This window comes from Dipodomys spectabilis, unplaced genomic scaffold (assembly GCF_019054845.1).
Source record: "Dipodomys spectabilis isolate Male_0828 unplaced genomic scaffold, ASM1905484v1 ptg000429l, whole genome shotgun sequence".
Classification (NCBI taxonomy): Eukaryota; Metazoa; Chordata; class Mammalia; order Rodentia; family Heteromyidae; genus Dipodomys; species Dipodomys spectabilis.
In genome coordinates, this window is record NW_024871106.1 from 275,311 (window position 1) to 347,399 (window position 72,089).

The 72,089-nt window shown below is 39.6% G+C and overlaps 1 long non-coding RNA gene and 1 pseudogene across 2 annotated transcripts; one reads left to right on the forward strand and one right to left on the reverse strand.

Moving 5' to 3' along the window:
* Positions 1–7,037: 7,037 nt before the first annotated feature.
* LOC122097733 lies at positions 7,038–29,388 on the reverse strand. 2 transcript variants are annotated; one of them, XR_006145575.1, is made up of 3 exons: positions 29,303–29,388; positions 27,755–27,828; positions 7,038–7,185 (listed from the first exon to the last, which is right to left on the reverse strand). It is a non-coding gene; the product is annotated as an uncharacterized LOC122097733 (long non-coding RNA). The 2 variants fall into 2 exon arrangements; XR_006145576.1 differs by lacking the exon at positions 7,038–7,185 and adding an exon at positions 12,221–12,250.
* A 32,097-nt stretch (positions 29,389–61,485) lies between these two features.
* LOC122097738 lies at positions 61,486–61,585 on the forward strand (annotated as a pseudogene).
* The last annotated feature ends 10,504 nt before the right edge of the window (positions 61,586–72,089 follow it).

The following is a 72,089-nucleotide window of genomic DNA, read 5'->3' on the forward strand; positions in this document are numbered from 1 at the left end:
TCTGAAATATGAGGTCGAACACAGACTTTCAACTCACAAAGGGCCTAAGACATCACAATAGCATGCCACAAAAGTTATGAGGACAGGAGAGGTATTTGATGTCACAGTGAGTTAGTGATATAACAAAGGCAATGTGCTGTGACAAAGAGATTTTGATGTCACAAAAGTTATGAGTTCACAGTGGTTTCCTGATATCAACCCACATGGCACATTTGAAATAGAATGAAATCAAAGAATAGGCATTCACAATGGGTCTATGACATCAAAATGACAAAGTGATGTTAAGACAGCAATGTTTGATAGGATATGAACTCATTACCTTGCTCATGTAAATGTAATCCCTCTGTACACTGTACTTATAATAAAAAAGACACAGAAGAAAAAAAGAGAAAAATGGTATGGTGTTATTGGGGTTTGGTGATATCACAATGAGATGATGGTGTTATGATGACAATGTGATTTCACAGTCATAATTATTGCAGAAAGTATTTGTGATGATACAATACTATGTGTGATCACAATTTTCATTAGTTCACTATGAGGATATGGCTACACAAAGGTCTGTGAAGCCACAGAGGTTATGTGTTTCTTTAAAGGTGCTAAGAGCTCACAATAGCTTTGTGATGTCACAATGTGATTGTGAAGGCAAAACAGCAATGTGATGTCACAATGGGGTTGTGATGTCACAGTGGTGATGAGGTCACAATGAGTTTGTGTTGTCAATATGAGTTTGTAATATCACCATGACATGTCCAATTTTAATTTCTACTAGTTCACAATAAGGATACAATTTCAAAGAAAGGATCTTAAGCTCCAAAGACCATGTGTTTTTAGTCATAACTTGTGTAATATGCAGCCATTAAGATATTTTAGTCCTTCAGTAGGCTTAGAATCTGTTTTCAAACTCATAATAATTCAGGTAGGACATATGATATCTATCAGAAATTGACTGACATCATGACCATTGTGACATCATATGGATAGATATTAAGACCATGGTGTCACATTGTGTACTCACAAATCTGTTAGGACTTCATCACATTTGTGCCAACACATGACATTGAAGATAACACGGTCCCTTTGTCAACTCATATCTTCATTGTGAATTAATGACATTTGAGATCCAGCATGCCATTGTGACATTTCCAACCAGTTGTGACACAAACAAGACCACACTAAAGCTACCAGCACGACTATATTTATTTCAGCATTATTTACCATATCTAAGATATGGAACCAACCCAGATGCCCCTCAGTAGATGAATGGATCAAGAAAATGTGGCATATATACATATATATACACATACATACAATGGAATTCTATGCCTCCATCAGAAAGAATGATATTGCCCCATTTGTTAGGAATTAGAAAGACTCAGAAAAAATTATATTCAGTGAAGTAATCCAGCCCCAAAGAAACATAGGTTCCAGGTTTCCCTTATTTGCAATCACTAGTATATGTCTGAGTCAAGCAGAAAAGGTCAGATAAGTTGATGTTACTGGAATGAACCCTAAGATAAGTATTCCAATTTTTTTTGTTTTTTTTTCCTTTCATGCAATTTTTTCTATCATATTTATAAGATGATTTCTATGTTGCTTTGTATGTCCCTCCCCCACAGTATAACCCATACTTTCACTGTATTTGATGTTGGTATAGTTTGTGGAGGGGAAGGGAAAAAAATAACAAATCATTTGACTAGGGATACAGGAGGACCCATTGCAACAATGAGATGTACAAGTCGTTTTGTCGAAAAACGAACTAAAAACTTTGGTGGGGGGTGGGAGGAGGATTGAGTGGGAAGAGAGGAGGAGTATGGGAAGAGTTTGGAAGGGGAAACGAGGAGGCAATAATGCTTGATAAGAAATGTACTCGTTATCTTGCCCATGTAATTGTAACTTTTCTGTACGGTATTCTCACAATAAAAAAAAAAAAAACACAAGACATTACAAACCCCCTCCCAAAAAAATTGTGACAGCACAAACCTATTATAGTAGAAACACATTGTGATCTAATAGCCATTGTGGTAGCACAATACCTTTGTGATCCCTCATTTCCATAGTGATATCACTAACCCACTGTGAAATTCCAATCCTCTCACACCCAATCCAGGTATGAAATGTGATACCCGAATCCAGTGTGACATTTAGATCATAGTGACATCACACTGATAGATGTTAAGAGCATTTTGTCACATTCTGACAACACACACCTGTTAGGACTTCATCACTTTTGTGACAACGCATGCCTTTGGAGATACCACAGTCCCTTTATGAGCTCATATACTCATTGTGAGTTAATGACAATTGAGATCACATGTGTCATTTTGATATCACCAACCCATTTTGACATCACACACCTCTTGTAAACATCACTAGTGTGGCATCACCAATTGTGATATGAAAATCTTATTAAGTAATCATATTGCAACATCACATTGCCATTATTATATCACTGTTCCATTGTGTTTTCTAAAACCTAGTATGTCTTCATAGCATTTTAGAAAATTCATGGTCTTTATACTTCAGTCTTCTTCTGTGAACTCATATCCTCATTGTGAAATAGTAGCAACTGAAATTGGACATGTGATTTTGAGGTATGACTTCACAAAACTATTTGATTTCATTACCAATTTGACATCCAAACCCATTGAGAACTTTCATTACCATTTGACATCACTATCACATTTTGACATCCCAAACCTATAAAGACCTCTTAGCACCTTTGATAAAAACATATGACCTTTGTGACATCACAGTCGCTTTGTGTAACTATACCCTCATTATGAACTTCCAATTGGTATCAGACATGCCATTGTAATATCACGAACCCTTTGTGGCATCACCAGTGTGACATAACATTTTCATTATGACAGCGTCAACTACTTTTGATATCACAAAAGTACAATGACAAGATAGCATTATGAGATCACATTGTCATTGTGAAGTTACAGATAGATTGTGAATGCTTATTTTTAATTGTATTTTTTTTTCCGGTTGTGGGGCTTGAACTCTGGGCTTGGTTGCTGTCCCTGCTCTTCTGCTCTAGGTGAGCACTCTATCGCTTGAGCCACAGCACCACTTCTGGTTTTCTAGTTGTTTTTATTGGAGATGAGTCTTATGAACTTTCCTGCCTGAGCTGGCTTTGAACTGCGATCCTCAGATCTCAGCCTCCTGAGTAGCTAGGATTACAGGTGTGAGCCACCAGTGCAAAGCTATTTCATTCTATTGCAAATTTGACATATGTGTTGATATCAGAAACATAATGTGACCTCATAACCATTGTAACATCATAAATCAGCAGTGACATCAAATTGTCATTATGATACCATCAACTCATTGTGACATCACCAAACAACAATGGCATCATAGCAGTATAAATCACAGTGACATTGTTACATCATAGACGTAACATTGTAAAGGCTTATTGTATGAATTCATTCTATTTCAGAAACCCATTTTGACAATATATAACCATTCTGATATCACAATACATTGTGACATCACATTGCCATTGTGATATCATTAACCTGTTGTGCCATCACAAACCAGTCCTGTCCTTATAAGTTTTGTGCCATGCTGCCCTCGTTATATATTAGGTCCTTGTGAGCTCATAATCTGTTTTCAATCTCATATTTCTGGTATGACATGTGATATCAGAAATCCCCTGTGACATCATATTGCCAGATTTCATGAATATTGTGTCACATTGTGACATCACAAAACTGTTAGAACAGCATTACGTTTGTGACAACACATGCTTTTGGAGACATTACAGTCACTTTTTGAACTCATATATTCATTCCCAATTAATGACAATTGAGATCTGCCATGCCACTCTGACATCATGAACTCATTGTGACATCACAAATTTATTGTGCTCATCACGAGAATGGCATCAACAACTAATTGTGGTATGAAATCATTATTTTGACATTATATTGTGGTATTGCCGTCGTGACATCATTGTTCCATTGTGTTTTTACAAACCTACTATGGCGACATCACATCTTAGAAAATTCATGGTCTTTGAGATTTCAAGCTTTTTTCTGTGAACTCATGTACTTATGACCCCTAAAGCAAGGACACAAGCCATTGAGTCAAATTTAATATAATAAAACAATTTACAATAGAAAGGGGACTGTGATTACCTTATCCTGGACTGGATACCCAGGTCCAAGATCATCCTTGACCAACAAACCTCAGAACTTCAATGGGCAGCACCACCCTTTTTAATTGGTCTGCAAACCACCATCCAAAAAATTATGATCTCCAAAGCTCCAACCTCAATGGGCAAGGCTTTTTACTTTTCCATTCCTCCCTCCTTCACTACAGAGCTGTCCTTCCTTCCTGGTCTTTCCCTTTATCCCTTCCACCACTTCCTTCTTCTCTTCCACTCTCCTCCACTCTCCACAGGCCTGCCCTACTCTGCCCCCGTGACCACTTGCCAACCTTCTGCTCTCCATCAACTTCCTCTCTTCTCAGATTTTTCTCTTTATTCCATCCAGGTAGCACCCATTTTTATTTCCCCTTCCAATACTCTGAAAATGCAACCTATATATAGGTTTACCTCTCTTTACTCTAACGGGTCTTCTGCCTAACAGTTTTCAGCAATCACTTCCCAAACTGCCCAATGCTCAATCACTCCTTGACAGCTCACCATGTGAGGCTTGACACTTCACCTTTGGCGGCATTCCCCACACTCTCCGGTGGGCCAGGCCAAGAATTTACAATGATTATCAGCTCAGACAGATAATTCTGGCCCCACTGGTTATTACATTATCCTCATAGTGAATTAGAAGAAATTGAAATTGTATATGTCATTGTTATATTACAAACTTGATGAGACATCACTAAACCATTGTGACCTAATCACCGTGGTGACATCACAAACTCTTTGGGATATCACACTGACATTGTGCCACCATGATCACATTGTGACATCCCAAGCCTATTATGACCTCAGAAGCTTTGAAAGAAAGCATGGCCTTTGCGAAATCACAGGCCTTTTGGTATCCATACCCTTATTTTGAGCTGATGACGATTGAGATGAGACATGTCATTTTAACATCGCAAAACCTTTATGACATCATCACCAGTGTAATATCACATTGTCATTATGACAACATCAGCCCATCATGACATCATAAAACAATGACATCATAGCATTATGATATCACATGGTCATTGTGATGCCACAGACACATTGGAATACCTATTCTGTGATTTCATTCTATTTCAAAAGTGGCAGGTTTGTTGATATCAGAAATACATTGTGACCACATAATGTTTATGACATCACAATACCTTGATGACACTATATTGCAATTATGATATCACTAACCCACTGTGACATCACAAACTTTCTTATTCTCATAAATTTTTGACATGATTCCAGTGTGATCCCTTTGGCCTCTCTGAGTTCATAAATTGTTTAACTCATGATACTTCAGGTATGACATGTGATATCAGAAATCCACTGTGACATCATGACCACTGTGACACACTGCCAGATATGACCACTGAGTCACATTGTGACATCACAAACCTGTTAAGACTCATGACACTTGTGCCAAAATATGCCTTTGGATACATCATTAACCCTCCTGAACTTATATATTCATTGTCAATTAGAGATCTGGCATGAGATTTTGACATCACCATCTCATTGGGAAATCACAAACCTATGTGACCTCATCACCTGTATGGCATCACCAACAATTTGTGACTTCAAAACAATACTATACCATGTAATGGTAACATCACATTACCAATGGGATTTTCACCATTGCATTTTCACCAACCAATTATTTCCTCATAATATTTTAAAAAATTTATGGCCTTTCTGACTTGTAGCTCCTTATGTGAACTAGTATCTTCATTGTGATCTAGTAGAATGAAATTGGACATGTAATGGTGATATTACAAATTCTTTGTGACACCATTATCCAAGTGTGACCTTATCACCACTGTGACATCACAAACCCATTGTGACATCACATTGCCACAGTGATATCTCGGTCACCTTGTGACATCCCAAATCTGTTGTGACCTCTTAGCACTTTTGAAAAAGCACATGGTACTTGTGACATCACAGTCCCTTTGGGTAACCATATCCTCATTGTGAACAAAGGACAACTGACATCAGACATGCCATTGTAACATTACAAACACTTTGTCACATCATCTCCAGAGTGAGATCACATTGTTGTTATGATACCATCAAATCATTGTGACATCCCAAAATGACAATGAGGTCATAGCATTATGACATCACATTTTCATTGTTAGGTCATAGAGACAATGTGATTGCCTATTCTGTGGTTTCATTATATCTCTAATGTGACATATAGGTTGATTTCAGAAACCCATTGTGACCACATCACCATTGTGATATTACAATCCCTTTGTGACCTCATATTGACATTGTGATATTATTAATGCAATGTAACATCACAAACCTCTCGTCCTCATAAATTTTGTAACAAGTGTCTACCTTGACCTGGGCTAGATGCCCACAGCTAAATGCAGCTTCAACCATGAACCCTCAGACCTCCAAAGAGCAGCCCAACCATTTGTTATCTGGCCTGCAAATAAGCAACCCCAAAAATAATGATCTCCAAAGCTCCAAACTTCAAAGGACAAGGTTTTTTTCTTTCTATTCATCCTCCTTCTCTACAGACCTGTCCTACCTTTCAGGTCTTTTCATTTTTTTCCTTTCACCATTCCCTTCTTTTCTTCAGGCTTCTCTACTCTTGACAGGCCTGCCCTGCCCTGTCCAGGTGGCCAGTTGTCATCCTTCACCTCTTGGTCTCCCTCAATTTCCTCTCCTCCCAGGTTTTTACCCTCCTGCAGTCTCTTTACTTCTTTCCTTCCAGGCCTTTCCCTCTTTTCTCTCCCCTTGTGTTGCTCTGAACATGCAGCCTATGTATAGGCTGTACCCTTCCCCCACTGCAGTATGTTTCCTGCATAACAGTTTTCAATCATCACTTCCCAAATGTCCATGCCCAATCACTTCATGGCAGCTCACAATGTGGGGCTTGACAACCTATCTCCTTCAGCAGCATTTGCTGCTCCCTTCAGCTGCATGCACCCGCCTCTCCTGTGGTCCAGACCAGGAGGCCATGATGACTATCTGTTCCCATGGATGATAGGGTCACTGCTGGTTATTAAGTGTATCATGGTGATCTAGGAGAAATTGAAATTGGACAAATTTGTGATATTACAAACTCATGATATAACTAACCCATTGTGACCTCACCAACACTGTGACATCACAAACACATTGTAACATCACATTGCTGTTTTGACACCAGGATCACATTGTGACATCCCAAACCTATTATGACTTCTTATAACCTTTGAAAAAAATACATAGTTTTGTGACATCACAGTCCCTTTGTGTACCCAAATCCCCACCATGAAATATTGACAATTGAGAATCAAACATGACATTTTAACATCAAAAAGTTTGTGAGATCATCACAATTGTGACATCACATTGTAGTTTTGACACCATCTGCTCATTCTGAAATCACAAAAGTAAAATAATATGATAGAATTATAACATGACATTGTCATTGTGACATCATAGACACATTATGAATGCCTTTTCTGTGATTTCATTGCATTTCAAATGTGGCCTGTAGGTTGATATCATAAACAAATCTTGAATTCATAACCATTGTGACATCACAACCCCTTTGTACATCACATTGTCATTGTGATATCACTAACCTACCATGACATCACAAACCTATCCTGTCATCATAAATGTTGTGACATGCTGCAATTTTTTTAAGCCTTTTTGTCCTCATGATCTGTTGTGGACCTCATTAGATTTCACATATGACGTTTGACAAATTCCCAGTGACATCATGACCATGGTAACATCACACTGCCAGATGTCATAACCATTGCGTCAAATTCTGACATCACAAACCTTTTTGGATTTCAATATATTTGTGACAACACATACTTTTGGAAAAACTACAGTCCTTCTGTGAACTCAGATACTCATTGTAAGTTAAAGACAATTGAGAAACATTATGTCATTTTGACATGCCCCACACATTGTGACATCACCAATCTTTTGTGACCTCATCACCAATGTGGCATCATCAACTAATTGTGACACCAAAATAATATTTTGACGTGACACAGTGAGTTGACATTGCCATGGTGATATTAATGTCCCATTGTGTATTCACAAACCTAATATGGCCTCATAACATTTTTAAAAATTCATGTCCATTAGGACTTCAAGCTCCTTCTGTGAACTTGTATGCACATTGTGAAAAAGCAATTGAAATTGGACATGTGTTTAAGATATTACAAAATCATCATGACATCAAAAACCTATTGTGAACTCATCACAACTGTGTATCATGAAGCTATCATGGCCCCTAAGTACTTTTGAAAACACACATGACATTTGTGACATTTCAGTCCCTTTGTATACCCATATCCTCATTGTGAACACATGACAATTGTATTCATATATGCCATTGTAACATCACAAACCTTTGTTACCCCATCATCAGAGTGACACCATTATCTCCTTGCAACATCACCAATTTACAATGACCTCATATCATTATGACATTATATTATCATTGTGATGTCATAGATACCTTGTAAATGTCTATTCTATTTCATTCTCTTTCAAATGATGTGGCCTCTGGGTTGATATCAGAAAACCATTGTGATCTCATAAATGTATGGCATCACAATCACTTTGTGTTATCACAGTGCCATGGTGGTATCACTAACACACTGACATCACAAACTTGACCTGTCCTCATAAGTCTTGTGATGTTCTGCAATTGTGATGTCTTAGGCCCTTTATGAGTTCGTAATCTATTTTCAACCTTATAATATTTCAGTTATGATATGTGATATCAGAAATCCACTGTGACATCATTGTCATTGTGACATCATACTGACAGATATCATAAATATTGTGTCACACTGTGACATCACAATCCTCCTAGGACTTCATCACATTTGTGACAACACATGCCTTTGGAGATAGCACAGTCTGTTTTGGAACTCATATTCTCTGTGATTTCATGATAAATGAGATCCTTTATGCCATTTGGATATCACCAACCAACTGTGACATCATAGACCTACTCTGACCCCTTACCTGTAGGTCATCATCAATTAATTGTGTCATCAATACCTTTTGTGATGCCACAATGTGACACTATGATCATTACATCTGTCAGTGTGATGTCACAATGGTCATGATGTCACAGTGGATTTTTGGTATCTAATGTCATACATGAAATATGAGGTTGAAAACAAATTATGAGGGCAAAAAGTCTGATATCACAATGTCAGCATGTCACAAATGTTAGGAGGAGAGGAGAAGTTTGTGCTGTCACATTGGGCTAGTGACATCACAATGGCACTGTGATGGCACAAAGTGATTATGATGTCAAAATGGTTATTTAGGCACAAAAATGCGTTTCTGATAGCAACTCTCATGCCACATATGAAATACAATGAAATCACAGAATAGGAATTCACAATGTGTCTATGATGTCAAAATGAGAATTGTTGTCATAATACGATTATGTCATTGAGTTTGATTATGTCACAATGAGGTGATGCGCTTATAATGAAAATGTGATGTCATACTGTTGAGGATGTCACAAACACTTTTTGATGTTATAATGGCATGTCTGCTTTCCATTGTCATTAGTTAACAACAAGGATATGGGTACACAAAGGGACTGATGTTGAAAAGGGCATGTGATTTTTCAAAGAAGCTAAGAGATCATAATAGGTTTGAGATGTCACAAGGGAACCATGTTGTCACAATGACAATGTTGTCACCATGGGTTTGTGATGTCGTGGTGGTGATGATGTCAACATGTGTTTGTGATGTCACAACGAATTTGTAATATCACAATCAAATTTCCAATTTCAATTGCTACTAGTTCACAAGGAGGATACTGTAATAATCAGCAGGGCCCCGATAATCTACAGGCTTAGATAACCAGTGTGGCCCCATCTCCTGGCCAGCTGGAGAGGATGAAGTATGCCACCAAAGACGGTGGGGCATTCTGTGGGAGGGGCTGGGGCATTAATCATCACGTGCTGAGCTGTGGAGAAGTAATTTGACTGTGGGCAGTTTGGGATTTGACAGTTGAAAACTGTTAGGCAGTTGGAGTGAAGAAGGGGTACAGACGTTATATAGGCTTCTGGTTCAGAGCAATAGAAGGAGAGAGAAAAAGGGAAAAGTCCTGTAAGGAAGGAAGTGGTTTGATAGCAGAAGGAGAAAGACCTGGGAGGAGGAGAAGTTGAGGGAGGGCAGGAGGTAAAGCATGGCAACTGACGACCCATTCAAAGCAGTTCAGGCCTGTGGAGAGTGAAGAGGCCTGAAGAGAAGAAGGAACTGGTAGAAGGGAGAAAGGGAAAGACCTCGAAGGAAGTATAGTTCTGTAGTGGAAAGACAAAAGAAAGGGTAAAAAAGGCTGGCCCTTTGATGTTTGGAGTTTTGGATTTCATAATTTTGGGGGTTGGTGGTTAGGAGAACATTTATGATATTAAATGTGTCTCTATGGATTCTCTTGAACTATAGAGGCCTTAATTTTTGGAGACCCCCATCGAGATAATCCATTTGGATGGCATCAGGCCTTGGCCTCAGGGAAAAATCCCCATAGGTGAAAGTGTCAGCACTCAGGGTTGAGAGTCTACCTCAAGTGTTTGTCTCCGGAGGAGAATCATGGACAAAAAGTCATTTAGTGTCCTCTAGGGGTGTGTGGGCAAGCTTGTCAGCCTGATTGGGGATCCCCTCTGGAGGTCATCTGTTGCTTCCTTGGGAAGCCATCTGGGAACTCCTTGAGAGGTCATGCAGGGCTTCTTTGGGAAGCCATCTGGAACCTCCTTGAGAGGTCATGTAGCCCTTCCGTGGGAAGCCATCTGGAACCTCATCAAGAGTACATCTGCAACTTCCTTGAGAAGCCATCTGAGACCTACCCTGGAGGTCATCTGGAGCCTTCTCCTGCGGGCATCTTGGACTTTCTCCAGAGGTCATTTGGGGCTTCCTCAGGAGGTCATCTGAGACCTCTATAAAAGTAGTGATTGGGAAATAAGGGAAACCATGGACCTAAGTTTCTTTGGGCCTGGCTTACTTCACTTAATATAATTTTTTCCAAGTCTTTCCATTTCCTAACAAATGGGGCAAAGTCATTCTTTTTGGTGGAGGCATAGAATTCCATTGTGTATATATACTACATTTTCTTGATCCATTCATCTACTGAGGGGCATCTGGGTTGGGGCTTCCTTAAGATGCAATCTAGGACCACCTCCTGAGGTCATCTGGAGCTTCTTTTGGAGGTCATCTCAGGTTACCTTGATAAGAAATATATGGCTGTCTTAGGACATCATCTGGAACTTCCTTGAGAAGCCATATAGGATGTCATCTGTGGCTTTCTCAAGAGGGTTATCTTGAACCTTCTCTGGAGTTCATATGTGGCCTCCTTGAGTGGCCATCTGGGAGCTACTGGTGAGGTAATCTCAGCCTCATTGAGAGGACATCTGGGACCTCCTTTGGAATTCATCTGACACTTCCTTGGGAAGCCATTTGGAACATCCATAAGAGGTCATCTAGGGCTTCCTAAGGAGGACATATGTGACATCCTCCAGAGGTCATCCGTGACCTCCTCAAGAGGCAATCTCGAATGTCCTCTCTGTCATCTGGGACCTCCTATAGAGGTCAACATTGAGAGGTTTGGGGCATGTGGGTTAAGTGTCTGTGGCTATTGTTCTGTGTGTGCATGCTGATAGTTCTGTGTCCTGTATGACCCTCTGTTTACTCCTTTTCTCAGGATGGGAGAACAAGGCCTAAATTTGTCATATCCCAAAAATATTCTCCCTCAGGGTTACAGAATCCCTCAGAAGAAGATGCACTGATGTACTCTTTCTCCTATTCTTTGCCATCAGCACCTCTAATGTTAAGTCCTCCCATGCGAAAATTGGTTACTTGTACCATCCTGAGGTGGTACAGTATGGTATGTTACCCTTATTACCCTTGAGACGGGAACATGGAGGAGATGGTGGGCAGGTCCCCTTTTTAATATATGATCCCTTTACAACTAGTGACCTGTATTACTGGAAACAGCAAAATCCATCCTTTTCAGACAAAACAACAACCAGGGCTCATTACCTCATTAGAGACAGTAATTTTCACACACACACACAACTGGGATGAGTGCCAGCAAACTTTACAGATGATTTTCACCTGGTAGAAAAGGGAGTGAATACAGCTCAGTAACTTGAATGTGGTCCCTGGACCGGACAGTAGCTCCACTATTGAACCAGACCATTTGGATCAAGTCTTTCCCCAGATTTATCCAAGCTGAGACTAACAGCAATTGAGGTATGGAGGTGCTTACCAATTATTGCCAGGTTTGGTTAGCAGTGATATCGCAGAGGCTGGAAAGCCAGAAAGGTGAGTGAGATGGGAGAGTTCCCCAGTGAGTACCCTAATGCTTTTCTGAAACTTCTCCCAGAAGCCTATAGGACCTATAGGCCTATGGATCTTGAAGCCTTGGAGAATGAAAGAGCCCTAAATATGGCTTTTGTTAGTCAGCCCCATATCTTAGAAGAAAGCTTCAAAAGTTATAAAGTTTTGAGGGAAAGGTGTATTTTGAGTTGCAAGTGGTTGCTCAGTGGGTGTTTGACAACAGAGGTACCCTGGAAAAAAAAAGAGTAAGAAGGGACTTTGAGTTTTGGTAGGAGCACCAGAATAGGGATCAAGAAACCCTTGGCAAAGACAGTACAATTCATTTGCAAATGGCAGTAGGGAACCTCTAGGACTAGATCAATGTGCTTATTGCAAGAAAAATGGACATTGGAAAAAGGAATGTCCAAGGGGGAGAAAGATTGAAAATGACAGGTTATGTAATCCCATTAACACCTGGAAAATGTGATTGTATCTCTGGAGAAACATGCAAAGGAGCTTGAGGCTCTGAATTCCAACTGTGTTCAATTTAAAAACAGCCTTATAAAATTAAGAAGAAATGTGGCAAAGAAAAAATTCACACACTTCTATCTCAAAACACAGTTTATAAAATATTGAATCTCCAATATGTGCTAAACAAAACCGACTAAGAGGTTAAAAGCAAATAGAAGAGTACACTGGAGAAACCAGAGAATTATTGACGTGAAGAAAAGCTTTGAAGATATAAATTACGAACTTGTGAGAGTCAAAAATGAGAAGAAAATCCTCAAAAGGAACCTAGAAAACAGTCAGAATTAAATGAAATTCAAGTACATTAGCCTGGGTGAGCATGAGGCAAGTTAGGGGACCACAGTTCAGAGGCCAACAGAAGCATAAGACAGCAATGCTACCATCCTTGCTAACCACAAGTGAGGCCAAGAAGAGATACTGATGCTTCATTAAGAAATAGTGGACATAATAAAAGAGCTGGACCTGATATAAGAATGTATTAGGCTGAAGTACATGTTGATTATAAGCTTTGAAGAGTGTCACCAGATATTCAAAACAACAGAGAAAGAAGATAAGAATAGTTACAGAGAAAGACGAGGAAGTGCTATGTCATAGAAGATGAGGCCAAGAAAAGTGAACAGGAAATATCAGGCTCAAGAAAGAGATTGTTACTCTTCAGTAAGAGTTAAAGGACCACATGGTCTGATAAAGAATGCCGGGGAAAGGATAAGAGCATTGGGAAGAAAAACAGAAGCGCTAAACAAACAGTTGAAAGATCTGTCACAAAAATACAGTGAAATGGAAAACTAGAAAGAGAAACTACTAGAGTAAAAAGCCAAAAAGACTGCTGAGATCTTCACCATAAATGTAATGCAGAAATATCATGTCCCAATGGAACAGGTGGAGGTGGGAAAATTTACCTCTCAATAGCACCTTGGTGAACTTAAGGAAGGAGCTGAAGAGCAAGCAAAGGGGTTGTGAGAAGGAACAGCAGTTGGCCAGTCAAAGGAACTCTCATGTGACCCTGCCAAAACATTTGCAGGTTAAGGAGCACATTGAGAAGGAGAGTGGGATCATAAAAGCAAGTTTGAGAGAAAAGGAGGAGAATAAAATGGAAGAAGTATCCAAGGTTCAGAGTACTATACAGGAGTTAAAGAAACTAGAGACCCTAAGATACAGAGAAACATCTGAGCTGGTTAGGTAGCTTGGGAGACCACTCTAAAACCAACGGGGTCTCTAGAGCTACTAGTTCTTAAGATTAAAGGAAGAAGCAAAAACAGTGGTAATAAGTGTGCAAATTTTGAAACTAAACTTGGGAAAAACGCATAGAGGCTTAAGCTGTCAGTTTATATGTAGATATTTGCACCAAGGTAAATTGCCCGAGGCTACTGCCTAAGACTGTTCTGAAAACCAGTGGGGCCTCAGCCTGACAATCCTTTGTAATGTGTGTAGGTAATTTCCAACAGGTAAAAGCTGAAAAGCTGGAACATATGGAAAGAATTCATATGTGAGGAACCTCAGATGGTGAATTGGGCAAGTGGACTTCACAGAGGTAAAGCCTGGAAAGTATGGGTATTGGTATCTATTATAATAGTGGACACTTTCAGGCTGAGCTGAGGCATGTAATAATTCCTTGATTTGACTTACCCTTACTTGTGGGGTCCGAAGTTGGCACTGCATTCATGGCCTAAGTTCTCAATTATTAACTAATGCCCTAGGAATAAATTGGAAGTTACAATCCATATATAGACCTCAGAATTCAAGGCACTAGAAAGAATGAGTATGACCTTAAAGGAAACTTTAACTAAATTAAATACAGAGACTGAAATTAAATACAGAGACTGGCCATGGCTACATAAGTCTCCTTCACTTTGCTCTTCTTCAAGCAAGATGTAGCCATTATGTTAAAGAATTTAATCCCATTGAAATACTTTAGGATAGACCACCCGCTTTGTTCCCTAATCTTGTGAAGGCTATATTAACAGAAATGTCTAACTACAAATTGCTGGCTTTACAACATATTCTTTTATGTACCTATCCTTTGGTAACCAAGGCCCACTTGCCGCCTAAGAAAAATTCCACCTGACAAGGAGGGGCCAAGATGGCAATGGAACAGCAGGGAAACACCACAGCTCTCTCCAACCAAAAACAGTGTTTGGCTTTCAATGCTCTGTTTCACCAAGTGACACCCTCCCCCCCCCAAAAATGCAATTGCTCAGAGAGATATAGGAAGTGATAAAAGAAAAGGGAAAAAACTACACAGACAGTAAAGTGGGAAGACCCTTCCCCCACCCATTGTTGGTGATGGGGCTCTGTGCTGAGCAGCTTAAGTTGTGGGGATTCATGCCAGGCTGCTTAAGTATCCTGGCTCTGGACCCTCCAAAGACCACACACAGGCAAGCATCCCAAGGCTCCCAGAAGACTCCCAAGGTACAGTGCCAACCCAGAGAATACAAACAGAAATCTCTAATGCAGAGCCCGCATGAAGACTTCCCTCAGTGGCCCTGGCACGGCACCTCTGCCTGGTTGGTGCAAGCAGCCCAATGCAGTCTGGAACAGTAGCAGCTTTCAGCAGTGGTGAATGACCCTAGACTCACACTGTGGTACTTCTGTCCTGCTGGTGTAAACAGCCTAGCCTAACCTGGAGCAGCAGAAGCAGCAACTGGCAGTGGCAGCAAACCACCAAGACTCCGGGCACGATGCCTCTTGGCACTAGCCCACAGGAACAGCCCAGACCAGCCCAGGGCGGCAGCGGTGGCTAAGGTGGCGACAGCTGCAGTGAACAACTCCAGACCCCTGGTGGTTTGTGCCTCTCCATACTGACCCACATAAGCGGCCCAGCCAAGCCAGAGGCAGAGCAGTGTCTAACACCTGACTCGTGGTGGAGTGTCTGGCTTGCATATGTGGCCCAGCTGATCCTGGGGCAGTGGCAGCAGCTCAAGCAGTGCATCAGTTGTGGCAGCAGCAGAGGCATCGACAGCGGCTGTGAACAACTACAGACGTGCAGTGGGGTGCAGCATCTCTCCATACTGGCTTGCATAAGCAGCTCAGCCCAGCCCATGCTGGCAAAGGTGGTGAACAGCCACAGAATTGAGGCAGGGTGTGGTGCTGAACTACCCCAGAAAATCCTCATGAACATTCTTGCCTGGGATGGCTTTAAAACTGAATACTCAGATGTGAGCCTCCTGAGTAGCTAGAATTACAGGCATTCCCACCAGCAGGGTCTTATTCTTGCAAACTCCCTAACTTTTTCTCAAATAGATCATTTGTTAGTTCATACAAGGAATTTAAGCAAATACAAGAGGATCGACATAGTACCCTGTATTCTATCTGACCATACTGGAATCAAACTGGTTCTCAATAACAAGGCATAAAGTAGATTAAACTTAAACATATGGAAATTAAACAACATTCTTGGAACGATACATGGGTTACAGAAGAAATTAAAGAAAAAATTTAAAAGTTCCTACAATTCAATGAAAATGAAAATACATCAGAAAGAAACCTATGGGACCCAGTGAAAGGAGTCCTGAGGGGCAAATTTATTGCTCTCAGCATGCATATCAAGATCAATAGAAAGCCTACGGATTGGGAGAAGAACTTCACTAGCCATACAATGGACAAGGGTCTCACATTTAAAATATACTTGGAACTCAAAAAATTAAATCCTCCAATAACAAATCCTCAAAGAAACAACTGCCCAATAAATAAGTGAGCTAAAGACTTAAACAGAAACTTCTCTGAAGAGGAAAGATGGATGGCCAATAGACACATGAAGAAATGCTCAACCTCCCTAGCTATAAAAGAAATGCAAATCAAAACTACATTGAGATACCACCTCACCCCAGTTAGAATGGCTAAAATCAAGAAGTATAATAATAACAGATGCTGGAGGGGATGTGGACAGAAGGAAACCTTACTTCATTGTTGGTGGGAGTGTAAACTTGTTCAACCAGTTTGGAAGGTAGTATGGAGGTTCCTCAAAAGACTCCACATAGAGCTCCCCTATGACCCAGCAATCCCAATTCTGGGTGTTTACCCAAATGATCACAAACAAGACCACACTAAAGCTACCAGCACAACTATGATTATTGCAGCATTATTTACCATAGCTAAGATATGGAACCAACCCAGATGCCCCTCAGTAGATGAATGGATCAAGAAAATGTGGTATATATACACAATGGAAGTCTATGCTCCATCAGAAAGAATGACATTGCTCCATTTGTTAGGAAATGGAAACACTTGGAAAAAATTATGTTACGTGAATTAAGCCAGGCCCAAAGAAACATAGGTCCCATGGTTTCCCTTATTTGCAATATCTAGTATATGTCTGAGTCAAGCAGAAAAGGTCAGATAAGGTGATGTTAGGGAAATGAACCGTAAGATATGTATACAAATGTTTTTTTTTCTTTCATGCGATTGTTTCTAACACATTTATAAGAATATTTCTTTGTTGCTTTGTATGTCCCTCCCCCACAGTATAACCCCTGCTTTTACTGTATTTGATGTCGGTATAATTTGTGGAGGGGAAGGGGAAAAACAAATTATTTAAGTAAGGATACAGGTGGACCCATTGCAACAATGAGATATACAAGTCATTACGTCGAAAACTAACTTTACAACTTTGGTGGGGGAAGAGGGGGAGCAGGGGGGATTGGGTGGGGGTGCAGGGGGAGGATGGTAAGGGATGTGAAGGGGAAACAAAGGAGGAGGCTACAATGCTTGATAAGAAATGTACTCATCATCTTGCCCATGTAATTGTAACCCCTCAGTACAGTATTTTCACAATAAAAATAAATTAAAAAATTAAAAAAAGAAAACATAGACCAAGTAAACAATGTTATGATGCAACTAAAACTGCTAGAGGAACAAGAAAAATTGAACCTAAAGTTGCTAGACAGAAAAAGATACTGAAATAAGAGCTGAAATTAATGATATACAAAGAAAATTATTAATAAAATTAATAAAACAAAAAGCTGTTTAAAAAAGTCTCAATAAAGCTGACAGACCACTGGCAAGAGTAATGAACAAAACAGAGGAGACCCAAATCAATAATATCAGGGATACCACAGGAAAAATTACAACAATCATCCACTCAAAGCACTAGCTTTGAGCATAAAAGCTTAGGGACTGTGTCTAGACTCTTACTCAAGACCCAGGAATGGCACCAAATAAAGATAGAATATTTTTACTGCAACTATATAATGATAGCACTGCAAATACCTCATCATAGAGCAAGCCAGGAGTCTGTTGCTGACAGCTGCCATCTAACCTGACTTAGCCAGAGGTAAATGGCTCCACAGAACCAGATGCCACTGGCTCATTAACCCCTGTCATCCAAGATACGTGGGGACTGAGATCTGACCCTGATGGGTTTAAAATCCAGCCCTGGCAGGAAGTCAGCAAAACTCTGAGCTGTGGCTCAAAGTGGTAGAGCTCTAGCCTTGAGCAAAAGATCGTAGGACAGTACCCCCAAACTTTCAATACAATCCCTGTGGCTGACTCCACCTCCTCCAAAAAAACCCCACCCCTCAAAATCATTAGATGTGAACTTTGTATGGTTTGTGATGTGATTCTGAAAGAATGGTGATACTGATGAAAGCACTCTAATTCTAATGACAGTGTGTGGGATACAGCTATTTGATGAGTCCTTTATGATGTGTTGTGTGTTGAGTCCTTTACACGGTGCATTTTTTTCATCTGGTTCTTATAAGAGTTCCACAAGTAAGATGATTGTGCAGATGAGAAATTTGAGGCTCAGATATATCCCCATATCAAGGCCAAAATTATGTATTTCCTAACTCTAGTGAGTTGTCTCCTACAGACAATTGTTTGGGTTTATTTTTCTCAGTCATGAACTTTGAACTCAGGGCCTAGCCACTGACCCTTCCCTGTTGGGCTCATCGCTAGCTCCCTATCACGTGGAGCCAAGAACCCCCTTGCAACAGAGTGTTACAGTCTAGGATCTGCAGCTTAGGTCTGTCATCCTGCCTACTGAGGAAGCTGAGACCTGACGATCTGGGTTCCAAACTATCCCAGACACAAAAGGTCCTAAGAGACTACTATCTCCTATTCACCACTTAGAAACACGAAATGGAAGCTGGGCGCCAGTGATTTGCACCTGTCATCCTAGCTACTCATGAGCCTGAGAGCTGATGATCACAGCCCAAAACCAGGCTGGGCAGGAAATTCCTTGAAAGGTTTCTCTCCACTGAACTACCAAAAACCTGCAGGGGTGCTGTAGCTCAAGTGATAGATCACTTGGCTTTAGCTGAAGAGCTCAAGGACAGCACCCAGGCCTAGACATCAATTACTCCAACTTCCAAGAGAAGAAAGAAATAAACATGAATTTGAGGGCTGGGAATGTGTCTTAGGGGTAGAGTGCTTTGCATGTATGAATCCCTGGGTTTGATTCCTTAGTACCACATCACTAGAAAAAAGTCTGAAGTGCCTGTGTGGCTTAAGTGGTAGAGTGCTATCCTTGTACTGGAGAAACTCAGGTACAGTGTTCAGGTCTTGATTTCAAGCTTCAGGACAAGTGTATGCACACACACACACACACACACACACACACACACACACACACACACACAGATACCAGAAGTGAAGCTGTGAAACCAACTGTTAAAGCACTGAGCTCCAGTTCTGAGCTCATGGTCAGCACCCAGGCCCTGTGTTCAACCCTGAAACCTAGCCACCCAGAGCCTAACTAGGAGAGGTCAAAGGTTTCAAAACCTGATGAGCTTCACCAGCCCTAAATGACAGGAAGCATTGTGATATTAAACATGTGCTTAGATTTAGCAAGCTTCCAGAAAACTAGGAATACACCATTGCAAATAATGAAGCATTTTATTAGGTTCAGCTCCCTTGTTGTCTACCAGAAGGACGCTTGAATTAATTGTAGCAGGTTATTTCAGCACTGGAACATAGTCTAACAAAAACACAGGATGAGTGCAGGGAATTTGGCCTGCCATGGGAGGTGGCACAAATGAAGGCTTCCTGTGAAAACAGCACTGGGGAGAAGAGATGGCTTGGGGTACAAAGAGGCCTTTTTCTCCTGGCCTTCAGAGCCCGACCACACTCCTCCTCACTAATCGGCCTTGATGGAGTTGCATGTTACACAACTGTACAAGAGTGAGGCCTTTTGTCTGCCTGTTCCAACAATGAGGCAGAGTTCCTTCAGCAGTCCCTGGTGCCGAGAAAACCTCAGGCTACAATGGGAACAGTGAGGGGAACCCCGGAACATGCACTAACTTGAAAGCACTGTCTCTGCTATGAAATCATTCTATTCAAAGCAAATTTCCTAGCTGGGTGCCTTTCATCTTAGGGCCTCTGGACCTTCACCGATAAAAATACATCCATACATACATGGGGATACATGGAGTCACTTGATTTTTTTGTTTGTTTCTTTTTAGGCAGGTCCGGGGGTTGTATTAGGAGCCTAGGCACTGTGCCTGAGCTCCTTTTGCTCAACGGTAGAGCTCTGCCCTTGAGCCACAGCTCCATTCATGGAGATTTTTTATTCCTTTGATAACTTCGAATAAGAGTGCTGTGGACTTCCTGTCCAGGCTGAATTCAAACTGGCATTCTCTACCTCACAGATTCCTGAAGAGCTAGGATTAAAGGCAGGAGTCAATAACACCTGGCTTTCGTTTATTCTTGTTCTTTTTTTCATTGTGACAAACTGAAATCTTCACAGTGTCATGCTAATGGTTTGCATTTCGAAGTAAACTACCCAGGCCTGGAATTTGATTGCCAGGACTGCCACCTACAAATGGAGGGAGATCTTGAGAAAATCTTTCCTATTCATGTGAACGCTTAATGGATTGTTATAAAAGTAACAAATAAATTTGCAATTAGTTCATGATTCTCTTATAGAATGCCACATGAAAAATATTTTATTATGTCTTCCATTCTAGCTCCTTTGTATGATTCTCCCAATTAAAAAATACTGACTACTTTTACATTAATGCTATTTCATTAAATGGAGGCATAATTTAATAATAATTCATAAAATGTATAATTTAATATCCTCACATTTTCTCTCTCATATATATTGCAAACTACACATCTATCTATCTATCTATCTATCTATCTATCTATCTATCTATCTATCTATCTCTCACTCTCTCTCTCTGTCTGTCTATATATCTATATCCACATCTTTATCTATATCTATCAGCCATTACTATGGCTTGTTCCACAGAACTGGCTGACAGCTCAGTTTGCCAAAGGCTTTTGTAGTACAACTGACCCTTTCATGAATTGGGCATTGTGAGCTGTGAATTAAAATCTCAGCATTACCAGAAGTTTATATGTGGAGTCAGAAGACAATTTTGACACATGTTTTTCCTTCTCTGTGAAAGTCCTGGGTCTCAGTATGATCTATAATCCTTATGCAAATACATCCATGTGATAAAATGTAATAAATGAAATAAATATTATATATGTAATAATACTAAATAAAATAAAAAACAAGGGTAATAAATATCATATGGAATAAACCCATGTACGTAAATAGATCTCATATACGAATATTTTTTTTTTCAGTGCTGGGGCTTGAATTCGGGCCCTGGAAACTGGGCTGAAATTCTTGTCTTCAACGACGGTAAGCTTACTCTCCCCAACAGTGCCACAGAGTTACCCAGACCTTGAGTTCAAATCCCAGGCCTGCAAGAAAAATGGTGCAAACTCCAAGGCAGAGCCTTGATATTTTTGGACAGGACTGGGGCTTGAACTCAGCTTGTGACAACTCTGCGTCAGCTTCGATCATCCTAGGCTGGGGTGCAGACTCAGGACACACAGCCCATCCTGAGATCCTACGACCAGAGTTCAAATCTTTGGACTGGCAAAAAAGGAGAAGTGCTGGGAAAGAAGCTCAGTAATAGAGTGATTGCCTTGCATGCATAAAGCCCAGGGTTCGATTCCTCAACACCACATAAGTAGAAAAAAGCCAGAAGTAGCGCTATGGCTTAAGTGGTAGAGTGATAGCCTTGACCTGAAGAGTTGAGGTACAACACCAGAGCCAGAGTTCTGGCCCCTAAACCGAAAAAAAAGAAAAAAATGCAGAGGGGGAAAAAAAGGAGAAGTACAAAACTGGGACGTTCCAGAAGGTGGTATTACATTGTTTTATCCTTTGCATTGCAACCATCCTGGGTCTAAATGACAGGGCCCAGATAGTGTACATGACCTTGCACTGCTGAAGTTTGGTGGGCTATCAGGGAAGCCATAGCCCAAACCAACAACCTAGGCCTGGGGTGCGAATCCCAGGACTGCCACCTATGAATGGAAGGAGATCCTAAGAAACACATTCCGATATACATCCATACGAATGGAATGTTGTAAAGTAATAATTACATTAGTAGTTAGTTTATGATTATATTATAAAATTATACACAATAATTATAGTACATTGACTAATTTTCAATTAATACTTTGTTATGTATTTAACCGTAATATTTAAATAAATGAAGGAATAACTTATCAATAATTGGTAGTAATATAGTATATAAAATTAGATAATATACAGACATCCGTGTCTTGTTTTATACATATATATATGTGCTTACATACATATATATATATATGTAACAATCTACATATGTATTTCTACATTTGTCATTCCTGGGCTCAGTGGTAGAGGGTTTGCCTCATATATATGAAGCCTTGGGTTCAATTCTACACTATCACATGCACAGAAAAATCTGGAAGTCTCATGGCTGCTTGTTTTAAAACAAATACACATTAAAACTTTTAAAATCATATGGAATTTATTCTTAATGCAAGAATTACAATCCCAATTCACCACACAACAGAGCACCCAAAATTATGCAAGAAACACTATTTTCCCCCAAATCCCAATATCTCCAAAGACTTGAATTGTTGGGGACGTTAACACACCACTTTCCCCACTAGATAGATAAACTCAGAAAAACTCAACAGAGAAAATGGAGATCTAAAAAACTGCATAGATCAACTAGATTTAACAGACATCTATGGAATATTCCACCCAGCAGCATCAGAATATACGTTTTTCTCAGCAGCACAAGGAATATTTTCCAAAATAGACCACACTTTAGACCACAAAGCAAACTTGTCCAAATTCAGAAACATTGAAGTTATACCTTGCATTCTCTCACACCACAAGGGAATAAAATTAGAACTCAACACCAAAAGCCACCAAAGAAAATCCTGTAACACATGGAGGCTGAACAACACACTGCTGATTCACGAGTGGGTCATGGAAGAGATGAGAAAGGAAATTCAAATGTTCATGATATTCAACAAAAATGAACATGCAAATTACCAGCTTCTCTGGGTCACAGCAAAGGCAATACTCAGGGGCAAGTTTATAGCTCTGAGTTCCTACATCAACAAATTGGAGAGATCTGAAACCAACAATTTAATGAGACATCTGAGCTTTCTTGAAAAAGAGGAGCAAGATAAACCCCAATCCAGTAGATGGAAAGAAATAATTAAAATTAAATCAGAATTAAATGACTTAGAATCCAAAAAATATAGAAAGAATCAACAAACCAAAGAGTTGATTCTTCAAAAAAATTAATAAAATTGACAGACCCTTAGCAAATCTTATCAGAAAAAGAAGAGAACGCACCCAAATAAATAAACGCAGAGATAAGAATGGAAACATCACCACAGAAACAACCAAGATACAGAACATTATAAGGGAATACTTCTCAAAAATTTATGCTAATAAGTTTGAAAACTTGGCAGAAATGGGACTTTTCCTAGCAAATACTGACATGCCAAAAATGAACCAAGGTGAGTTAAACCATTTTAACAGGCCCATATCAAGGCTTGACATAGAAACAGCCATAAGAGACTTCGCATCTAAGAAAAGTCCAGGACCAGATGGTTTTTTAGTGGAATTCTACAAGGCCTTCAAAACAGAGCCGACACCAATATTTCTCCAACTCTTAAATAAAATTGAAAGAGAAAGTTCACTACTGAACTCATTCTATGAAGCTATGATAACCCTCATCCAAAAACCAGGCAGGGACTCATTAAAGAGAGAGGACTGTAGACCCATTACTTTGATGAACATTGATGCAAAACTTCTCAACAAAATTTTGGCCAGTCGTCTTAAACAACGCATCCAGAAAATCATACACCACGATCAAACAGGATTCATTTCAGGGATGCAAAGCTGGGTCAATATTGGCAAATCAATTAATATAATTCATCACATAAGCAAGAGCAAGGATAAGAACCACATGATTATCTCAATATATGCAAAAAAAAGCATTTGACAAGACCCAACGGCCCTTTATGATGAAGGTTCTGGAAAAATTAGGAATCCATGGAACATTCCTCAATACAATAATGGCTATATTTGACAAACCTACAGCCAGCATTATACTTAATGGTGAAAAACTAAAGTCATTTCCTCTTAACTCAGGAACAAGACAAGGATGTCCACTATTACCACTTCTCTTCAATCTAGTATTAGAATTCTTATCTACAGCAATAAGACAAGATGCAAACATAAAGGTGATCCAAATAGAGAAAAAAGAATTAAAACTCTTCCTCTTTGCAGATGACATGATCTTGTATTTAAAGAATCCCATAGACTCCACTCCCAAATTACTCAAGTTGATTTAAAACTTTGGCAAAGTAGCAGGGTAAAAAATTAACCCCCAAAAATCAATGGTTTTTCTGTATGCCAACAATGAGTACAGTGTTGCTGAAATTAGGAAAGCAACTCCATTTGTAATAGCCCCACAAAAAAATAAAATACCTAGGAATTAACTTAACCAAAGAAGTGAAGGACCTCAATGATGAAAACTTTTAAAACGAAAAAGGAAATCAAAACAGAACTTAGAAGTGGCAAAAACTCCCATGCTCCTGGATTGGAAAGATCAACATCGTGAAAATGGCAATACTTCCCAAGGCTATCTACAAATTCAATGCAACACCTATCGAAATTCCCATCTCATTCTTCAAAGAAATAGAAGAAGCAATCCAAAAAGTCATATGGAACAATAAAAGAACCCGAATAGCTAAAACTATCCTCAACAGAAAGAACAGTGCTGGAGGAATATCAATACCAAATTTCAAACTCGACTATAAAGCCATAGTAATCAAAACAGCTTGCTACTGGCACAAGAACAGACCTCAGAAGCAATGAAATAGAATTGAAAACCTAGAAATGAACCTACAGACCTATAGCCATTTAATCTTCAATAAAGGGGCTAAAAAAATAGAATGGAAGAAAGACAGCCTCTTCAGTAAATGGTGCTGGCTTGGTTAACTACTTGTAGAAAACTAAAGCTAGATGCTTATATATCACGCTGCATGAGAATCAACTCCAAATGGATCAAAGACATCAGAGTCAAAGCAGACACTGAAAATATTACAGGATGGAATAGGAGAAACCCTTTGTCTCCTTGGCACAGGCTGAAATTTTCTTAATAGAGACCCAGAAAGACAACAAATTAAAGAAAGGTTGGACAAAATGGGATTGCATGAAATTGTAGAGCTTCTGCATGGCAAAGGACATAGCTTGCAAGATCAATAGAAAGCCCACGGATTGGGGGAAGATCTTCACTAGCCATACAACAACGGACAAGGGTCTCATATTTAAAACATACCTGGAACTCAAAAAATTAAATCCCCCAACAACAAATCTTCAAAGAAACAATTGCCCAATAAATAAGTGGGCTAAATACTTAAAGAGAAACTTCTCTGAAGAGGAATGAAAAAGGGCCAATACATACTTTAAGAAATGCTCAACCTCCCTAGCCATAAAAGAAATGCAAATCAAAACAACATTGAGATACCACCTCGTCCCAGGTAGAATGGCTATAATCAAGAACTCTAATAACAACAGATGCTGGAGGAGATGTGGACAGAAGTAAACCCTACTGCACTGTTGGTGGGAGTGTAAACTTGTTCAACCTCTTTGCAAAGGAGTATGGAAGTTCCTCAAAAGACTCCACATAGAGCTCACCTATGACCCAGCAATCCAACTTTTGGGCATTTACACAAATGTTCACAAACAAGACCACACTAAAGGTACCAGCACGATATGTTTATTGCAGCATTATCTACCATAGCTAAGATATGGAATCAACCCTGATGCCCCTCAGTAGATGAATGGATCAAGAAAATGCGACACACACACACACACACACACACACACACACACACACACACACACACAATAGAATTCTATGCCTCCATCATAAAGAATGACATTGCCCCATTTGTTAGTACATGGAAAGACTTGGAAAAAATTATATTAAGTGAAGTAAGCCAGGCCCAAAGAAATATAGGTCCCATGGTTTTCCTTATTTCCAATAAATAGTATATGTCTGAATCAAGCAGAAAAGCTCAGATAAATTTATGTTAGGGAAATGAACCCTAAATATGTACTCAAATGCTGTTTTCTTTCATGCGATTGTTTCTAACACATTTATAAGATGATATCTTTGTTGCTTTGTATGTGCCTCCCCCATTGTATAACCCCTGCTTTCACTGTATTTGATGTTAGTATAATTTGTGGAGGGTAAGGGAAAAAACGAATCGTTTAAATAGGGATACAGGTGGAAATATTGCAACAATGAGATGTACAAGTCGTTATGTCGAAAACGAACTTTACAACTTTGGTTGTAAAGTTTGTGAGGGGTGATTGGAGGCTTGAATGGGGGGATAGGGGAAGGATGGGATGGGAAGGGGAAACAAAGGAGGATGCTACAATGCTTGATAAGAAATGTACTCATTATCTTGCCCATGTAATTGTAACCCCTTTGTACAGTATTTTCACAATAAAAACAAATAATAATCTAGAAAAAAAATAATTACAATCACCATTACTATGCCAAGAAGCTAGGCTTAACACCTTTATAACTTTTAAAAACATCCTAATTGTAGAACATCATTGAAAGCAAGTTACATTATATAAATAAACTTTTTAACCCTCTTTTGAAGGCCATTTTAATTTTAATTTTAACACATACAAGGGGCAGTTTTAGCAATACTAATCAGATCTTCACATCACTCATTTTAACCATCATGTTTTCAGGGTCTATCTGCAGGGAAAAGGGACAGAACAAAGATGGGCAACTCAGCCCCTCCTATGGAATGTGCCTGCACCCAATTTGACTCTTTAAGGTTAGATGAACTGCGTTTGTGCCAGCTTGCCCTCTTTTACCATGTGTGGACTCCTCCCAGGGCCAGTCCCACCATCTATGAAGCACCCCCCCCCGGGTCAGTCCCACCACGCATGACCAGCTTAAATACACTTCTGCCTATTCAGCCTCACCCCTAAATATAGATCTTAGGTAGTCTTCTAAATTTTCCCTTTTTTGGGGGGTAGGGAGGTTTGAATAAAATACAGTTTTAGACAGACAGAACATGTCATGTTTTGTAACAGTGCTAAATTGACCTTTCCATTTAAATTTTTAATATTTATCCTGAAATTTTAGCCAAGGGAACTAAATCCCAAACTGCCAAAGCATTTAAAAATATTAAAATTTAAAATAACAGATTTTCTAATTTTTACGTTAAACAATCCTCAAAAAGCCATTTAAAACAATGTGAAAGTTTTTTAAATTTTTAGTAATGTCTAAACCTCTTAACCTTTTACATTTTAAACTTAAATTCACCCAATTTTTACATCATGTTGACAATTTTTATCTTGAACATGTTTACAAACACATAAAAAACACACAGATCTTAAAGCGTGCATAAATCAAAATCAGTTTTACATAGATTTTTTCAAAGTTTTTTTAACAAAAATTTAAGACAGTATTTTTTTAAACTAAGTACCTTTGTTAAGCTTCATTTTCCCAGGGCTCGCTTGTTTAGCAAGGCAATTCATCAACGGATCTTTTGAATCCCACCTGTTGGAGAAGGGCTGGTTGAAGGGGTCACCTAAAACTAAACTGGCCTGAATTTTATCCAATTTTAGACAAGAGCACTTTACAAATTGTTACATTGTCAGGACTCGCTGAAAAATCCAAACCAGGTACATAGCCTTCCACACTCTCTGCTCAGGCAGCCTCCACAAGGAGAAAATTCAGCCCAAGACCTGAAAGGATCCAGACTAGTCCAGCAACCTTACATACCTCACAGTGACGCGAGCCTAGCAGGTCTGTGGTTGAGCCCAGCCAGAGGTTAGAACTTTTATTTCCTCAGAGATATTCAAATAAATAACAAAAATATAAATAAACACAAAAACCAAGAATCCACACTTAAAACAGGTACCAATTCTAAAGCAGAACTAGACAACAGCCAAAAGCTGAGTTGGGGACTAATGGGCCCTCAGTTCATTCCTACTAGAACTGCGCCATTCTCAATCAGCAAGCTGAATTCAGAATCTGCTGAGTGAGCTGGCCACCCTCACCCAGAATTTCCCCACCTCAAAAATAGAACAGAAAGGACACCAAAGTAAACAAGACAGACAAGTGGCCACAAAGACAAAATCAGATCTCCATGAATTGGGCAACATCTTACCACCAGAGGATTTCTTTTTTTCTTTTTTTTTTTTAGATTCCTGCAAATGTTGATCTAGAGGCCTTCCAAGGTGGAGGAGAATTCTCAGTCATCTTGGGGCAAGGGAAAAAAGACCCTGGAAGCCATCCCCTCAGACTGACAGTCTCCCCCCCATACTCAGACCCTCTGGGCCAAGGCCCGAGGCTAAGATCTTGCTGGTGGAACTTGGTGGTCAGTGGCAGATTCATCTGGCTTAGAGTTTTCCCTGCAGGCCCCTTTCAAAGTTATTGCTAGATCCTGCAGGTTCTCCCTTCCCCCACTGCCTCCTCTTCTAGAGAATAAGTCAACCTTTGATGTCATCCTAAAATTCCAAATGTATTAAAACGGGAGAGTGGCTGAGGTGAAAGGAGCGTCTGGCCACCCCATTCGGGGGGCTCCAGGATGCCCGCTGATCCGAAAATGAAAGTTAAATGAACAAGGAAAGGAAAGAAAGAGAGGTGCTGAATTAAAATGGCAAGTACAAATGAGACAAAGAGAGCATGCATGTTGATCTCGAGCTCGAATCCACCCCTAAGCCACGGTTGTGGAGGCCAGACAAGTACCTGTCCCATAGGATGGCGGAGGCCGATGAGTCCCTACCCGGGAGGTGGATAATCTACCCTTAACCCAGAGTAGCAGAGGCCGGACAAGTCATGGTCCAAAAGACGACAGAGTGAAGCGAGAGTCCACTGGGGAAGGCTTCCCCAAGGGCCCAGGGAATTTCTTCAACTCGCCTGCTGGCTACCTTGTAGCACATCTACCACCGTTTCTTGCCAGCTCTAAAACCCTACTTGCAAATCAAACACATAACACGCAACATAAAGCAGCTGCACCCCCTCTTACCGGCTAGCTGGACGACTCGCTGATCAGGTATCTGTGTGGCTTATGGGGGGGCTATCCTGGACAAGCTCCCACATAAAGTACTCAGATTTCGGACGCCCCCTCTCAGTCCACCAGAGACCATGATCAATGCAAACAGCAAAGAGTCATTTATTGCAAGCTGGAGCTTGGTCCTATGTGTACTTGGTAACTGGTGATGCTAAGAGGCCCCAAGCATAAAATTGACACAGCTTTTATAGTATCAAACAAACAAGTTTAGGGGGTTTCCACACAAGCAAGTTCACAAGTTCAGGGGGTTTATGTCCACCCTGATCACACTTCCCTTTTTCAGCTGGAACACCTGGGCAACTGTTCTGTTCTTTAAAGGTGGGCAGGGTTGGTGGCAACCTGCGGTTTTTCTGAGAACTATTTTTCTCTTTGGCAGCACAGCTCTCTTTGGGGGTTACTTTGAGGGCAGCACAGCTCAGGGGGCTTGATCTTAAAATGGAATTACTTTAGCTCTTCAGTTAGGTCCTGAGTTCAAACACCAGGAATGGTGTATGCACACACACACACACACACACACACACACACACACACACACACACACACACACACACACACACACACACCACATGGAGGCACCTTTGCCAATAATATATCATTCCATTATGTTCAGCTCCCTAATTGTCTGCCAGAAGGACTCTTGAATTAATTGTAGCAGTTTGTTTCAACAAGGAAATATAGTCTTACAAAGACAGGATGAGTGCAGGGAACTTGGCCTGCCACAGAAGGTGGCACAAATGAAGGTTTCCTATCAAAACAGACCACTGGGGAGAGAGATAGCTTGGGGTACAAACAGGCCTTTTTCTCCTGACCTTCAGAACCTGCGCACATTCATCCTCATTAATTTTCCCGGATGAATTGTTTGTTATGCAGCTTTACAGAAGTGAAACTTTTTTTCTGCCTGTTCCAACAATGAAGCTGACTTCCTCCGGCAGCCTGGGGTATGGAGACCCCTCAGGCTACACTGGGAACACTGAGGGAGCCCCGAAACATGGATTGTCTTGAAAGCACTCTGTGCTATGAAATCATTCTATTCAAAGCAAATTTCCTAGCTGGGTGCCGTTCTTCATAGCAACTCTGGATCTTCACTGACACAAATGCATGCATACATACACAGACACATGGAGTTACTGGCTCTTTTTTATGTGGCAGGTCCTGGGCTTGAACTGTGAGCCTAGACATTTTCCCTGAGCTCCTTTTGCTCAAGGAAACATTTTATTGTGTCTTAAACCATGATTACCCTAGGCTGTGGTGCAACTTTTACATCCACAGATGATCCAGGGATCCTAGGACCAGAGTTCAACTCCCAGCACTGGCAAAAATACATTAAACCAACAAAAATGGAGGAGGAAAAACCAGGAAATGTTACACAACAGTTTTTACTTTTGTTTCCTTAGCACTGTGACCCTCCTGAGTCTCAATGACTTGGCTTGAAAATTGTATGTGACCTTGCATGGATGATGGCTGAGGGGCTGTCAGTGAAGCCTGAGCCAAACCAGACACCTAGGCCCTGAGATCGATCCTAGGACTGCCACCTACACACAGCTGAAGATCCTAGGAAACTCATTCCTATCTATAGGAACATTAATAGAATATTTGAAATTTATTAATTGAATTACTAACTAGCTAGTCATTCCAGTATAAGATTGTATGCAATAAATATAGGTCATTGATTACTTAATACTTTGTTAATTCTTCTACCATGATAATTGGAAGCATAATTTTATACCAAATAATTGGGAGTAATAGAATATATAAAAATAAGGTACAGACAACACTCTTTATATTGTGTTATACACTAGATTCTACATAAATTTCTATCTGTCTCTCTCTGTATATATTTATAGATGCATATACATATGTAAATACACACACACATGCACGCACACACGCAAACAAACACACACACACACTGCAATCTAAACATCTACCTGTTTATATATTGGCCATTCCTAGGGCTTGATCTCAGGTCCTCAAATTGCATCAGACTGGTGTGCTAACATTTAACCATTCATGAAGTGGGCCTGCTAGGCCCTGAGTTCAAGTCAGAGAATTGCCAAAAACTTAATCCTGTTCGAAAAGCCAATTGTTCCACTTGTTTTCTGTATCGATGAAAGTCCTGGGTCTCAGGAATGATGTAGAATACATAGGCAAAGCTATGTCTTATGTAATAGGATGCAAAATGTTATATGTGTAATCATGCTCACTCTCAAATACATAAGAAATAAAACACAAAATAAAATGAATACACTAACTGCAATATGCAATAAACATGTGTATGTAAATATGAATCATGTATTACAAATATATACGAATATTATTTTTTCAAGTTCTAGGATTTGAATTCAGGCCCTGGGAACAGGCCTGACTTTCTTGTCTTCCAGCCCGGTGATCTTTCCATCCCCCACAGTGCTACAGATTTACCCACATCCTGAGTTCAAATCCCAGGCCTGGCAAAAACAATGGCCTGAATTCCAGGCCAAGGAGCCTCATAATATTTTAAATATTAAAATATTTTAAATATGTATGTATGCATGTATTTTTATTTTCTCAAGCACAGGGCTTGATCTCAGGTAGTGGCAATTTTGCCTCAGCATTGATCACTCTAGGCTGGGGTGCAACCACTGGACCCAAAGCCAAACCTGGGTTCCTGGGCCTCAAATGCTGACAGGAAAACAATAATAAATAATGCGACACAGAAAAATAAAAACTGGCAACTTACCAGTTTTACATTTGTTTTCTTTGCAAAGTGACCATTCTGGGACTGAATGACACGGCTGCAAAATGTTGGTAACCTGGCATTGCTGAAGGCTGGTGGGCCACCAGGGAAGCCTTAAGGCCAACACAGCAACATAGGCCATGTGTTTGAAGCACAGTCCTGACCGCTACCAATGGAGGGAGATACTAAGAGTCTCGTTCCTATTCATAGGATTACCGATGGAAGATTATGAATGGCAAAGTTGAATTAGTTGTTTCTGAATACTACTATACAATTAGATGGAGTGATTTTAGGTGACCAATGGATTTTAATGAATATTTTTGACACATTCAAAGAATAGTATTAATTACATGGATGCAATAGTTTTGGGACAGTTGTTGCTTTATTAATAATTCATTAAGGATGAAAACAAGAATACTAATTACATGGAGGCATAATAAATACCCAAGAATTGGTAGGAATGCAGTCTATATACAGGAATAATGTATAGACATCACTGGCACTCTATAAAGATCTATATTTACTTGTGTACTACCATCTGCATGTCAATCTGTTCTTATTTTGTCAACCCCTGGGGCTCAATCTCAGGTGCTAGAAATGCTTGTTAGCTCAATATGCCCCAGGCTGGCGTGCTGACACTCACCCATTCATGAATTGGGACTTATAGGCTTTGAGTTCTAATGCCAGCACTCACAAAAATTGCATCTTGGAGTAAGAATCCCATGGTGACACATGTTTTCTGATTCTTTGAAAGTCCTGGGTGTAAGGTATGAAGTTTCATACATAGGCAAATCTATATCTTATGTAATATATGGAGTAAATATTTCATGTGTAATAACAGTCAATAAAATAAATAGTAAATAAATTAATAAAAAAATAAAACGAATAACTACACTAAGTGCAATATGTGGTCAACATATGGGGCTCGATCTCAGGGCCTGGGAACTGCCTGGCTGATGAATTGGCTAGAGGCTTCTGTGCTGACAGTCACCCATTCATGAATTGAGCCTTCTAGGCCCTGAATTTAGATCCCAGTACTGCCAAAAATGTAATCGAGGAGGAAGAAGCCGAGCGTGACACATGTTTTCTTTTCTTTTAAAGTGCTCAGTGACAGGATGTATAATTCAGATGCAAATATATATGCTATGTAATAGGATGCCATAAATGTAAAAAATGTTATTGGTGGAAGAATTGTCACTACAATAAATGAAAAACAGATTGAATTAGTAGTGAATCATCTAGGATAAAATTAGACACACTAATTATAGGACATGGATTAAGTTTAATATTTTGTTAAGCATTAATAGAAAGAAAATTGCATGGGAACATAAATACCTAATAATTGGTAGTAACACATGATGCATAATTTAATTATATAGACATCTGTCGCATTCTATAAAATATGTAATTTATGTACAGATGTATGTACTTATAATTTTAATTAATGCTTTATTAATTGTTAACTGAGACACATGATTAAATGGAGACACAACTTAATACCTAAAAATTCATAGTAATATTATCTATAAATTAATAATGTACAGACATCTTTTGTGTATAGAAAATTATACACAGCAACCTCTATCTATTTATAACTCTTTCACTCCTGGGGCTTGTTGGTTAAGTGCTTGACTAGTAAGCACGAAACCCTGGGTTCGAACCCTCAGTGCCACATAAAAAGTAAATCTAGAAGTTCTGCTGTCTTTCAATCAACTGAGTGCTAGCCTTGAGCACAAACACTTAGGGACAGTGTCAAAGCCCTTACTCAAGTCCCAGGACTACCAAAAGATAAAAAAAAAAGGTAGAATATACTCACTGCAACTATAGAAGGATAGGACATCAAATACCTCATCACAGAGAAAGCTAGGAGTCTGGTGCTGACAGCTGTCACCTAACCTGACTTAGCCAGATGTAAACTGCTGTAACCCAGCTCCATGGGTTACCCCCATCATTTTGGCTTACCCTGGCTTACCCCAGACATCTTGGCTGCTTGGGGGCTTTAAATCCTGGCAGGAAGTCTGCTAGAATCTTTGAAATATGGCTTGAAATGGTAGCGCACTAGCTTTGAGCAAATGTTATTAGAATAGTATCCCCGTGTTTTGAGCTCAAGCGCCATAACTAACCTCCCCCAAAATAAAAACACCCCACTAAACCAATAGATATGAAATGATCCTCGAAGAATGTGAAACCACCTTAATTCTAATTATAGCTTGTGGAACAGAGCTTTGTGCTGAGTCCTCCATAGGGTGATCTGTGCTGAGTCCTGCACATGCCATGGTGCTATATGCTGAGTCCTTCACAAGGTGGAGTGTGCTGAGTCCTGCATTGGGTGCTGGGTGCTGAGACTCTCACAGGATGCTGTGTGCTGAGTCATGCAAAGAGTGTCATGTGCAGTGTCTTTCACAGAGTACATTCTTTCAACTTGTCCTTGTAAGAGCTCCATAACTGAGATGATTATGCAGACAAGAATATTGAGGCTCAGATAGGTCCCCATGGCAGGAACAAAATTATTTATTACTGAAGACTAGTGAGTTGTCTCCTGCAGACAATTGTTTTGTTTTGTATTTTCTCAGTCATGAACCTTGAACTAGGGGCCTAGGCACTGACCCTTACCTCTTCGGCTCATGGCTAGCACTCCACCATGTGGAGCCAAGGAGCCCCTTGCACCAGAAGCCATGGCCTAGGGGTCTATAGCTGAATTCTGTCATCCTCCCTTCTCAGGATGCTGAGATCTGAGGATCTGGGTTCCAAACTATCCCAGGCAAAAAGGTACCATGAGACTATCTCCAATTCACCACTAAGAAACCTGAAGTGGAAGCTGAGTGCTTGACGCTCATGTTTGTCATCCTAGCTACTCAGGAGGATGAGATCTGAGGTTCATGGTTCAAAGCTAGCCTGGGCAGGAAAGTCCTTGAGACACTTTGCTCCAATGGACCACCAGAAAAGCTGAAATGGCGCTTTGGCTCAAGTAGTAGAGCACAAGACTTGAGCTGAATAGCTCAAGGACAGCACCCATGCCTAGATATCAACTACTACAACAATAAAAAATGATAGAAAGAAACTAACAAACCTGAAATAGTGGGCTGGGAATGTGCCTTAGGGGTAGAGTGCTTTGCATATATGAAACTCTGGGTTTGATTTCTCAGGACCACATCAATAAAAAAAAAAAGCCTGAAGTGGTTCTGTGGCTCAAGTAAGAGAGGACTATCTTTGTACAAGAGAATCTAGGTACAGTGCTCAGGTCCTGAGTTCAACTTCCAAGAATGGTGAATGGGCCCACATGCATGCGCATGCGCGTATACACACACACACACACACACACACACACACACACACACACACACACACACACACAGATTATGAGTGATGCTATTACACAAAATGGTGAGGTACCAGGCTTCTTCACTGAGATCATGGTCAACACCTTAGCCCAGTGTCCCCAAGAGCTAGCCACCCAGGGCCCAACTAGGAGAGGTCAAAAGTTTCAAAACCTGATGAGATTCACCAGCCCTCAAGACGGGAAGCTTTGTGATATCAGATATGTGCTTGGATTTCCCAAGCTTGCAAAAACCTAGGAAAGGCATCGTAGGCCCAACATTGCCGTCAATGAAACATTTCATGAGCTTCAGTGCCCTAGTTGTCTGCCAGAAGGACTTTTGAATTACATTGAGAACTGTATCTGAACACTGGTATATAGTCTCACAAAGGCAGGATAAGTTCACAGTATTTGGCCTGCCATGGGAGGTGGCACAAATGAAAGCTTCCTATCAAAACAGAGCACTGTGGAGAGAGATAGTTGCGAGTACATAGTGACCTTTCTCTCCTGACCTTCGGAGCCCGCCTGCACTCCTTCTCACTATCTGACCCGGATGCAGTTGTTTGTTACACAACAGTACAGGAATGAGGCCTTTTTTCTGCCTGTCCAGGAAATGAGAGAGATTTCGTCCACAAGGCCTGGGATGCAGAGAAACCCACAGGTTTACTGGGACCAGTGAAGGGAGCCCAGGGACATGCAATGTCATGAAAGCAGTCTCTGTTATGAAATCATTTTATTGAATACAAATTTCCTAGCTTGGTGCCGTTCATCATAGCTACTCTGGAGCTTCACCTATAGGAATACGTCCATACATACACAAAGATATGCAGGTACAGGCTCCTTGATGGGGCAGTTCCTGGGGTTGAACTATGAGTCTAGGCATTGTCCCTGAGCTCCTTTTGCTCAAGCATAGTGCATTAACCTTGAATCACAGCCCCACTTTGGTTTTTTCTGTGATCTCTTAGAAATAACAGTGTCATGGACTTTCCTATGCTGGCTGGATTCAAACTAAGATTCTCTACATCTCAGCCTCCTAAGGAGCTGGGATTACAGTCAGCAGCCACTGGTACCTTCTTTCTTCATTTTTTAATCTGGACAATATGACTTCTTAACAGGGTCATTCCAATGTCTTGAATTTATAAGTTAACTACCCAATGATCTTTATGGCTGTTTTCACTGAGAAGGATTTTCTCGCCTCATCTTCCCCTCTGGTCACAGGCTTGAATCCAAAAGTGAGAAATGAGTGTCACAGGAATTGGGAGAAAATATCCGCAGGACATGCCAGTTCTGTCACTTAGCATTGAGTTGCAGTGAATTTGCTGTCTCAGGATGAGAGGACTGAAAGATGCAATGATTCTCATAATGTCTGCATTGTTCCTTTTGCCAATAAAATGATCTAATAATTGTGAGTGTTTTGTGTCTCCAACCTTAAGTATCTAGAACACCCTAGAAGCATCTTCATGTATCTCTTTTCCTCTAGTGCCTCTTGAGATTTACAATAAGGTTTTGTGTGGAGCAGCTCCTCTGTGTATCCTTGAGAAAAGCTGCTTGAAGCCTCTTCAGGAAATCGCCATTCAAAGTCAGCCTGAGCAGGAAGTCTGTGAGACTCTTATCTCAAAGAAACCACCAGAAAACTAGAAGTGGAGCAGTGGTCCAGAGGGAAGAGTTCCAGCTTTGAGAGAGAAAGCCAAGCAGGAAACACAGGCTAGAACTGGCAGGAAAGCCTGGGAAGTGCTTATGTCCAATTAATGACCAGATGGCTGAAAGAGAAGCTGTGGTGGTGGTAACACCTCAGCCTTGGGAAAAACTGCCAAGGAACGCATCGGGCCCTGAGTTTCAGCCCTGGGATGACCACAAAAAAATTTCAAAAGAGAAGGCCAAGTTTATTTATCAATGCCCTACCTACTAATGTGTGTATATTACCTCCATGAGTACAAACAGACTGTATGCAATGCTTTTTCTTTTATTTACTCATTCATTTTTTCAAATATGCTCCTAGTGCATACTGCACCATTTTCTTCATTTCATACCCATGGCTTTTCTCTTCCAGGTTTCCAGTCCTGTGTCATTATATGATGCACATAGCAGCTCTTAGCAGCCTTTATTTACATTAATTATGAGGCCAATGCAGGACCAGTCACAAATCAGGCAGGGGAAAAGAATATCAGGTTTTGTAGAAGTAACCAGTATTCAGAAAATTAACCTAGGGGACTTAAAATGGTAGCATATTTATGTTTAAAAACTACCATTAAGGAAAATATGAAGGGGCTGGGAATGTGGATTAGTGAGAGAGTGCTTGCCTAGCATGCAAGAAGTCCTGGGTACAATTCCTTGGTATCACATACAGAGAAAAAGCCAGAATTAGTGCTGTGGCTTAAGCAGTAGAGTGCTACAGACAGTGCCCAGACCTTGAGTTCAACCCAAAAACTGGCAAAGAGATACCTAAGTAGGTAGGTAGGTAGATCAGATAGATAGATAGATAGATTAGATAGATAGATAGATAGATAGATAGATAGATAGATAGATAGATAGATAGATAGATAGATAGATAGATAGATAGATAGAAAGTTGATAGATAAATCTGGTCTTGGATATCAGGAGGAAAGAAGGGAACACTTCCCATTCATGAGGCCTTCTGCAGTGTACTAGGCCACCAGCATCACCTTCACACAATTACAGAGCAGGAACACTGTCTCTTTCCCACTTCTAAGGTAGCCAAAGGTCCCAGAGCCACGAGGGCAGAGCTAGGTTCTAATTCAGGGGCTTGGAGACAGAAGAGAAACAGCCCTGCCTCTAGTTGGTCTGGGGATTTGCATTAAGTGGAGAATGAAGTAAGGAGAATAGACTGGCAGAGGTAGAAGAAGGGCTTCAAATCTGACAGATGGAGAGTCAAAAACCAACTCCCTTAGACGAGAGAGCGGGGTTTTTCTACTCTGTTCCTCCCCTCTCTCCCACTAAACTGGCTCTCTATTGGTAACTTAAAGATAGCCTGAGGCTCCCTTCATCAGAGGAAGGAAGGTTAATTAGTCATTGTTTGAAGAGGCTGAGAAAAGCCTGACCCTGGTGTAACTCTAACAAATATTTCAAGTTTCCCTTCATTGCTGGTTGTTCCTGGAATGAATGAAGTGGTTTTGCAGCTCACTTCCCTGTTTAGTGTGTACATTCTGCCTCCTAATCCTGCAGGCCTAGGTCTCTGCACCTAGCCTGGCTTTTGCAACTGTTTTCTGTCCTTCAGATACAGTGTTACACTGGAGTTAATCCTGCTAACAGGGCTAGAGCTTGGATCCTGAGAACTTCATTTGAACCCCAGATGGGTCATTGATGTTTCTTTCCTTCTTCTAAAGCTCAGGAACTCTAAGAACATTTAGAGTGCAAGTAAATTCTCATCACCAAGGGAAACACAAGAAGCTCTTGAACATCTGACCTTTCAGAAGTGGAAGTCAGAGTGTCATAGACTTCCCTGTCCTGATTGGCTTCACCCTGTGTTCCTGAGACCTCAGCCTCTGGAGCTAGGGTGATGGGCATGAGCTACTGGTGCTCTGGTAGGTTCAGAACTGTAATGACATTGACAATGGAAGTCAAATGCTTATCGCAAAGTGTTTGGTGAGCATATTATGCCTTTCAACAATGGACCGTTCAGAACCCTGTAGGACACAAAGTTACAATGCTGGAGTCTGAGAGGCTGGGTATATGGATCTGCTACACTTGAACCTGGAGCTCTAACTCCAATTCTGGTGTACATCAGTGTTCATTTTCCAGAGAATGTTCTCCTAATTAGTAATTAGGAAAAGTACTTTGATAAACCCTCATTTTTTTTCCAGGTGTATTTCTCGAACTCAAGCCTGGGCACTATCCCTGATCCCTTCAGCTCAAGGCTAACACTCTATCACCTTAGCCACAGCACCACATGGGGTCTTTTGGTGGTTCACTGGAGATAAGAGTCTAACAGGCTTTTCCTTGCCTAGGTTGTCTTTGAACTTTGGTCTTCAGCTCTCAGTCTACTGAGAAACTAGGGTTCCAGGTATGAGCCACTGTCATCTGGCCTATTGTTTTAGACACTTCTGGGGCTTTATCTTAGGGCCTGGGTACTGTCCCTGAGCTTCTTTTTCTCAAGTCTAGCCATTTGAGCCACTCCACAGCTTCTGGCTTTTTCTGAGTATGTGGCACTGAGGATTCAAACCCAGTCATTCATACATGTTGAGCAAGCTCTTTATCACTAAGCCACATTTCTAAGCTACCCTTCCAATTTTATCCCTCACCTGCCTATCCTCAAGAAAAGGTTTCTGACTATAAACGTTCTAAAGAAATCCCAATGGGAAGATGTCCAAAGATAAGACAAAGCTCATACTTGGGGCAGACTCTAAACATGTGAAGACTGTGACCAATGCTTCCATTTAATTATGTACTGTGTTTCAACACTTAATAAAATATTAATGAAAAATGAGTCAATATCCTAAATTATTGTTTAATATTATAATATATGTGCAAAATGTAAAAAACAATATGTATATAATAAGACTAAATACAATAATCAATAAATGAATCAAAGAAAAATAAAATAAAAAATCAATAATAAAAATCATAATATGAAATTAACATACATATGTAAATATATATCATATATTACATATGTATAGAAATATTTTTTCTCTTGCAGGACCTTCATTCAGGACATGGCAATTCTAGCCTGAATTTCTTTTCCTCAAGGACAGTGAGCTCTGCCTTCACCCATGCTGCAAAAGAGTTACCTAGATGGTGAGCTCAAATCCTAGCAATGGCAGAAATACTGGCCCCAGTTCCAAGATAGTGACTTAATTTTTATTAATGGAAGCAGTTATGTTTTTTCAGTTCCATACTGAACATTTAAAAAAAAAGCAGTGTAGAATTTTGTACAGCTATTCAGACATCCTTCCCTGAGTGCTTCTCTGAGAATTACATTGTTTCCCTTTTTTAAATACGTTTTTTATTGTAAAAATGTTGTACAGATAGGTTACAGTTACAGGAGCAAGGTAATGAGTACATTTTCTATTGAGCATTGTTGACTCCTGCTTTGTTTTCCCCATACTATCCTTTCCTTCCCATCTCCATAACTACCTCCCCCTGCCAAGGTCAGTGACTTAGTTTTCCATTTTTGGTTGGCACAGGCTTTGAACTCATGTAGTGGCAACTCTTCCCTCACATTGCTAAAGATTTACCAAGACCCTGATTCTAAATCCCAGGCTAGGAAAGAAAACTGGCAGAAATTACAAACCAGGGAGCTTTATTTTTTTAAATTTAGTTAAATGATTAATTAATTAATTAATTTTTGGCCAAACATGGGGCTTGAAGTCAGGTAGTGGAAACTCTGCCTCAGCTTGGATCTCCCTAGGCTGGGGTGCAGTCTCCAGACCCATAGCCGATCCTGAGATCCTAGGCCCAGAGGGATTTTAGGAAGAAAAAAAAGCTGGAAAGCACAAAAAGTGGCGAGGTGCAGAGTGCTGGCGTTTTACTTGTTTTTTTCTTTGCATGTTGACCATCCTAGGTCTGAATGATATGGCTGCAAAGTATACTTGACCTGTCATTGCTGATGGCTGGTGGGATATCAAGGAAGCCATAGGCCAACCTGTCAACATGGTCCTGGATTCAAATCCCAGTCCTGACACCAATGGCAGGAGATTACAAGAGACTCATTCCTATTCATAGGAATACTGACTGAAAGTGTAGTTCATGCACCGGTCTAGTCTAAAATTGGATGCAATAATCGTAGAATGCTGATTGATCTTAATTAATAGTTTATTAAGCATGAAAAGAATAATATTCCTTCAATGGCGGTATAATAAATATCTAAGATTTGGTAGGAAAGTTGTAGGTGCCATTTAATCATAGATAGACAGCCCTGACACTCTTTACCAATATATAATTATTTGTATACCACCATATGCCTATCCATGTATCACTGTATTGGCCAAACCTGGGGGTTGATCTGGGAACCACCTGACAGCCTTATTGGCTAGAGGCTGCCATGCTCAAACTCACTCATTCTTGAATTGAGCCTGCTAGGCACTGAGTTCAGATCCTAACACTGCCAGGTTTGATGGAGAACACATCTAAAATCTAGATGCTTTGTGATGGGATGTAAACAATGTAATAAATGGCACATGTATCATCAGAGTCAATAAAATAAATGGTAAATAAATGAGTAAAACAAGAAATAAAATGAGTAACCACAGCAAACACAATATGGACTGAACATCTGTACGGAATTACAAATCCTAACTTTAAAATGTATGTAAGATGAACTTTTCCATGTCTGAAGCTTGAAGTCAGCCCCCTCCTACAAGGAGGGATTTGAGGGAGACCCTGAGATACTATTTTGTGAACCTATGAGGAGTCATGGAAAGCAATCGATCTCATCCCTGAATGAGTAATTCCTGCATGATGCGAGTAGGAAATGATAGGCAAGACTCATGGAGTATTGATTATTTGTAGAGAAGAGCTGATGAAGCATGATAATTATCATCACAGTCATGAAATGGAGGCATCCAGAAAGATCCAAGAAACGGTAGTCACACAGAATGGATTCCATTACAAGTCACCATCTCTCCTACTCTACACAAATATGTACTTATTTGCATACTACCTTCAGCTTATGAGTGGGTGACTATTATCCTCCCCAGTTTCCCCCTGCCGGGGGCCTCAATCTCAGGTCCTGGGAATGGCCTAGGTCCTTCGTGGCTCACAGGCTGGTGTGCTCATGTGGACCCATTCACCAATTGGGCCTGCTAGGTCCCGAGTTCAGATCCCAGGCCTGCCAAAAGATTCATCTTGATGTCAAAAGCCAATCGTTGCACCTGTTTTTCTTTCCTGTGCAAGTCATGGGTCTCAGCTAGGATGGAGAATAAATGGGCCACCTTGTGGCTATGGGAATAAGTTGTTATCCATGTCAGTGAAGGTATACTTGTCATTATATACTCAAGAAAATACACAATATATCCACGAATAGCATGCAAAATAAAGAGAATAACTACACTCAATGCACGATGAAGTCCACACACAGATGTGAATATACGTCCCTTGATTCAATGATGCATTGAGGACTATTGAGGCCTCCCTGGGGCTCGAACTCAGTTCCAGGGAATGACACAGCTCCTTAGTGGCTCACAGTCTGGTGTGATCATGTGAACCCATTGGGAAGTTGGGCCTCGTAGGCTCTGAGTTCGAATCCCAGCACTGCCAAAAGTTCACCCTGATGTGAGAGGCCAGTTGTTGCATCTGTTTTCCTAGGCTGTGCAAGTTCTGTGTCTCAGCTAGGATGGAGAATGTATAGGCAAGTCAATACTCATGGGAATAGGTTGTCATCCAGTTCACCAAAGTTATATCTGTCATCCTATACTCAAGAAAATACACAATACATCAATGAATAAGACACAAAATAAAGAGAATGACTACACCGAACACAAGATGCCGCCCACCAATGTTTAGAAATATAGATCCTCTGTTTAATAATGAATTTATGGCTATATTGGCCCCCACCAGGGCTGGATCTCAGATCCTGGGAATGGCCTAGCTCCTTAGTGGCTCACAGGCTGGTGTTCTCAACATGTCCCTTTCACTGATTGGGCCTGCTGGCCCTTGAGTTCAAATCCCAGCACTGACAAAATATTCAACCTGATGTGAGAATCCAATTGATCCACCTTTTTTCCTGTCCTGCGAAAGTCCTGGGTCTCAGCACAGATGGAGAATGCTATAGAGGCAACTCTATAGCCATGGAAATAGGTTGTCATCCATGTCAGCACAGTTATATCTGTCACCATACTCAATAAAATACACAATACATTCATGAATAAGACACAGATTAAAAAGAATAACTACAATGAACTCAAGATGCATACCTCTCCTGTAGGTAAAGGGAGATCTTATGTTTAAAAAAGGTGGGCTTATTATTTTGTTCAGTGCTGAGCCTTCAAATCAGGCCCTGGACCATGCCTGACATTTTAGTCTTCAAGGATGGCGAGCTTCAATTCTCCCACAGTGCAAAAGAGCTACCCAGACCTGAGTTCAAATCCCAGCACTGACAAAAGATTCATTCTGATGTCAGAAGCCAGTTGTTGCACACGTTTTCCTCTCCTGTGAAAGAAGAGGATGGAGAATGCATAGGCAACCCTATAACCATGGGAACAGGTTGTCGTCCATGTCAGCACAGTTATACCTGTCACCATTCTTAGTAAAATAAACAATACCTCCATGAATTAGAGACAAAATAAGGAGAAGTGGACCAAACACAAGATGCTGTCCACACATGTATGTCAATGTTGATCTTATGCTTAAATTATGAACTTATGAAATTATGAACTTATACTGGACCACCCTGGGGATCAATGTCAGATCCTGGGAATGACCTAGCTCCTTGGTTGCTCACAGGTTGGTGTGTTCACCTTGATTTATTGGCCAATTGTTCCTTCTAGGACCTGAGTGCAGATCCCAGCAATATTAACAAGTGGATCGTCGAGTAAGAAGCTGAGTGTGAAACTTGTTTTCCTTTTCTCTGAGAATTCTAGGTGTCAAGCATGATGGAGTACATTTCTACAAACCTAGTGCTCTGTGATAGGATGTCATCAATGTAATAAACAAAATGGGTTTCATATAGTAAAATCAATGGTAAATAAATGAATAAAACAAAAAATACAAGGAACAACCACACCAAACATGTATGGACTGAACATCTATAGGTAAGTATAAATCCTATCTTTACAATGTATATAAATAGTATGTTTTCCAGGGGTGGGGCTTGAATTCAGGACTAGTGAACAGGCCTGACTTTCTTTTCTTCAAGTACGGTGATCTTCCCCTTCATCCACATTGCTGCAGATTTACCCTGATCCTTAGTTCAAATCCAACACCTGGCAGAATAAATAGCTGGAATTGCAAGCCAGGGAGCTAATTTTTTTAAAACTTTTTCTCAGCACGGGGTTTGAACTCAGGTCGTGATAACTCTGCCTCAGCTTCGATCACCCTAGGCTGGGGTGCAGCCACTGGACTCACAGCTGTTCCTGGGATCCTCGACCCCCAGGCCTTGCAGGGAAAACAATGTACAGAAAAACGGTGGCCTTTTTAGGTTTTCTTCCTTTGCACGTGACCCTCCTGAGTCTGAATTACACTGTTGCAAAGAGTACTTCACCTTGCATTGCTGAAGGCTGGCAGACTATTGGGGAAGCTTTAGGCCCACATGGCAATATAGGCCCTGACCATCCAATGGCAGGAGATACTAAGAAACAGGTTTCCAACCATAGGAATAACAATGGAATGTTGCCAGTGTCACAGAATGAGTTGTTCGTGAATAGTGCTCTTATAAAATTAGACAGCATGATTTCAGAAGGCTGATTGATTTTATTTAATATATATGAAACATTAAAAGATTATTATTACTTACCGGAACACAATAATTTCAGGACACTGATTTCTTTTAAGAAAGAAAACAATTACATTACTTACATGGACACATAATAAATACCCAAGAATTGGTAGGAATGTAGTCTATATAACTAAATAATGTATAGACATCTCTGGCACTCTATAAAGATATATATTTATTAGCTTACTGCCATCTGCATGTCAATCTGTTCCTATTTTGTTAACTCCTGGGCTCAATCTCAAGTCCTGTGAACAGTCTGTCAGCTCAATTTGCCCTAGGAGGGCATGCTGACACTCACCCATTCATGAATTTGGCCTTGTAGGCCATGAGTTCAGATGCCAGTAAGAAGCTGATGGTAACACATGTTTTCCTTTTCTGTGAATGTCCTGGGTGTCAGGTATGAAGTGGAATATATATGCAGACCTATATCCTTATGTAATCAATGTTCTATGTGCCATAATAGTCAATAAAATAAATGGTCAATACATGAACAAAACAAAAAAATAAAATAACTACACTGAGTGCAATATAGTCAACATATGTATGTAAATATAAATCATATATGTAAATTGTACATGAATAGGATGTTTTCTAGCGCTGAGGATCGATATCAGGCCTAAGGAACAGACTTGAATTTCTTGACATCAAGGAGGCAAACTTCCACTTCCCACACAGTGCAACATAGTTACCAGACCATGAGTTCAAATCCCAGTCCTGGCAGAAAAATAATGGAACCTTTATAGTATGTGTGGCCCAATTCTTAGGTATTTCATTATGTCACCATTTTATGAATTTGATTGTTTAAATGCTTAATAAAGTATTAACTAAAATTGATTAGTGTCCTATAATATAATTGTGTATAATTTTATCATAGAAGCATTCAAGAACTGCCCATTCAATCATGACACACATAATATTCCATTGGGTATCATACAGATAGGAACAAGTTTCTTAGGATCTCCTGCCATTTGGAGGTGGCAGGATCAGGATTCAAACTGTGGGCCCCAGCTCCCACCACTTCACCACGAGAATAGGGTACTCACCAGTCTGTCCAAGAACATCAGCAAGACCAATGATTAGGCAGGCACCAGTGGCTCTCAGCAGTCCTCCTTGATACTTACAAGACTATGAAAGGAGGATCATGGTCAAAGTCACCCAAGCCAAGAAAGTCCTTGAGACCCCTTTCCAACTTCAGTGCCAACATATCAAGTGTGGAGGGCCAGCCTTGAGCAAAAGCAGCTCACAGACTGTGTCCAGATCTTGAGTTCATGGTCCAGGACTGGCAACAAACAGGCATACACAACAATCTGTGCAGCCATCCAGCTAAAGCAGGTTACCCTTTTGTCCCCAACTGCATTGGACAGAGTTCCCTGGGGAAAAGGCTAGGGGAGCCGCTGTCATCTTGCTCTGCCCATACTGCTTGCATCACTGGATTCCAGCCACACCCCCATTCTTTCATGTTCCTTTCTGACCAATGGGATACAAGAATGGTGACCACGCCCACATTCCATGATGCTGGGGAGCACCAGGATTCCCTCTGTTTGTTTACAACACTACCAGAAGTTGAGGAAGGTAGAGCAAGAGACTCGAGGAGAGTTTGGAGTATAGTAGGAAATTGATGCTCCCACCAGCGCCCCAGCTCCCTCCCCGCTTCTTGCGGTGCTGGGTTTCAAACCTCAGGCAATGGAGCACTGCCAGCAGTCATAAGGCCCCAACCAGGTCTCTGCCCCTGGTCTTCTGCTCTGTGCCCATGTGTCCACAATGCCACCTCCATCACTGCTCTTCCCACCTGGAACAGCTGCCAACAGTTTCTCTGAGCAGCACAGGTGAGTGGCTGACCCAACACTACCCCTGCCTCTGGTCAGACACTCTGCTGGGGTCCCCATGACCCCCTGCTTGTTTCCTCTCCCTGGCTCTGAGGAGCCACCTTTCTGTCTTGGACATTTCTGAGAAAGAGACTCAATACTCAGGCTGTGCTGGATCGGGATCCTCCTATCTGGGACAGGTATGCTCCACCAAGCATGGTCCTCTCTAGTTGGGATGGTAGACATGTAGTGCCATGCTCAGTTATTGGTTTAGATAGATTATCCCAAACTTTTAGTCCATGCCAGCAGATTCTTGACCACAGCTGAAGTTCTGGATAGTGCCGAAACCATCAGACCTCAGTCTCCTCAGAGGGCAGTTGTGAGGAAACAAGGGATTTATACAGAGGGTTCTGTGGAGCATGGCTAGGCAGAGACGGAGCATACCTCAGATAAGGGTCTCGGCAATTCTGTGAGCATATGACAGGAAGATACCCGGAAAGGGCTCAGGTGGGGTCTGTTATTAATTGTGCAACAGGTGTGGGATTATGAAACAAAACATGGCTCTCATCATTACCCTATCCCCATGAGGAAGGGGATCCTTCACTCTGTTGAGTTTTGCAGCTGAGAAACAGATGCATGGAGAAGCAGGGTGACCTACTTATGACCTCAAGGTCACAGGAAGCTCAGCCTAACTTCTCTACCATGCTCCTTGGGACAATGGGTGCTATTCAGTCCACTTCATGTGAGAATCCACTTCTTGTCAGTTGTGGGTCTTGAACTCTAGGCCTGGGCGCCGTTCCTGAGCTCTTCAGCTCAAGGCTAGTGCTCTACCACTTGAGCGCACTTCCGGTTTTCTGGTGGTTGTTTGAAGATAAGAGTCTCACAGACGTTTCTGCCCGGACTGGCTATGAACCATGATCCTCATATCTCAGCCTCCTGTGTAGCTAGAATTAGAGTTCTGAGCCACTGGCACCCAACTTAAGCATAATTCTGATTTTCTTTCTTCGTCTCTCGCATAGTAACTGGTTGAATGTTTTCTGGATGAGGTGGCCCAGTGTCCCTATGTGCCTGGAACCCAAGGTAGCCTTCTCATTCAGGAGGTGGGCTGTGGGTCAGGAGCTGTCTAGCTCAGACTATTGAAACAGTTCCATGACGTAAGCCCCTCTGTGCCCTGGGTAGACCATGACGGTTATTCATTTTCCATCTAACCTTCCTGAACTTATTGTATTGTATTGTTTTTACATCATTTCTAGCACCTGTCCAAAATTATGATATAGTTATGGAATGAAAATATAATGCCATCTTAAGAAAGTCATTTAGGGCTTTGTGAATGTGGATTCATGGTTAGGTGATTGCCTAGCATGCATGAAACCCTGGGTTTAATTCCCCATTACCACATAAACAAAAAGACACTGGAAGTGGTGCTGTGCCTCAAGTTGTAGAATGCTAGCCTTGAGCAAAAAAAGAAAGACAGAAAGAAAGACAGAAAGACAGAAAGAAAGAAAAAGAGAGAAAGAAAGAAAGAAAGAAAGAAAGAAAGAAAGAAAGAAAGAAAGAAAGAAAGACAGAAAGAAAGACAGAAAGAAAGACAGAAAGAAAGAAAGAAAGAAAAAAAGAAAGAAAGAAAGAAAGAAAGAAAGAAAAAGGGAGAAAGAAAGAAAGAAAAAGAGAGAAAGAAAGAAAGAAAGGAAGGAAGGAAGGAAGGAAGGAAGGAAGCAAGCCCTGGGTTTCCCTTATTTGCAATAACTAGTGTATGTCTGAGTCAAGCAGAAAAGATCAGATAAGTTGCTGTTAGGGAAATGAACCCTAAGATATGTATTTAAATGGTTTTTTTCCCTGTGATTCTTTCTAACACATTTATAAAATTATTTCTTTGTTGTTTTGTATGCCCCTCACCCAGAGTATAACCCTTGCTTTCACTGTAATTGATAATGTTATAATTTGTGGAGGGGAAGGGAAAAAACACGTCATTTAAATAGGGATACAGGTGGACCCATTGCATCAATGAGATATGCAAGTCGTTATGTCAAAAACGAACTTTACAACTTTGGTGGGGGGGTTGGGAAGGAGGATTGGGTCTGGGGGCAGGTGGAGGATGGGAGGGGGTCAGAAGGGGAACCAAAGGAGGAGGATACAATGCTTGATAAGAAATGTACTCATCTTGCCCCTGTAATTGTAACCATTCTGTACAGTATTTTCACAATATAAAAAGAAAAAATTAGTAAATGCAAAATAAAGAATCCCTACTTTGAATATATAATTGCTCCTTCCAAACTGAAACCTGACAATAGTCCCTAATTCATGTATTTTACTTATAATACTGTGCTGAAAAAAAAGTTTTGGTCATTAGGTCACAGCAATTAATGCCAGTAATGTGCTTAGATGTCAGGTGAAGATTAATTCTGGAAATTCAAAGATTCCAGGATTTTGTGTGGTCACTGCTAATCACAAAGAGAAGGGTAATCTAAGTGACATTTGGAAACCTTTATGGTCAATGACTGCAACAAAAAGGCAGAGGCTAATTAACAGTTGTGACATAAGAGAAAAAATAACTCCAGATGGAAGGAATAAATGATAGTAACTAGGGTATACCAGAAATTGTTCTAGAAAACAATTTTGGTTATTGAAGAACTAGTTTTCAACTAGGCTTATTCCTCATTGCCTTTAGCATTCTAAATCTCTTAGGCTAGTTCTTAATCTTTGTGTGATAAATGTATCTCTCTCTATGCTGTTCTTTCATACTCGATATCCTTTGCTTTCTAAAAATCTGTCTTTCTATATTTTCCTATGAACATTTCCTGATACTAAATACACCTATACAGACGGTAGAGGATGCTAATGGAGGGATCCCATAGCTAATGAGTCCTATTATGAGGACATATTATTGCTACCTCAAATTTTCTGAAAAGCTGCAATGGCATCATTTGGTTCAAATTTCCATTGTTTGTCTACATAGTGTCATTCAGAGCACATAAATGCAAATATGAGCCAGGTGCTGGTGGTTCACGCCTGTAATACTAGCTACTCAGGATGTTGAGACCAGAGGATTGTGGTTGAAAGCCAGCCTGGTCAGGAAAGCCTATGAGACCCTTATCTTCAATTAAGCACAGGAAACCCGGAAGTGGTGCTGCAGAAAAAGTAGTAGAGCACTCAACTTGACCTGAAGAGCTGAGGGACAGCACCCAGGATCAGAGTTCAAGCCCCATGATAAACAAATAAAGTGAAATATGACTTTGTTTCCCCCAAAGGAACGACAAGATTAATAATCTTCCCAAGCATTAAAATAAATTCCAAAATGATTCAGTGCACCTACTTTTGCTGGATTATTTACTTTATGGCTTCTTTGCTGGACATATTCTCTACTTTTAAAAATAGTCAAATATTACCTTTACAAAAAATTTCATCAAATATTAGTTGTTTCAAAAGAGAAGTCTATTCAGTTGATGTCACTTAGCTTTCTTACTATCTTAGTTCAAAGCTAACCCAGGCAGGTTAGTCTGTCAAACTCATTTCTAATTAAACACCAAAAAAGCACAAGTAGAGTTTTGGCTCAAGCAGTTGAGTACTAGCTTTGGGGACAGGTGGGCAGGAAAGAAAATTGTTCAGGGACAGGGTCCAGCATCTGGGTTCAAGCCCCAGAACCAGCACAAACTAAACAAACAAGCAAACAAAATAACCCAGATATTTCTTTGGGACTCTCCTTAAAGGAGTACCCATTTGACAAGAGGTTCCTTTTGGTGATCATACTCACTGGATCCTGCTTTTTTGGAATCCGTATTGCTCTGGAGAACTCAGGACCAGACTAAAGGAATTGATAACTGACTCCTGCAAATAGAGATTCCTCTCAGGGGTGAAATAACCATCCATAAGGCACTTTAAACCTCCGTGTCTTTGTTTCTTTGCAGTAGAACACTTTTAAAACAACGTTATTTCCTTTTGTTCTATGATGGCTTTCAAATGGCACATTATTTCTTTTTGTAATACTCTCAACTAGAACTTTACAGAAAAGTTTTATATGAGTAAAGAACATACTCGAAAAAGTCCAGGACAGAGTTTTCTTCAAGCCTTGGGATTCTTTTCTTGTACAGTAAAAAGGAAAGCACAAGTTAACTTGAACTTTGTCATTCCTCTATTTTCTATTCCTCTCCTGGGATCAGTTTTCACATCCAGTTACCGTTACTTCCAGTAACAATCGATGGTGTTGTTTGAGGTATAATAAATGTTTTCTGGCTTCACTGAAATAACACAAGGACACCTTTGGACATGAGGTAACACGTGTTTCAGAAAAAACTTAGTAAAGAGAAAATATGAAATTTATATTGCTTATAAATATATTATCCATGAGTATATTGCGTTCAAACTTTTTATGGTCTCTGTAAATTAAAGTGAATTGTAAATGGGAAGAAGGTTTTCAGATCATTCTTTTTGTGAGTGTATGTACAGCACATTATTTCCCAAGTGTATATGAGTTAACAGTAAGGGAAACTATAGCAATAATAGGAGAAAGAGACGTTCTGTGTTAAAGTATATGGGTTAAGTACACTATAGGAGACTCTACAAATAAGACAACATTGAAACAATAGAGCCAAGTCCAGTGTGTAGATTTATGGAAGTGATATAGAGAAAGCATTACTCCTAGGTGGAACACGAAGTATGAGGCCACTCCTCTTCTAAATCACACTTGCTAATGACACAACTCTGTAGAAAGTAGAATGGAAGTATAATTCTGGTTCCAATGCACGTCAGATATAAGAGCATGGACTTAACTGGAAAAAAATCCATCTTGAGAGAACAGGGCTTATACTAGCAATGAACTGCTGGCTAAGATGTTATTTCTTTTTCTTTCCTTATATATTTATTGCTGTTATTGGTGGTCTTGGCACTTGAACTCTGGGCCTGGGCACTGTTCCTCTGCTATTCAGCTCAAGGCTAATGCTCTACCACTTGATCCACAGTGCCACTTCCAGTTTTCTTGTAGTTAATTGCAGAAAAGTGTCTCCAGAACTTTCTTACCCTGGCTGGCTTTGAACCCCAATCCTCAGATCTCACCACCACTCAGCTTACGATCACATTTCTAACAGTGTACATTCAGGATATGTAATGGGTATATTAATCTGTCTTTATTTGAATTCTTGAGTTAAAAACCTGGGCTACAGCATAGACTTTACACTCACAAAAATGTTTATAGCTTAAAAGTTGATACTCCTGGAGAAATAAAACCTAAGAATGTAAAGGAGTCTGGGAAGTTCAGTTTGCAACCAGCTAGGGTAGAACAGTCTTTGCAACAGTACCTATAATTGAGGAGCCAAAAGCTGGGTTGGAAGAATGGCTCAGGTGATGGAATACCAGTCATGAGCAAGATTGATGAATAAGAGCTTGAGGCTTTTATGTACATATATACAAACATACACATACACACAGAGGCACTTATATGTGCACACACAAATACACAAATGAAACGACTCTCATAATATGTAGAAAAATTACAAAACAATAGAAAATATGTCCTGAGTAAAACTAGAATCATGTGATAATTTTTAATATTTGAAAGTCCTAAAGTTACTTTTATCAAAAGTGTTTTATGAATATTACATAGGTAGGGACCAGAGATAGTAAGAGAGTCAAGTAATCATTATTAAAGGTATCATATCCATTGAGGAATGAATCAGAGACCCCGCAGGTGCATCTGAAAATGTTCATATCCTGTGTCAAATGTTAGAAAATGTTTGAAAATAGTACAGGAACAGTCTGAGCAGTGTAGTGGGTAATATCACTGGAGAAATTCAGAATTGCTAATCTGTATCTAGATTAAATAAAATAAGAAACTATGGCAGGGCAATGTGATATAAGCCTAGAATTCTAGCACTCAGACTAAAACAGAAGATTAGAGAGTGGAATTACATAGTGATACCTTCCCTGGAGCAGGTAGTATAATTTTGTCTTAATAAAACAAACCAAACAAGAAAGGAATACACAGTTGGAAGGCTGGGCTAATTTTGTCATTTATTGAGAAGTCAAGTTTCTTATTGAAATGCAACACATATATAATCCTCACTTGTGTTTTAAATTCTCTCTCCATTACAGAACATTCCTAGATGCAAAATGACTCATGATTACCTTCCAAAATTTGAGAAAGTAAGTAAACATCATTCTGTTGGATTCCAAAGAAATGATGAAGGATTACAAAAGCTTAAGACTGGAGAAATAGCAAAGTTTGTCTAATGTAGGACTTTGTAAATGTTGCTAAATTAGAATTGAGATTTAAAATAAATATTTTGGTTTTGTTTGTAATTTCATATTCTATTGGATACTACAAAATTCTTTCTTTTTTTGTCAGTCGTGTGGCCTGAACTCTGGGGTTGCCCACTGTCCCTCAGCTCTTCAGCTCAAAGCTAGTGCTCTACCACTTGAGCCACAGCACCACTTCCGGGTTTTTACACTTATGTGGTGCGGAGGAATCGAACCCAGGGCCTCATGCCTGTAAGGCAAGCAGTCTACCACTGAGCCACCTTCCCAGCCCCAAAATTATTATTTTTTTTTTAATTTAATTTTATTTTATTTGAGAACATACTGTACAGAGGGGTTACAATTACATGGGCAGGATAATGCATATATTTCTTACCAAGCATTGCAACCTCCTCCTTTGTTTACCCTTCACCTCCCTTCCCAGCCTCCCCCCTCCCTCCCACCCAATCATACCCCCCCACCCCCCCACCGACATTGTAAAGCTGGTTTTGACATGACATTTTGTACTTCTCATTGTTGCAACAGGTCCACCTGAATCCTTAAACGACTTGTTTGTCCCCATCTCCTCCACATGTTATACTGACATCAAATATAGTGAAAGCGGGGGTTACACTGTGGGGGAGGGACATACAAAGCAACAAAGAAATAATCTTATAAATGCGTTAGAAACACATGCATGAAAGAAATAAAAACATTAAAATACATATTTGAGGGTTCGTTTTCCTAACATCACATTCTCTGACTTTTTCCGCTTGACTCATACCTATACTAGATATTGCAAATAAGGGAAACCATGGGACCTATGTTTCTTTAGGCCTGGCTTACTTCACTTAATATAATTTTTTCCAAGCCTTTCCATTTCCTAACAAATGGGGAAATGTCATTCTTTCTGATGGAGGCATAGAATTCCATTGTGTATATATACCACATCTTCTTGATCCATTCATCTACTGAGGGGCATCTGGGTTGGTTCCATGTCTTAGCTATGGTAAATAATGCTGCAATAAACATAGTTGTGCTGGTAGCTTTAGTGTGGCCTTGTTTGTGATCATTTGGGTAAATGCCCAAAAGTGGGATTGCTGGGTCATTGGGGAGCTCTATGTGGAGTCTTTTGAGGAACCTCCATACTGCTTTCCAAAGTGGTTGAACAAGTTTACATTCCCACCAACAATGAAGTAAGGTTCCTTTCTGTCCACATCCCCTCCAGCATCTGTTGTTGTTAGAGTTCTTGATTTTTGCTGTTCTAACTGGAGTGAGGTGATATCTCAATGTTGTTTTGATTTGCATTTCTTTTATGGCTAGGGATGTTGAACATTTCTTCATGTGTCTATTGGCCATCCTTCTTTCTTCTTCAGAGAAGCTTCTCTTTAAGTCTTTCACCCACTTACTTATTGGGCAGTTGTTTCTTTGAGGATTTGTTGTTGGGTGGTTTAATTTTTTGAGTTCCAAGTATATTTTAGATATGAGACCCTTGTCCGTTGTATGGCTAGTAAAGATCTTCTCCCAGTCCGTGGGCTTTCTATTGATCTTGCTAGCTATGTCATTTGCCCTGCAGAAGCTCTGCAACCTTATACAATCCCATTTGTCCAGCCTTTCTCCCAAAATTATTTTTAAGTAGACGGTTTATTAGACAAATTCACAAATGATTCTTGCAGTCTACTTGCCTAGAATTTTCTTTCAAGAGAGATATAATTAGAAATTAGTTAATAGATAATTCCCACAACTCATGTATAAAATGTTAATGTGAATAATGTAGACAGAGTTGCCAAGAAATGCATGATATTAATTTATAAATTTATCAAAAGCAATTTTTTGAGGCTTTGGTATAACATAGTATGAGGAGAATAATTGTGTGACATCTTCTTTCTTCTACCTATGTAACACAGGAAACAATTCCCTTAATTATGTGCCTCTGTATACAACGAGAAAAATGCTAGGTTGGGGGTTTGTTTTCATTTTTGTTTTTGTTTTATTGGTTTGTCCTAGTGCTTGAACTCTGTGTCTGGACACTGTCTCTGAGCTTGTTTATGCTCAACGCTTGTTCCCTACCATTTCAATCTCAGTGCCACTTGTGTCTGGCTTTTGCTGAGAAGTTTATTGGAGATAAGCATCTAAGGAACCTTCCTGCCTGGGCTTGCTTTGAACTGTAACATTGCGCTCTTAGCATCCTGAGTATCTATGATAGTTAAAAAAGTATTAGTATAAGTAATATTTGCAAATGTTCTGATCTCAAGAATACTAGGGGGGGGGGGGGGGGGAAATGATGCAACCCAGTTTATTGTGGTGTTCTTTCCAGAACATGGAGGGCATCACATTAGCAGAGGTGTAGTATTTTTTTCACAATAAAGATAAGCTATTCGTGTTGTTAATTAAGGGAACTTTGAGGTGCACCCTACACCTTGGAAACTGTTGGGCTAGGATGACTTTATGGCATAAGTCTTCGGATTGATGGTCACAGAAATAATAGCTTACTCTGATAAATAATTGCTTACTCTTGAAGAATTAATTATTACAGATGCTTCATAGTTTTATTCTTTACCGGAATGTGGCTATTTTTCTGTTTACTTCTCAATCTGTAGCAACCCATTGGAATATGAATCTATTGCAGAATTACATAATATGCAAACAGGTATTCTTTTGAAGCTCTCAGGTAGGAATGTTCAGAATTTGAAAATGAGTAGTTATTAGTCATAGGAATTTTGAAGAACACATATATTCTGTCCTCTTAACAACTTATTTACTTTTAAAAGTTATGGGTTTCCATTGAATGAAACTGTTTACTGTTTTAGTATGAGAAAGTTTAAATTTATTCTTTTTTCAAAATATTGGCAAGTATATTGTGAAAATATTGTCTAGTTGGATAACATTCAAGTTGATGGCCCTCTGATTAAAAAGGTGTAATTAATTCAAATTGAATGCCAAATAGTATTGATTTTTAAAAGTTACTAAAAAATAATAATATTTACTATGCCAATACAGTGAAATTTTATTTCATGTAGCTTATTTATTTAATTTAATTTTCTTGTCAAAGCTATGTACAGTGGAGTTATAGTAATTGTAAGGTAGTGAATACATAATGTTTCAAACTTGTTATCCCCTTTCTTATTTTTCTCACAGTTTTCCTTCACCACAATACCCCTCGCAAGTTGTAATGTACATTTTCATCATATTGTCTTGTGAGCATTGCTATTGCATTGGTTTGCCCTTTGTCCTGTTTCTCACCATTTTGTTCTTCCTATTCCCTTCCCTAATTAAGGTAAATGTATACCAATACACAGGGTATCAAAATCAAATACAGCAGGGAATAAACCATAGGGGAAAATGTCAAAAGAAAATAGAAATCACATAGTACATTAAAAACAACAACCGCAAATAAAAATCTCTGTTTCCATATCTTGGATTTCATTTTGCTTAGCATCAGCATATATGGTCATATATATAACATAACAAAGGCCCTGGAAAATAATAGTTGCATGGACACGATATCATGAAAACAACATGTTAACTGTTTAATATGGTAAAGATGGAATTAGGATTGGTGAATTCGTGATTCTGTTAAAGGAATTCAAAAGAGTTTTAAAGTTATGACAGGTAAATGTTCAATCTTTTTAAAAACTTAGCCTATTTAAAAAAAATTTAAATTGCCTGGGAGAATAGGCTTTCATGCAAAGAAATCCATGGAGACTTAGCTGAGAGGGAGCAATGTGGGTGAAGATGGCTCTTTTTCACACTAAAAAAAACAAACCTCACAAACCTTGCTATAAATCCTGTAGGTTACCTTGAGAATTGTCCTTACCCAAAAAATATACTCTTACTGTGTGAAACAAAGTTGTAGTGGAATTTAAATTCAAAGTTCTTTAAAAAAAAGATATCAAAATTGTGATTTGACCTTTACTTACTAAACAGTAATTCTCTGAAAAAGATAATTGGGGTCAAACTATTTAGGGCGAAAGTGCCCTCCACAATGAAAGAAGATATTGGATTTACACTTTTCTGCTTATAATACTTTCCACAATGTCTTTGCACGTAAAGCACTGAAACACAGAAAAAATATGATTGGATACTTCAAACGAATGATTTCACATTTCTAAGTGGCTCAAAAATATAATATCATTATTAACAAGAGACTTTGAAGACTTCTCTTATTACGTAAGCCAAAAAGTTTTGGGATCAGAAAAGAAGAGCAAATGGAAAACGTAAGAAAACAGTGTTCTTAGAAGCCCTAGCTAAGCATATTAGCTTCAGCAGTGGAGGGAGGCCAAAACTTTTTAAAATAGATTGTCCTAATATTTTTGCTACATAAAGTGGTTTTACAGAGCCTATGTGGCTCACTTCAATGCACACTAGATCGAATGAAGACATAAAAATAAGTTCCACATCCAAATAAAATAGTTTTAAAAGAGAAACCATGAAGACTTAGCAGTGGGGGAGGCCTTATAGTCCTTCCACTTCACTAGACTTTAACCCAAGAAGCTGTGATTAATTGGAAATCAGGTAAGAGCTAAGAGGAGGACATAGAAATAGGACATAGAAGTATTGTCCTTTGTAACAGACACTGTCATCCAAGGTATCGGTGATTTAACTCTATTCTTCTCCATACATCTTGTTAAGCAAATGCAAGACCAAGAGAAAAATAATCTATTGAAGTAAATTTGCAAAGAATAACTTCACTGTTCCTGATATGGTATCTAATGAGAGTCTTAAGTGAGAAGATAAAAGTGGAGTATTCTTCAGTTTCCTCTAAGCATCTTGTTAGCAAACTATATCTTTGAGGTTAGAAGTAATTGAAACAAAAAGTGGTGGAGTACTTATTTTTGTGGGCACTTTAGACATAAGAAGACTTTCAAGATAAAAGAAAAAAAAGTATAGCTAAATATTTGTGATCACAGCTTCTTAGACTGGTTCTTTGGAGACAACGTTTTACATGAGAGTTTGTCCTCATTATCATAGATGTTGGGTTTTCGTGGCAACCAAATGCAAGAGGGAAGTTTAATGGATTCGCTTGGACAGTAAACAGCGTAATAGAAAAAATGGCAAATAATCTTTAGTGAATTACTTTGACCGATTACTTTGCCAGAACAAAGAAGGAAAGATATAATTCAAAATCACTTGACTGAAAAGTATGAAAAAGAGTAGTAAAGAGAGAAGAGAGAAAACATAGAGGACTGTTTTCTCTCCAACGGAGTAATGAGTTTTGATCTTGTTTCTTCCATTCTATATTCACCAGCTATCAAATGTATCTCAGGACTGGAATATCCAGTTCAGACAAAGAGATCTCCCATTAGAAAATATTTGCTGCAGATGTAAGTGATTTATAACCTTAGACAATCTATTTAAATCTGTTCAAAATTCTCCCCTACCCCAAACTGCTCTCTTTGAACAGTTGGTCTGTTTTTCCCATACTGCCCTTGATTAACTATTTAAAATTTTGAGAGGTCATATTCATACTCTCTAGAGGTTGCTGTTTGATTGTGATTTTTGTGTGTTTGGTTTTTGTTGTGTTTTTAACTAAATTTCAAAAGGTTGTGCAATTGTGTTACAATTAAATATGTCCATGTAATTGTCCAATGCTCCTGGATCAGAGTCACTCCTTCTATCATTCTCAACCAATCCCTTTTCCAAGATTTATTTCAGATTTACCACTTCCTTTATCACATGTGTACATTGAGTATTCTAGTTGTACTTGCCACTTTTTCATTTTTCATTCATTCTATGTTTTTACTAATATTCTTCTCTGGTCTCAACTTTTTGATAGTCATTCTGTTAAACTGTCTGTTCATACTTTGACAGGTTTATATGCATTCTATGGCATTTCTATCCTGCATATACTTGAACTGATATCAGCTTATATTTCCATAATTAATTCATCTGCAATAACAATTTGCAAGACTGAAGTCGTGAAGCACCTATACATGATTTGATTCTCATCCATTTGGAAGATTAATATTTAGTCAACAAGAAAGTTTAAAAATGGCTTAGAATGTTTTCCTAACTACCAGTTTTTATAAATGGCTTTGTACAATGGTTTGTGATTATTTTATTTTACATGGGATAATATTCTCTACTATGTATAACTTTTGGGAAAAGAAGAAAACTAAAATTTATTACTGTGGAGGAATATGATAGAAATAGAAGACAGATTTTATGTTTGTCACATCTCTGATGAGTACCCATATTCAAGACTTAAACTCATATTTCTTAAGGAAAACATCAAACAACATGATAAGGCAACTATTCGTGATCTTTTAAAATGTACCTTATTATTTGATGAACTTTACTTTAGTAGCTAAAGTTTAGGCTTGAAATATGGAAGGCTGATCTATATAACACATTTCTGGAAGGCATCTACTGAACAACACAAATGGTGGGGGCTACTATTTCTATAATTTAAGGAATAGTTGAACCTGTTTGGTGTTAGTGCTGGATAATAAATCAACTCTATTTTAACTTGCTCCTTCCACTTGAAAAACTTGTAATGTTACTAAGTATCATCTAATCGTCAAATGTTATTTTGGCGAATGTGCCTTTAAAAAGTTTATTTGAGGCGCTGGGTAGGTGGCTCTGTGGTAAAGCACTTGCTTGCATGCATGAGGTCCTGTGTTCAATTCCCCAGCATCACATGACCAAAAAGAAAAAAATCTGGAAGTGTGCTGTGGCTCAAGTGGTAGAGTGCTAGTCTTAAGCTGAAGAGCTGAGGGACAGCGCCAAGGCTCAGAGATCAGGCCCCATGCCCGGACCCCCTAAAAAAATTATTTGAATAGGAATATATTTTCAGGAGATTAAATATAGGTTACCATTGGTTTGAGAATGACAACCTTTTTATACTACATAACCAAGTTTTACTGAAGTACCAGTGTTTTGAAGCACTAAGGACCTTCTCAATTAATGTTTTTCTGAATTATATTTGACTTCTAAGTCAAGTTTTCCTAGCCTTGGTAGAAAAATTATGGATCTATCCTTCCAGGAACTATTTTTTGGCCTACTTATACTGGACTGAAATCTTTCATTAATCATTAGGAGAGGGGTATTAAAAATATTCTTGTGACATTTGTGATCTTGTTCACTAATATGGGCTGGTCATCTGTAAATTGAAAGTGTGAATTACAGAAGTTTCTCTCAGATTTTGTGATCTCATCTTTCATTTTAAGTTGCCTTGCATTTCACAATTGCTTACTGCTAAATCCTATGTAATTGGGGCCCTGCATTATTATAGGAAATGAGAAGTTGAGATGAGTCTTCAATTACTTTCTGTTGGCATGTGGCATGGGCCTAGGTATGAGGACTTGCCCTTGTTATCTGATGATACAGATAACTGGGACCTGGGATCCTAGGACGCGTGGGTCCTGTAGAAGAATAATACCTTTTGGACATCATATCAGCAAAATTTGGTTATGATCAGAAATATGGAGAAAACCATTCTGGGTCCAGCGAGTTAAAACAATATACAGAGCAGCAGAGTAAAATGCCTTACATATTAAAGGAAAACAACATTTTTTTTTGCCATGTGAATTCAGGAGTCTAAGAACACTTAGAAGGTATCACAAGTTTATATCGAAGACATTGCATTGATACTTCTTATATTCTAATATATATTCTAAACTTAATTATTTATATTCCAATCTATTTATTGTAATAAATATCAATTTATTTGTCAAATTATCGATTAATTCTAGTAAGTTTCATTGTGTGAAACATAAAATTAGCACATATAAATATAAAATATATAACTATATGTAATATAAGGAATGTTTTTCATTGTTCTGTTGTGGTAGGGTATCAAAGGCAACTCTGTTTTACAGTATTATTCCATTATCTCTACCTCAGAGTTTGGTAGAGTTAGACCTAAAGCTTTACCATTTGTAGATTTACAGCCTAGAGGCAAGAGGAAACACTGAGATTAAAACATTACCAATTTAAGGCCTAATATCAAGGAAAAAATATGGACTTCTCCTGGAGCTATGGAAATATTTGGTGATAGAAATTCAGTAGTGTAAGTTCCTGCCTGGTTGGATGGTAGACAGGTCAGGACATTAGGTAATCATGCATAAGAACAATTTTTTCACCTTTTTGGCTTTAGCTACTTTTGAAATGGTAGGTATAATAAACAATTATATTTTGATAAAATACTTTCTAGTCAGAACTGTTTATTTCTCCATGATCCCTTGTAACTAAGATTAGTTTTTTTCCAGTAAGATAATCTTTGCTGTCAGGGTAAGATATTCTGGTTGGTCTGTTACTACATGGAAGAAGGGTAAAGGGCCAGTAGACATTTGTGCCAGTAAGACCTCATTTGGGAAATTTTAAGCTGCAAAATTTTAGAAGTAGCTCTTCAGCAAGGCTTACTTTGAATCCATTAGCTCCACAAAGCTAACTCAGTTGATAAATAAGTACTTGAAAAGCCATATCTTTGAATCTAGCTATAAAGGCTTCAAAGTATGATGAAATTTAAAATGAAAAAGACTTAAAATAGTCATTGGCAAAATAATTGCAAGTGTGAGCAATCCACCGAACAATATATTTTTTCCACTATACACAGAATTTCAGAGAAATAAGATCAATAGCATTGTTAGTAACAATAAGGTTTCCTTGTTACAAATAGGCAACCAAGGATATATGCCTGTATAAAGATTGCATCATTAAATACTTAAATTCACAGGATACTACATGCTTCGGCAGCACGTATACATAAATTACAACAATATAGAGATTAACATGCCACTTGGACAGGGATGATCTGAAAATATGCGAAGTATTCCATATTTTTCATTCTTCAGATGCAAGAAATGAAAAACAGTTATTAAAAAGTTGATTACAAAAATACAAGTGTAACATCACATGCGATTCATATAATTAAAAGTTAGTTTGGCATCAGTGTATTACATCTTCACCTTAGAAAGGTCTTTACATAGCATAACTTTACAAAACTTTGAAATTAGATAACATTTTAATTTTATCCCAAAGAAATAAAATACTATAAGGACCTAGGAGAAAAAAGAATCTTAAACTGTTTTTATATGGAATGCAATCTGTAAGGACACATTTATTAATGAATATATATAATATAAAACAATGTAGTATTCAAAGTATTATATCTAGGAAAGAATGAAATAGATTATGGACATCTTACAAACAAAATACAGAATATGTTAAAATATACTTTCTTCAGACAAGCATCAGAAATATCTTTAGTTTCTGTACTACTCATTTCAACAGATACGTTAAAATTATTTCTGATTTAAAAAATCACAAGCTCTACAGAAATCATTATAGATGTACACAAACAACTCTTGAATATATTTTGAAATCAAAGTCAGGCAATTCATTTGGAAGAATACCATGGAATCCATGAATTTTTAAAGTAAGATATTGCTGTTGCTTTGTATTGTGAAAATATTTTGTACAGAGACAAAGGATGGACTGGCATTTTTGAAATTTAAGTAACTTAACCAAATCATTAAGACGTAGGAGAACAATTTGTACAGCCTTTCACAACTTCAAAGAGGTAGTCATACATACTTATCTTTTGGCAGTATCAAATGCAGTTTCTTCCAAGCTGTTCTTCAGACCTGGTTTAATATAATGGTTCAACAGAAGGAGATCAAACGTATCTTTGCTGTTTCTATTCCCAGCAGCAAGATGCAAGGGGGTCAAGAGGCCTTTAGTTTAGACACTGGTATCTGCATCATGATGAAGTAATAAAGAAGCCACACTGGAAGTATCCCACGTATAAGCACTGTGCAGGTGTGTCCAGCCATTCACAGTTATTGCATGAATATCTGCCTCGAGCCACCAACTCATGGACAATGTCTCAGTGTCAACTGTAGGCTTCCTGATGAAGAGCGGTATACTCATCTTCATCCCTAGTATTCACACGAGTGGCCTTTTTGGAAAGATTTCTCCACACTGTAGCAAGCCGATTAATTAGGCAGCCCAAAGAAGAAATTTGCTTGGATCCTTCTCCACTTTTTTTTTTTTTTTGCAAATGATACCATTCCTCACTTTTTCATCTTGTTCCTTGTCTTCATCAGAATTGCCTAACCAGAGACTTTGAGTACCAGTTGGAATGAGGTGTCCATGTATTTCCCCAATAGTTCACATTGGTTGAACTAATCAGAAAAAACTGGTGAATTTTCTGCATCTTTTTTTTCACCATGATTTGTTTTCTCTTTTTCCATTTTTACTATTCTAAATATTCTAACTGGAGAGTAGAGAATTGATAGAAAGCAGAGGAAAGATTTTCCTCCGTATTAAAAGGTACAGACTGAAAATGAGGACTAGTGGTGTCTTCATGTGCAGCTTATTCTAGGAATGAGAAAATAGGAAATAATACCTTCTATGTAAATGATTTGAGAAATGGCAGAGCAGAAAGTGAAATGATGCAACCAAAAATATAAAAGTAAAATAAATTAGGATAATTATGGAGCAATCATATTATCGATGAGAACCTTGAAAGAGAGAGAGGAAGAGAGAGACTTGTGTAATGCACTAACTAGCCACAATATCCATGCCTCTGATCAATTTATAGAGCAAAAAATTTTATTTTTAAAAGAGATGGAAATAGAATTTACAATGTGTCTCTTTATGATGTGCAAAGTTATGTATTGATATACATTGCATTGATCACTTTTCTGCTACTGTGAGGAAAATACCTGCAAAGAACATTTCTGAGGAGGAAACTATTATATTGACTCATGGTTTAAGAGAACACAGTTTAAGAAAAAGTGTCTCCATTGTTTTTAATTATATTTTTATTATCTTAAATAATTGTACAAGGGAATTTCCATTCCACAAATCAGTTTTTATGTACAATGGATCTTTACATAACTTCCCCACACCCTTCCAAATCTCACCCCAGTTTAATTTTTTCTACTTTCATACTATCTGTATTGAATATTATGCCTTCACTCTCTTACTCCATAACTCTTTTTAATCCTTCCCTTTGAATTTTCCTCTTAACTTAAGTGATAGTTTCCTGGTATTCATTTTGTTGGATTAAAAATTCAATTTTATAAGAAAATACACCTTTTAAATTCTCCTCTGCTAATAGCATGCTTTGGTTAATATTGCTGTGAAAACTTGTATAAAGTTCTATCTTCCAAATATGAGACAGAGCATGGGTCCTTTGTGTGTGTGTCTCTGACTTAGTTTACTTAACATATTTTTAGATCTATCCATTTCTTTGCAAATAATGTAACAATCTTCATAATGGATGGGTGCAATACAATTGTGTATATGTGCCACACTTTCTCTAACCATCCTTCTGCCAAAGGGCATCTGGGCTGTTTCCATAAGTTTTCTACGGTGAATAGTGCAGCAGTGAACCTGGTCGTGAAAGTGATTTTACTGTAACCTTTTGGAAGAATTCATCACTATCTTTCTGGGAACAATCTTCTAGCCAGTTTTCCAGAATAAGCACATCCCTCTCTTCATCTCCATTAGAACGTATTGCAAATCCTCAAAAACACACTACCCCCTACAGGTCACAATAAGCTAAAACCACACGGTGCCCATATTTTTTCAATACTTTTTTTCATAATTGTACATATTATTTAGTGAGAAACTTCTATGTACTTTTCTAATGTGGGAATGAGGGACATGACAATAGTGTAAAGGTAAGAAATATGCAATTTAATTAGCTATTATCATATTTAAAATCATTTTCAGCTCTAACTCATAGCCTCACTTACTATTATTTTAATCTTTATTTGATTACTTCATCTATCCTCTAACTTATAACAGGTGAGTTAAATACAAAGGCAGAAACTGTGGTTTGATTTTGACACTCATGTGTGAGGATGCACAATATGGGTAAATAGATTAATTGGATTTAATAGCTATTATCCATTTTGTTCAAATACAGATGATTTTGCCAAACTGATTCTCACAATTCATATTACATTCAACAACAAGAAACGTGTGACAATTCCCTTTGTTTTGCTCCTTATTAACTTTTGTTTCCATTTTATTTTATTTTTATTTATTTATTTTTCATCTGTCGTGGGGCTTGAACTTGGATCTGGGTGCTTTCCCTCAGCTCTTCAGCTCAAGGCGAGCACTCTACCACTTGGGCCACGATGCCACTTCCGGTTTTTGAGTGGTTTATTGGAGATAAGAATCTCTCAGACTTCCTTTTCTGTCTGCTTTGACTTGCAATCTTCTGATCTCAGCCTCCTGAGTAGCTAGGATTACAGGCATGAGCCAACGGCACCCAGCTACCATTTTATTTTATAATGTAGGATGATTTCACAAATCTATTGTAGATACAAAAATATGCTAAAATATTTCTATCCGTATGCATTGATATATACATACACACATATATTACACAGGTTATAAAGATAATTTATAACTTCTGAAACTGCACAATTTACTAAATTATTAAAATCATTGATGGCTCATGGCTGGAATCCTGGTTACTCAGGAGGCTGAGATCTGACGATTGTGGTTTGAAGCCATCCTGGGCAGGAAAGTCCATGATCCTCTTATCTCCAAATAACCAACAGAAAATCAGAATTGGAACTGTGGATGAAAGTGGTAGAGTGGTAGCCTTGAGAGAAAAAGCTCAGGGACATCACCTAGGCTCTTAGTTCAAGAAGTACAATCTACCCCAAAAAATCTATTTAATTTACCCCTGTGTAAGTAGAGTATTTCCATCACCCAAGTGCACATCCATACTCATTTGCAAGGTAACTGTTTTGTCTGAAGTACCACAAAACATTATCACTTAAGTAGAAAGTATTGCAATGTGGGTTCATTCTATCTCTCTCATGGATTTTTCTCCACTCAAATACTCAAATTTTTCAATTATTTAAAATCATAGTTTTTTCTTTAATACCCATAATATTAGAGTTTGAATTGAGTGTCTTGTGCCCCCAAAATGGTTGTTCTTACCACTTTGTCATGTCCTCAGACTTAAATTATTCTGATTATTTTTCAGATAGAATCTGGCTTCCTACTTGTATCTGATTTTGGGCTCAGTACACTTTATGTTATTCTTCCTGGAATTTAAAATAACAGGTGCATGGCATCGTGTACAGATCTTTCTGTCCAGTCTGGGCTTTAAGCACTATCCTTAGAACAGTTCACTCCCATGTAGTCAGGATATTCATAAGCTTGTCATAGTTTTTTTTTTATATTTGCATTTTTTGCAGGTTCTTCAGTACTGAATTAATTTATGTTTTCTTGGGTTGTTTTGTTTCATTTGAATATATGGATTATTGTTCTTCACTTTTCCTTTTGTTTCTTTCACTCATGTTCTTACCTAAAGTGCTGAGAAACCAATTCTTCTTTCTCAAGATAGTCAAGATGAATATTATTTATTCCAAAGAAATTTCAGTAATATTTAAACACCTCATACCTATGAATAGTATACAAATGTTAAGTTTTGAGAAGGGTCTTTTTATTTGCACAGCAGTCTTTGGCATACACAGACAGATCATGAATTTTATGAAGTTAGTAAAACTACAGATGCTCGCCAGGAGGAGAAAAACCTATCATTGTTTGACAGGGTCTTCCCTTCTCGTGAAAGAAATATGCTGCTTGATGCAGGATTACACAAAATCATATTCCTAGGAGGAACCTAAAAATCATCTAATACAACAGACTTGAGAGAGACGAATTGACTTCCTGAATAATTTACTTTTGGGTCAAATAAAAGCAGGCTTCCAAAGTGAGAGCAGACTTTAGAGAAACATGAGTTGTATGTAAATAAGTGCTTAGCTGATTTTGTTAATTTGTAAACTAATACAGGGAAATAAAGTACAGCAAGGTTAAAATTAAAGAACTTCACATTGAAATATTCATTTGTGTGTGTGTGCACGCTCGTGCGAGTACGCGCACACACATGTGCATGTGCTCATGCATACATTCATTATTCTTGAGGCTTGATATTGCGTAGGCATTATTCCTAAGCTTCTGTGCCCAAAGGTAGTGGTCTACCACTTGAGCCACTGTTCCACTTCTGGTTTTTTGGAGATAATCGCATGTATTTTCATGATTTGACTAGCTTTGAACAGTGGCCTTCAGATGTCAACCTCTTGAGTAACTACCTAAGCTGATTCAGCCTATGAGTAGCTAGTTAAAATTCTGTCTGTCCTCTATGCTTCACTGCTCTTATATTCTTATCCTGAGGTAATCACAAGCCTAAGTCATATATGTCACTATGATGGGCTGTGATAGTTCCGTTTTGAGAGGTCATGCAGTGTATATAGGAAGCCACTGTGCTCCAACCTATGTCAGTTTACACATCTAGGAGCTCTTGATTGGTGACACGCTGGACTGACTCAAACAAAATTCATTAGTTTTCTGATTTTGGGGGGGTGAGTTGTCGTTTGGTTTTGGTATTTCTTTTTATTTTTTCTGGGTTTCCATTATTTTATTTAGTTAATTTTAGGTAGACTTGCTACCTGCCATCAAAGCAGAAGGATGGAAGAATACAAAGAATCATCCTCCATATTCTTGAATGAAGAGATTATCAATCAATACCAGATGAAAGAGCTCATCGACCATGATACCAATGGACAAGTGAAGCTGGCCATCCACACCTCACACACATGGAAGTGGCAGTTAAAATACTCCTGAAGGGATGAAAGGTTAAAGTTTGAGGCAGTGACCACTTGTTGCTTGTTTCTGTCTAGCAAAGCAACACGTGGTGGTAATCCAAATACCTGGTTGATTGTGTGCCTTTATAAGACCTGCAAATCCTTTGGTCGGGGCTCTCCTCCTAGGCTCCACTGTGTCAGAGTGTAGGACGAGGCCCAAGCTGCAGCCCGTTTAAATAAAAAGCTGTAGAGTCTGACTCTCGGTGGTCTTTTTGATGGGAGGAGGTCCTGCAACCATGGCATAACATATTAGTGGGGTTCGTCTGAGATACCCCTCAAAGACCCCCAAGACCTCATACTCCAAAGGTAAAACAGCGTTGTCTTTGTTAATTTGTCTTGTCCTCTCGTTTGTCTGTTTTACTTTCATTTTCCCTTGTGAGGATATCCCCTCAAATTTGTAAAGGGCTTTCAAAGTGGACCCACTTGCACGACAACCCTGGAGGAACTGAGAGACATCGCAGATCCTCTTGTGGGGAGGGGGAACCCTGCTGTGTGGAGCAGGGGTCCTTGGAACCCCATTGTGGGGCGGGGGGGGGGGGTCCTTGGAACCTCGGCGTGTGAATTGTGGGGCAATGATTGGTTTGGTTTGGGGCCTGAACTGACCAAGAGACCCTCCTAACCGAGGCCCAACTCGCCCACTGTGGTTCTACTCCTTCTGCTGTGGGGCATGGGTATGGAACCCCACCATGACAGGAGTCAGCAGACCATCTTGGGAGATCTCCACTTTGTAAGCTTTTTTTTTTTTGTAACTGTCAGGCTTGCATGTGTTTTGTTTGTACTGTTTATTGTCTTTTGTACTTTATGACTGACAGGACTGGAAACCATGGGCAACACTCCATCTAGCCTCCTCGACTTACAAAAAGAAACTAAGAAAGAGGAAAAGAAAGTGTACCCACTGTTTTTTCAGGGAGATAACTTGGAAGAAGAAATGTTTCCTCACAAATGCTCCCCTTCCCAGGTTCCTTTTGCAGAACCTGAGAATGACCAAGAGGAGGAGGGAGCTATAGAACACTTGGCAACTGCCCTTAAAGTTTCTGAGGGGCCAGTCACTCAACGCCACAGTAGGATCAACCCCCCATCTAATGCAGCTGTTTTTTCCTTACACGCTGTAGGTACTGTGGATGTGGATGGTCAACAGCAACCCAATAGTGTCCATTTTCTACCAGTCATCTATAAAATTGGCACATTCAAAATGCCCCCTTTTCTGAGAAACCCCAGGATTTAATTCGTTTGCTTGAAACTATTCTCTTTACTCATCAGCCCACTTGGGATGATTGCAGTCAGCTTTTACAGGTTCTTTTTACTACTGAAGAGACTGTATCTGAGCAGCGGGCCAGAAACATATCCGTGGCCCCACAGGAGCGCCCATCACCGATCCTGCCCTGATCACTGCCTATTTTCCTGAGATCCGACCAAAATGGGACTAAAATATAGTTGAAGGTAGGGAGCCACTCCTCTTCTACCACCAGGCTCTGTTGGCAGGTCTCAAAGCGGCGTCTTGCTGACCTACTAATATGGCCAAGGTTTGTGATGTAAGACAGGGAATAAATGAAAGTCCAACAGCATATCTTGAGCATCTCATGGAAGCTTTTAATCAATATACCCCATATGAACTTGAGACCCAGGAGTCGACACAGATGATTATGTTTGCCTATATAAATCAAACTGCACCAGACATAAAGTTGCAGGCTCTAGACAGCCTTGGTGAAAAGTCTATTAGGGATCTAGTAGACGTGGCAGAAAAGGTTTACAATAAGAGAAACAGAGGAGCAAAGTCAGGAAAGGAAGGACAGAGAACGTAAAATGGAGCATGAAAAGAGAAACCAGACCAAGGAAAAGATGACAGATTTGTTGGACTCGCCACTATTGCATGCTGAGCATACCAGGTTCACAGATGGCAGCAGTTTCATTCGAGATGGAAAAAGGTATGAGGGCCTAAAAGTCACCACGGACACTGTGATAGTGTGGGTAGAAGTACTCCACCAGGGAACATCTGCACAAAGAGCAGAGCTAGTGGCAGTAAAAAAAGCCCTACAAATGGGAAAAAGGAAGAGACTAAACATTTACACAGACAGTCGGTATGCTTTTGCCACCGTGCATGTCCATGGAGCCATTTACCAAGAGAGGGGGCTGCTGACAGCTGAGGGAAAGACTATTAAAAACAAACAAGAAATTTTAAGCCTCATCTGGGCCTGATGGGAAACAGCAAATATTGCCATTATGCACTGCCTTGGCTATCAAAAGGGAACTGATTCAATAACCAAAGGAAATAACTTGGCTGATCAGGCAGCTAAGGAGGCAGACCTCCAGCCCAGAGCGGAAGTACTGACTCTAGTAGACCCAGGGCCACGAGCTTTGCCTCCTGAGCCTCAGTATTCCCAAGAAGACTTGGAGTGGATAAAGAAAATTCCCAAGGCCTATAAACCCCCGGGCAGAGAAGGAAATAATGACTGGTGGAAAACTGGTGAGGGGAAACTTACCTTGCCACAAAGATTGGCCAAGGGGATTCTTAAGAGAATCCATCGGGTCTCTCACATGGGAACCTGAAGAATGCAGGACTTGCTCCGCCACTCAGAAGTAAAAATTAGGCAAGGGAACCAACTCATTGAGGACATTGTTAAAAATTGTAAAGCCTGCCAGCTCACCAATGTCCCCAATCAGCCGGTTACAAAAGGAGCTCGCCTCCATGGAGTTAGGCCAGGTGTGTATTGGGAAGTAGACTTCACAGAAATTAAAACTGGAAAATTTGGATATAAAAATTTGCTAGTTTTTGTAGACACCTTTTCAGTATGGGTTGAAGCCTACCCAACAAAGCATGAGACCACAAACGTCGTGGCTAAGGAGATCCTGGAAGAAATTCTACCCAGGTATGGCTTCCCATCCCCCAATGGATCAGACAATGGACCGGCCTTTATCTCAAAAGTAAGTCAGCGAATAGCCGTGGCATTTGGGATGGATTGGAAATTGCACTGTTCTTATAGATCCCAGAGTTCAGGGCAGGTAAGAATCGGACTCTAAAAGAGACCTTAATTAAATTGGCCTTGGAGACTGGTGCAGACTGGGTATCGCTCCTTCCTTTTGCCTTGTTTAGAATAAGAAATTCACCCTATTGGCTTGTCTTTAATTGCTTGCTAATTTGGATGATACTAAATTTCTGTGTAAGCTTGACTATTTACAGCTGGTGCATAAGAGTATGTGGCCCCAGCTTAGAGCATTATATGATTCTGCTTCTATTCCTACCCCACATTTGTTTAAACCAGGGGACTAGTTGTTTGTTCGAAGGCACAACTTGCGATCTCAGGAACCACGATTGAAGGGACCTTACATGGTGCTATTGGCTACAACCACTGCCCTTAAGGTGGACGGCGTTGCTGCTTGGATCCACTGCTCCCATGCCAGACCAGCTGACCTCTTTGCCCTGGATGACCATGGGGAAACATGGGAAGTCTCCAAGCATCCTACCCAACCACTCCGCATACGCCACAAGAAAAGAAAAATGGGCTGATTGTTATTGGTATACTCATTCAAGATCAAGAGCTGTTGAAGTTTAGTTTGGGGCCAGAGCCACAAGATTGTGGCTCAGGACCATAAATCAAGGGGGGGGGGGTGAATGAAAGGTTAAAGTTTGAGACAGTGACCACTTGTTGCTTGTTTCTGTCTAGCAAAGCAACACGCGGTGGTAATCCAAACACCTGGTTGATTGTGTGCCTTTATAAGACCTGCAAATCCTTAGCTCTGGGCTCTCCTCCTAGGCTCAGCTGTGTCAGAGTGTAGGATGAGGCCCAAGCTGCAGCCCGTTTAAATAAAAAAGCTGTAGAGTCTGACTCTCGGTGGTCTTCTTGCGGGGCATGGGGGGGGGCGGGAATCTTGCAACCATGGCCTAACAGCGAGAGTCCTCCAGTCATCAGTTAAAGAATGAGGTGGACATTTTTAAGAAGGTATGGCACAAACTCACCATCAGGTTGTACCAGGTGATGGAGAAGGAAGAGTATGTATATCTCATCAATGGAACTGGCCAGTAGGAGATACCTTCTGGGGTGGATCTCAAAATCCTGCCGCCTATATGAGGATGAAACCAAGAGGCTCTTCACACAAATTGTAAGTGCTGTTCACTACCCACACCAGAACAGAATCACACACTGAGACCTTAATTCCAACAATATCCTGTTGGATACCAAAGGCAATATCAAAGTCAGTGGTTTTATCTGAGCATCTGGGTCACCCTGGGGCATTTGCTATCAAATGTGTGTGCTGCTGTGCTATTCCACCCCCCTAAATTTTCCTGCAGGAAAGAAATGATGGCCGGGTGCCAGTGGCTCACTCATATGATCCTAGCTATTCAAGAGGCTGAGGTCTGAGGATCATAGTTCAAAGCCAGCCCAGGCTGGCTCTATCATCTGACCAGACTCATACTGATACCAAAGACTTATTTGAGGTGGAGATGGCAGTGGATAGAGATGGCTAGCAAATAGTTACAAATCTTCTCAGAATAAGCTGCTGAATGTGGGCCCAGGAACAGAGCAGTTCCAGACAAAGGGGAGAAGAACCCTAAGAGATATCAAAGATAACTTCACTTGAAAGGTAGAAGGCCCTGTTATTGAGATGGGAGAGATTTGTAGGTGGTGTACTAAAAAAAAGAGTTGTAAGTGGGATCCACGAATTGAGATC